This window comes from Phaethon aethereus (assembly GCF_964289735.1).
Source record: "Phaethon aethereus genome assembly, chromosome: 3".
Lineage (NCBI taxonomy): Eukaryota > Metazoa > Chordata > Aves > Phaethontiformes > Phaethontidae > Phaethon > Phaethon aethereus.
In genome coordinates, this window is record NC_138576.1 from 30351070 (window position 1) to 30412017 (window position 60948).

Sequence of the window (60948 nt, forward strand, 5' to 3'; positions counted from 1 at the left end):
TTAGAATTACTGGAAGGGCAGGTGGCTGAGATAACCATAGTCAATACTTTCCAGTAGAAGAAGCTGGATCAGTCATTTTAAACTTGCCCAGCAATAGTTGTTTAAGCTGATATTTTCCATACTGAAAATCTGTCTGAGCCTGGAAACCTTTAGAAAATGGTAGCAATAACACTTTGGTTATTTGTGAGAAAAGAGTAAGGAAAACCAGGTTGTTTTCTACATATTAAAAAAAAAATATTTCTTGGCAGTATTTTAGCCCCATCTCACCCTCCCACTGTCTTCTCCTCCTCCATACTTTATGTATGGAGGAGGTTTTGAAATTGAGCAGGATATGGGTATTTCAAGGATAGACCTGTCACTGTCCCTGTGAAATACCATCTCAAATGGCCATATTATAAAGCTTTGAAGTGCCACTCACAGATACCCATAGAGATGTCCGAGGGATAACAGTCAAAATCCTTAGAAATTCTGTACTCACTGAACATATTAAAGCTTTACAAGGCGTGTAGTGATGAGTAGGTTGTTCCTGCACAATCTCCATAAAGTGAATGACTGAGCTCACACACGGAGCTTTGGAAATTCTTCCTTTTCCTGGCTGTCCCCAGCTGCTCTGTCTCAGAAAGGTTCTGGTACAAGAAGTGAAAACTGCAACCACATAGCCTAAGTGCTTAAGTGTTAAGCATTCAGACTGTAACAGTTGTCAGAGGGACCTCTGCTCTAGACATACAAATTGCTAAAAATACTACCTTATTTGAAAAATGAGGCCTCAGCCTTCTCAGTTAAACACATGAAATTAATAGATCCCTTTGACCTTAACCTCTCCATACTTCAGCTTCCTACAAATCAACTAGGGAAAAAATACTGCATCATTTCACATGGGCATTGGGAAAATAGATTAATGAATTTTTGTGGTGATTTCAGATGCAAGCAATACATTTTACAGAAAAATCTGTGAGAAACATAATGACTCAGAGAAGAATTTAAATATTGTGCGCTGTCAGCTGTAATGAATTAGGCAATATTTTTAATATGTGCTTCTATATCATAATATACAGGCACTTGGATGCCAAATTAAGATTGCCAAGGTATTTTTCATTCTGGCACTTACAACCTTTAGTGCTTGGTTTCTCAACCTTACTCAGATTTCTATGTTTGTGCATATGTCTATGATCTCTAAAAAAGTTAATTTTGCTGCAGCAGCACTTCAAGACTGTAGTTAATGGCAAATTCTACAGCCTCTGAATAGAAATGGACTTATTTATGACTGCCATGGTTACTTCTCCTTATAATTGTTACTAATTACTACTTAACTGTAGTTTGCTTTTATAGTCTGTTTTCTCATTGCCTGCCTTGCATGTTTGTAACTCTAGTGAGAGCTGAAGAGTCACTTCAGAGACACTCTCCCTCATTGCTTTGCAACATGCTCACTGCTTATGTGATTGTGCAACCTTAGTACAGAGGTCTGTTTATAAAGACTTTAATCTTTCAGTTGCTGACCATCATGAAAAATAAAGTACTGATGCAGTAGTGGAGAAAGGATTCACTCCCAGATTTTTGCCTATGGGCTATGAAATCAGATAAATGAACAGCAGAAGAGATGACACTTTACCATTTCTTGTCCTGTTTCACCTCTAAGGGGCGTTTTTACTGACCAGTTTGTTTTAGCATCACTTGACTTTGAGGAAGGTCAGAAATTTCAGTGTGTCATATACTTAATGACAATGTCAATACACTTAATTACATTTTTAACTGTTGATAGCTAAATCAGCCATATAAATAAGTCCTTGATGTTAAATTCAGAGATGTGAAGTGGGTTAGCAGAAATATATTTTCTACTTTATTTTGCCACTGGCTCACTTTTGCAGGTGTGGCTCTCAATTAATAAAGGAATAGATTAACTTGGTAAGAAAGTGCCGTATGTACATAAATATTGTCCAAGGAAAGTCACAGCTTGACATTGTAACCAGAATTTGAATAAAGTACCGGTAGTATCTAATAGCTTAGAGTTGATAGAAAAGATACCATGCCTATACATTCAACTCCAATACCATGGTTAAAGACAACATGGAAAAACACCAAGAGTAACAGATGCTGTGGCAAATTTTGCACGTAATCAGAAAGAAGACTTGAACTGTTGTTTTATTTGTATGCTGTTCAAGCAGGCAGATTTCTAGAAACAGGCTTTTAAAATACAGCATAGCCAAAAAGACTGAGTCTGGACACAATGATAGCCAAGTAGGTCACCAAGAAAACAGCAACCCAACTAATGTAAAACAGAAACAATCCTGAAGATGAAAACTAGACCAAAAAAAAAAAAATCAGGGATCCAGCTAAAGCAATCATTTAAATCCTAAGAAAAAAAACAGGTTATACAAAACAATTTCTGTAAGAGAGGTCACTATAAATCCAGATCAACAAAGATTAAAATAGCAGCAGGAGAAATTCACCATAGCAAATCAATTTTACAAAGTAGAAGTCCTTTATCTCAGTGATAAACAGGAGACAAACTAAAAGCATGCAGGAGAAAACTATACAAAAGAATAACTATAATCTTTGGTGTAATATATCAAAGTTCAGTCTGGAATACCATCCATATATCAGTAAGTTTAAAGATCACAAATGTAAAGAGAACAGAAAACTTTTGATGAATCCTGAGATCAGGATAATTGCATGTACCAAATATAATATGTATGTTAGAAGCATCCCAAAACCCCATCCGGAAACAGAATCCCAGGTACAAAAAACATAGAATCATAGAATCTTTGAGTTGGAAAAGACCTTTTAAGGTCATCTAGTCCAATCCCTCTGCAAGGAGCAGAGACATCTTCAACTAGATCAGGCTGCTCAGAGCCCCGTCCAACCTAACCTTGAATGTTTCCAGGGATGAAATCATGGTCACCATTCTAAGCATTGCAGTAAGAGCAAGATACAGATTGAACTTGTTTTATTCACTGGAGCTTTTACAGGACAAAAATGTTTGGTTTTTTTCATTACATTTGTTGCACTGTTGCAAGTTTATCCATAACGAAGGTTCTACAAATTATAGGTGTTAGGACAGCATTCAAACACAAGTGTAGGCGTTAATTAGACATAGCATGCTGCTAGGGACCAAATACAACATCACTGTTCCATACAGATCACATAAAAGAACAGTTTTTGAACATTACAGCCTAAACTTAATAAAAGTTAAAATTCAGTTATCTGTGAATACCGCTGTGTTGTGGTTCCCATGTTACATCAATAATAGCGATATGTTTTAAGGTTTCCTACAAAATACATCGAGACCAATTTGCATTACAGTCAGAGAGTTTGCATCTAACATTTCAAGCAGCATAACAAAAATGTTCTATCTTGTCTCCTTCTAAATGCTTCCTCAGAATTCCCAAAACACAAAAGTTACAGGAGCTTTTAAAATATACTGAAAGATAGAAGGACCATTCAGTCAGCATTGTTCTCTATAAATTCACAAATAAATGCTAGATGTGCCATTGCAGGCCTGACTTGATCCCATTTCTAATCTGCCTGGACTTTTCCAAACCCTCCTCCAGAGACAAAAACTATTTCATTTTGTCACAATATTATCCAAAAACTGTTCCTTCTGTACATTTTTCTATTCAATATCTGAATCAGATAATGATTGTGATTCCTTCAAGTAATTGTAATACTGTTTCCAACTCCAAAAAAACGCCATCAGTTTTGTAAAATACCAAAAAAAGCTAAGTATACAGGATGGACATAATGAATTCTGAAAGGTGAAGCTCTAAACCCAAGTTTTAGAGAACTTTTGCATCCTCTCTGCAGTTTTTAAAAAATGATGAGAATGAAATTTGGGCAAGATTTGCCACTCGCGTTCTTACCTTCTTCTGATTTACATAATGAAAATACAAAATTGATTATAAATTGCTGATGAATTTCACTGAGATTACTCAAACTGATTGGGACTAAAGGAACTAGTGAAACCTATGTCTGTATCTATGCATTAGTGTTTATTTATTCTGTTTGTATATATGAAAGCAAGTGCTTCAGACCAAGACTTTTGAAGAACTGACACCATTTCCCTCTCACAAACAGTGACTTGGACATGAAAAATGGAAAACAAAGAGTTCTCATGGCTTCACTAATCCTTTAATAAGAATATTGTATATTTCATTATGTTTTTTTGTTTCTCTAAAAGATCATTTGAGTTTGTATACATATCCATGTATCTACGTAAGTTGTTCCCTATAAAAATTATCCTCAAATCCTGCTCCTTTCAAATCACAGAATCACAGAATCACTAAGGTTGGAAAGGACCTTCAAGATCATCAAGTCCAACCATTAATCCAGCACCACCGTGTCCCCTAAACCATGTCCTGAAGCACCACATCCACATATGTTTTGAACACTTCCAGAGATGGCAACTCCACCACCTCCCTGGGCAGCCTCTTCCAATGCTTGTCCACCCTCTCGCTGAAGAAATTTTTCCTAATATCCAATCTAAACCTCCCCCGGCGCAACTTGAGGCCATTTCCTCTCATCCTATCGCTAGTTACTTGGGAGAAGAGACCAACACCCACCTCGCCACAACCCCCTTTCAGGTAGTTGTAGAGAGCGATAAGGTCTCCTCTCAGCTTCCTTTTCTCCAGATTAAACATCCCTAGTCCCTCAGCTGCTCCTCATAAGACTTGTGCTCCAGACCCCTCACCAGCTTCATTGCTCTTCTCTGGACACGTTCCAGCACCTCAACATCCTTCTTGTAGTGAGGGGCCCAAAACTGAACACAGCATTCAAGGTGCGGCCTCACCAGTGCCGAGTACAGGGGTACAATCACTTCCCTACTCCTGCTGGCCACACTTGTTCTGATACAGGCCAGGATGCTGTTGGCCGCCTTGGTCACCTGGGCACACTGCCGGCTCATATTCAGCCGGCTGTCAACCAGCACTCCCAGGTCCCTTTCCGCCAGGCAGCTCTCCAGCCACTCCTCCCCAAGGCTGTAGCATTGCATGGGGTTGTTGTGGCCAAAGTGCAGGACCCAGCACTTGGCCTTATTAAACCTCATACAGTTGACCTCAGCCCATTGATCCAGCCTGTCCAGATCCCTCTGCAGAGCCCTCCGACCCTCCAGCAGATCAACACTCCCACCCAAATTGGTGTCATCTGCAAACTTACTGAGGGAGCTCTCGATCCCTTCATCCAGGTCACCAATAAAGATATTGAACAAGACCAGCCCCAGAACCGAGCCCTGGGGAACACCACTTGTGACTGGCCACCGGATAAATCACATGATAAAGATTAATAAATTGTCAAGAGATATGGAACAGGTCCATAACAAACAGGAAATTACTATAAGGTTTAGACCTGCTAGGGATTTGACTTCTTAAAATCAGTGATTCAGTCATAAAAGCAAGGATATTCAAGGATGACTGAAAAAATTGACAGGACAGACTCATTTTGAATCCTTTGAAAATCTGAGGTATGTACACTGAGCAGAGCAGCATCGAATTTTCTGTCATACATTAATGATTTAGCCAACTAGATTAGAAGAGAGCAACAACAGGAAAAAGCAAGAGTTTTAGTAACAACACAGATGACTGATTACTGCAAAGGTATTTAAACATAGTACAGAACTAACAGCAAGGTACTAAGTGAGAATGATTGTAAAGAGCGCTGGACCAACTTCTCTTTTTCTATAATCACTTACGTTAGAATCATTGAATCATAGAATAGTGTGGTTTGGAAGGCACCCTTAAAGGTCATATAGTCCAACGCCCCTGCAAGGAGCAGGGACATCTTCCACTAGATCAGGTTGCTCAGAGCCCCCTCCAACCTGACCTGGAATGTTTCCAGGGATGGGGCATCTACCACCTCTCTGGGCAACCTCTGCCGGTGTTTCACCACCCTCATTATGAAAAATGTCTTCCTTAGATCTAGCCTAAATCTACCCTCTTTTAGTTTAAAACCATTACCCCTTCCTTGTCCTATCGCTACAGGCCCTGCTAAAAAGTCTGTCCCCATCTTTCTTCTAAGCCCCCTTTAAGTACCGGAAGGCTGCAATAAGGTCTCCCCAGAGCCTTCTCTTCCCCAGGCTGAACAACCCCAACTCTCTCAGCCTTGTCTCAGTAAGCTTTGACCTAAGGAGAAAATCTTCAATGGATTATCTGCACAAAGTCTCCTTTGATCCTTCAAAATTAATTCAGCATGCCTAGCATGCATAGTCTACTCCTTCAGTTACTCAACAATTTATTAAAATCATGCCGATCTTAAAATATGTCAGTATTTGCTTTTCCCTCAGCATACAAATAAATCTTCCTCAGCCTTATCCAGAGTCATGGAGACCTTATGTAGTAGTAAAGAAGAGGAATACAACACATATACAAGCACTGGTACGTGAAAGCTAACTTTAAGCTCACGTGGGCAACCAGTTCATAAGCCGTCAGTACTTCACTTCAATGCCCCTAAAGGCCAGTGGGAAAATTTGCCTTTGATTACGAGCACTGGTTCCAAAGCGCAGGTGTATTTGGATACTAGGCTTTTTCCAGCCACTAACAAAGGTTTAGGAGGTCTTTGCTACAGATCACTGACCTACATTAGCATTTAAGCACGTAAATACATGCACTTTTAGTGCAAACACAGGTGATTAAAAAATCTCAATAAGAAAGTTCCTAGTTAATCTAGCCTTGACACTAGACAGTGAGAAGAGGCAATTGGCAATTATTAACCGGGAGTTGTCTGGACTTGTTTTACATTTTCAAAGGGCTATATAAGTCCCATTAATCTTAAATATCCTTTTGCAGAAATTGAGAAGCTATCATTTTCTTAACTATATTTTCCTAGTCATATCCATGGAAATGTTAAAAACAGTAACAACTCTGCTGCTGACTCATTCCCCATTGTCTCCAAAGACATTTGTGTTGAATGAATATGAATGGTAGGCTTAAAAGGTATTTTACCCATGAACGAAGCAGTAACACATTGCTTTTAATTCCAGTTACAGCAGGTTGTAAATCAAAACTGCAAACTCCTTTTCCCTAATTGTAAGAAGGGAATCAAACATGTCCTACTGTTATTTTGTTGACATGTCCAAATGAGAGGCAAGTATCTTGCCAAATTTGAAGAAGAGCTTTGACTGATTTAAAAACTTTTTCTTTAGAAAATCTAAAAATGTGTATATATATATATAAATATATACTTCTGTAACATCTATTTGGCAAAAGCAGATGGTGCACTGGGTTGCAGGTTTCTGTTCTAGTAATAGAATCTAATCACAGAATCACAGAATCACTAGGTTGGAAAGGACCTTCAAGATCATCAAGTCCAACCATTAATCCAGCGCCACCATGTTCCCTAAACCATGTCCTGAAGAGCCACATCCACACGTTTTTTGAACACTTCCAGAGATGGCGACTCCACCACCTCCCTGGGCAGCCTCTTCCAATGCCTGACCACCCTCTCAGTGAAGAAATTTTTCCTAATATCCAATCTAAACCTCCCCTGGTGCAACTTGAGGCCATTTCCTCTTGTCCTATCACTAGTTACTTGGGAGAAGAGACCAAAACCCTCGTCGCCACAACCCCCTTTCAGGTAGTTGTAGACAGCGATAAGGTCTCCTCTCAGCTTCCTCTTCTCCAGACTAAACAACCCCAGTTCCCTCAGCCGCTCCTCAGAAGACTTGTGCTCCAGACCCCTCACCAGCTTCGTTGCCCTTCTCTGGACACGCTCCAGCACTTCAGCATCCTTCTTGTAGTGAGGGGCCCAAAACTGAACACAGCATTCAAGGTGCGGCCTCACCAGTGCCAAGTACAGGGGCACAATCACTTCCCTACTCCTGCTGGCCACACTATTCCTGATACAGGCCAGGATGCTGTTGGCCGCCTTGGTCGCCTGGGCACACTGCCGGCTCATGTTCAGCCGGCTGTCAACCAGCACCCCCAGGTCCCTTTTTGCCGGGCTGCTCTCCAGCCACTTCTCCCCAAGCCTGTAGCGTTGCATGGGGTTGTTGTGACCCAAGTGCAGGACCCGGCACTTGGCCTTATTAAACCTGATACAGTTGACCTCTGCCCATTGATCCAGCCTGTCCAGATTCCTCTGCAGAGCCCTCCTACCCTCCAGCAGCTCAACAGTCCCACCCAACTTGGTGTCATCTGAAAACTTACTGAGGGAGCACTCGATCCCCTCATCCAGATCATCAATAAAGATATTGAACAAGACTGACCCCAGAACCAAGCCCTGGGGAACACTGCTTGTGACCGGCCGCCAGCCGGATTTAACGCCGTTCACCACAACTCTCTGGGCTCGGCCATCCAGCCAGTTCCTCACCCAGCGAAAAGTATACCTGTCTAAGCCACGAGCCGCCAGTTTCTCCAGGAGAATGCTGTGGGAGACGCTGTCAAAGGCTTTACTAAAGTCCAGGTAGACAACGTCCACAGTCTTTCCCTCATCCACTAGGCGGGTCACCTGGTCATAGAAGGAGATCAGGTTGGTCAAGCAGGACCTGCCTTTCATGAGCCCATGCTGGCTGGGCCTGATCCCTTGGTTGTCCTGCAGGTGCCCTGTGAGCACTCTCAAGACCAACCGCTCCATAATCTTCCCTGGTACAGAGGTCAGGCTGACAGGCCTGTAGTTCCCAGGATCCTCCTTCCAGCCTTTCTTGTAGACGGGCGTCACATTGGCAAGCCTCCAGTCTTCTGGGACCTCCCCTGTTAACCACGACTGCTGATAAATGATGGAGAGTGGCTTGGCAAGCTCCTCTGCCAGCTCTCTCAGTACTCTCGGGTGGATCCCATCAGGCCCCATAGACTTGTAGGTGTCCAGGTGGTTTAGCATGTCCTTGACTGCTTCCTCCTGGATTATAAGGAGTACATTGTGCTCTCCATCCCCATCTTCCAGCTCAGGGGGCTGAATACCCTGCGGATACCTGGACTGGCTATTAAAGACTGAGGCAAAGAAGGCATTAAGTAGCTCAGCCTTGTCCTCGTCCTTGGAGACAATGTTCCCCGCCATATCCAGTAGGGGATGGAGATTCTCCTTGCCTCTCTTTTTGTTGTTTATATTAGTTTGGTAGGAGCTCAAATTGACACTGAGTCAATTTGCTTCTAGCTAGTATTTCTACATTATTTTATCCTAGTGCACCCGAAGTGATTGAAAAAAGCTTTTATCTTTTTTTTTTTCTTTGTCATCTTAGAAGCCAGCATTTGCAAGGCACTAATTCCAGGCTAAATTGCTCCAAACCAAACACCATAGCTCTTGGTGGCAAATGAGCTAGAGAATTTTCTTCTAGAAAGTTTTGGAACGAAACCTCCCTTGCAAAGAGTGAGTAATATTGGAAATTTGACGTTCCCCACTTCCTTGTGCAGTGCCTTCTTTTTACCTAGAAAAAAAGAAAGGAGAAACAGAAAAATAATATCCAAGGTGCTCAGTTGCAGGCACACGCAGACCTGCTAGAACTGTTCTGCATTTTCTACCGTTGCAAGGTCTTTGGAAGACATGTTTTTTCCCTTAATGCGTCTACCTGTCCCACCCGCATCCCAACTCTCAGAATAATTCAGTATTGTAAACAACCACCTTTTGGTCTTCTCTGGTAAACTGTTTGTATTTTCTGGTGAACAGCCTGTCCTATGGACTAATTTCATATAGCTCAAATTAAAGGCGAAAAAGCTTTACTCAGAATAGCCTTACTCAAAAAAAGGGCTTTTTAACATAACTTGGTTTATTTTTACATGTAAGAAGAGATAAATCACATGAAGCTGGGACTGTGTCTGGGAAACTTCAGTCCCCAAAATACCAGTAGTATTACGATCATAAAAATAGGGCTTTGTAGAGGCCATGCCAATTTAGCTAAAGTATTGCTGTCCTGACACTGTCATTATATGAACACAAAGCTCTTCCTATTCTCAGCTCCCACTTGCAGTTTATAAATAGCTGTGGTGCTCTGTGCAAAAACAAGTTGCAAACAAGATAGAAGGAACCAGTAGCGGGAAATAACCTACCTTTTTACTGGGATCTAATTATTGTTTGTGTTGCTGCAATGACCAAAACACTTGAAGTGCCCTGTGTGCTTAGAAATGAACTACGTCCTTTTTATTTTCCTGGGGATTTTGTAGAAATTATTCATAAAGCAATATTAAAGTGGAGTCCAGTAATGATAGCCTGATCAAAACAATAGTTGAGATTTAAAATAATTTTCCTTATTTCTTTTCCAGACTACCACTACAGAACTGGCTGGATGGCCAAGCCCAGAGAGTTGTGATGAACGGCGTTAAATCCGGCTGGCGGCCGGTCACAAGCAGTGTTCCCCAGGGCTTGGTTCTGGGGCCGGTCTTGTTCAATATCTTTATTGATGATCTGGATGAGGGGATCGAGTGCTCCCTCAGTAAGTTTTCAGATGACACCAAGTTGGGTGGGACTGTTGAGCTGCTGGAGAGTAGGAGGGCTCTCCAGGGATCTGGACAGGCTGGATTGATGGGCTGAGGTCAACTGTATGAGGTTTAATAAGGCCAAGTGCAGGGTCCTGCACTTTGGCCACAACAACCCCATGCAACGCTACAGGCTTGGGGAGGAGTGGCTGGAGAGCAGCCTGGCAGAAAGGGACCTGGGGGTGCTGGTTGACAGCCGTCTGAACATGAGCCGGCAGTGTGCCCAGGTGGCCAAAAAGGCCAACAGCGTCCTGGCCTGTATCAGAACTAGTGTGGCCAGCAGGAGTAGGGAAGTGATCGTGTCCCTCTACTTGGCACTGGTGAGGCCGCACCTCGAATCCTGTGTTCAGTTTTGGGCCCCTCACTACAAGAAGGATGCTGAGGTGCTGGAGCATGTCCAGAGAAGGGCAACAAAGCTGGTGAGGGGGCTGGAGCACAAGTCTTATGGGGAGCAGCTGAGGGAACTGGGGTTGTTTAGTCTGGAGAAGAGGAGGCTGAGAGGAGACCTTATCGCTGTCTACAACTACCTGAAAGGGGGTTGTGGCGACGAGGGTGTTGGTCTCTTCTCCCAAGTAACAGGTGATGGGACGAGAGGAAATGGCCTCAAGTTGGTCCAGGGGAGGTTTAGATTGGATATTAGGAAAAATTTCTTCACCGAGAGGGTAGTCAGGCATTGGAACAGGCTGCCCAGGGAGGTGGTGGAGTCGCCATCTCTGGAAGTGTTCAAAAAACGTGTGGATGTGGCACTTCAGGACATGGTTTAGGGGACACGGTGGCGCTGGATTAATGGTTGGACTTGATGATCTTGAAGGTCCTTTCCAACCTTAGTGATTCTGTGGTTCTGTGATACTTCACATTTCTTCAGGCAACATTTCTGCCTGGCGCTGACACAGGAAGAGAAAGTTTGGTGAGATGAGGGCACAGTAGCACATAATGTCACTATGGCAATTAGGAGATACCAAACGCACTCAGTGGCAGCAGCAGTACAAAGAGGACCTACCAGCTACAGCCGTTGGCCCACAGCCCATGTGATCTGGCCTGCCTGAGCAAAGGTGCTATCAAATTAGTCTTTGTCCAGACAAGATCTGTGAGACAAAGAACAATTTGTATAGGAGGCAATGATCTTAAAAATCCCAATAGAAAAATGTTGGACTTCTGCCAAACAGCATATTGGGAGCTTTGGTAGCTTCTACACAGGTAATTTTCCTCTTGCAAGGGAACTGCCCTACACATGTACTCTTTTTTCCCCTTCAACCTTTTTTCAGAGAGATGCTAGTAACCTTGCAAAAAGGCAGCAAAATCCAGTAAGCCTACAGTCAGACAGTTCTTCCCTCAGAAAGCTCAACATAATGTCTCTCAGGTCTGCTCCTAAGACAGAACACCACCTGTCTTTCCAATACAGTTTGCTCCTGTGCCCTCTCTACCCCTGGTATTTTCAGCTGAAAACCCTTAGCCTAAAATCACATTGCATCCTCTATCCAAAGAAGATCTGAAAAGAGACCCAGTAAAAATATTTCAACACTTGGTCCCAGGATTAGGTTTTAAAACTGAGGATTTGGCATCCATATGACATATATAGCACATAGAAGTATGCAAGTGACTTACAATGACGACACAAAAATTTGATACCCTGCTGCCCAGACAGTAAAAAATCCTGAGGCTAGTGACATGTCTGAAATCGATCCTCTCCAGAAATGTTGCATGTAATGCCAGACAACAGTAAGGCATTCCTGTCCACTCATGATCCACAGTCATGAATTCTTGCTTGAGAGTAAGTTAGATCCGGATGTATTGTTTTCCTTCCAGACTGCAATGGAATGGATTCTGCATAACTACCTTGAGGTTAACACATTGCTAAGGGAAGGGCTGCCTTGGGTTTAAAATTTGTCTTCAACCCCAAACCCATGTTTTCTATTTTCTAGAGAATTTTCTAATTGACACGCTATCTGTAGGCAGTGAATAACGTTCCAGAAAGAATTATAACGCATTTTAAAGGGAGGCAGAGAGGGAAGTAGGAACTTACGAACTAGTCAACCAACTGCAATTCTCAGAAAAATATTGAAATAAACAACCAAACAATCTGAAGATCTTTAAGGGATAGACCAAGAAATTTGTAGGGAATCCCTTGCATTAAACCAATTTAATCCCCTTCTAAACCAGGCAATAGGCCTTGTGGATAGGAGAAAAGCAGAAAAGACCATATGTATTAACTTGCAAAAAGTTTTTTTCATACTTCCATGAGACTTTACTTCAAGCAATCAAAGAAAAATATCTTGATGAAACTAAAGAAAGATGGGTGCAAAAGCACTTGGGAAACTATTTTAACTATTTTTTTAAGAGAATTTAAAATTGTCATTGTTCATTGTCCAAAGGGAGGGATAATGGAGTATAAAACCACAGAATTTTTCCTTACATCTGATACTACTCAATAATGTGTAAACAGTAAATTAGATTATCAAATAAAAGAGTAATTTATTACAGTTGTATTTTATATTAGGTTTTGGAGACTACATAAGCAGATTGAATGACAGGATTAGAATTTGGATGCTTGAATAAATTGGAGAAAAGATCAATGTAATAAAAAAAGAAACATTCAAAGTATTATTCTGTTCAGAGTTTACCAAAATCACAACTGCAAGATGACTAGCAAGAATTTCTTCCAAAAAGAATCTGGGAGTCACTGTGGTTCATAAGCCAAGGTGAATCAACACTGTCTTACTATTGTGAAAAAATAAGCCATACTGGGATGCATAAACAAGAGTGTTTCAGACAATGCAATATGACGTAGCATTTCTACTCCCACAGACACAGATAGATGCTTGAGTTGAGTTTCGGGTTTCGGGCATCTAACTTCAAGAAAGGCACTGGACCAACAGGAGGAGGACAAGAGGCAAAATACGTACTCTGGAGCAAAAGACTGAAGGAACTGGGTTTGCTTAATTTCAGAAGAAAGCTAAACCTATAGAACTCCAGCAATGATTTAGGCAGACAGTCCATTAGTTGCTCTATAAAATGACCAAAGCTGTGCCTAAAGTGCTGTGAAGTATTAGGCTCCTTCCATTGTCCTCCTTCTGAGTGAGAAAACCCAAACTGAAAAGATTTGCTTTTGGGGGACCATGTCATCCATATCCAAGACTGCAAGGAAATTATTGCTAGTGGATTTCCTCTTTTTTTCCTACTTGGCTTACTTTCATAAATAATCCTATTATTAGCAATGTAAAGTCAGCACAAAATGCACAGAAGAACACGGGGCTGAAGCAGATATTCCAGGTCTCAAAACAGTAAATGCAAATGAAAACAGACCTGGGGAAAAAAAAAAATGTAGTAAGTTTAAAATGAACTATAAACTGGGGAAAAAATAATTTAATATTTAAAATATTTAACTATATTTGGAAATGGATTTTTAAAAATCAGTTTTAGCCCTTATAAGTTAGGGGAATATTCATTGAAAACCCAGGCATCTATGCAGCAAGCCTCTGTTTTTAGCCAGATTACTAACTACTACCAACAGGAAGAAGGATCTTCCTTACACTGCTTAGTCCAGCAGAACTTTGTCAAAAAGAGCCATTAAAAACATTAACTATTAATACTTAAATTAAACTTTTAAAATTATATTTCAAATTTAGAAAGGCCTTAATACAAAAATCAGAAGTTACCATGTATTTTGTCCAGTGAGCAGAAAAACGGTTTACTTAAATAAAGTAAACTTTATTATGGATTATTGGACCTCCCTCCCAAATTACAGGGAGATCTCAGACATTACTAATCAGCAAACACCATTTATTACAGGCGTCAAAATGTGTGGAAAATGGTGCTTCCTAAGGTCTGTATTTCATGTTAAAAAAACATGACAAATGTAAACTTTTTGTTCAAAATCATACCAGAAATCTTTTATTTCAACAACATATATGGTAGAAACCGTACTTTTAAATGCATGTTTAAAGACTGAGCTATTGCACCTTTTTGATAAGCAGCAGAAGACAAAGATTCAATTTAGCTGAATGCCCCCACCAGAAGGCAGTAACCAGAATCCAAATTTTTCTTTTTGTGTCTCACTAACTAAAGTTATGTCCATAGTTCAGGTCAAGCATACTCACAGCACAGAGCTTCATTAACCCTACAGTCTGGGGATTTTTCCCTTCTAAATTGACATTAATCTCTTTGCCAGCCTTTCAGTGCTCAGTCTTATATTATACTGAATCGCTTAAAATAGGTTTGAAATGTACTATACCTCCTTGCTCTTTTAAATCCTGTAATAAGAAACAAATTACTAGTTGTTACTGCACTATCCTGGAATGTTTGAGACTTCTGTTTAAGTCATTACCCAGAAACAAACAGACCTAACTTAAACTCCTGTTTCTTTAATCACTGGTCTATCCTGGACCATCCTGGATCACTGATGATACTGTTCCACTATGGCTATAAAGCATAAATAACCAGTGACTCAGGGACCAAAAGAGTAAGAAGGTAGACACTTAACTAATAGGTATGGCACATGTGTTTCACCAAATGTTTTTACATCTTGTTAGAGAGTGGAAAACTAACAGGAGAGATCGAGAGGCTCTAGTGACTCCCTGTATACTGAAGATGCAGTACAGTGTAAGGATTAAGGGAGTCTTCCGAGAGATGCAGGCTCAAATCTCAGAAGATGGAAGAGAGGATTAAATTTAAGGCCTTGTAGTCCTTAACAAGTGCCCTGACCCTGCAGTATTAGGCCAATACCATGACATAGTTTTATTTGGAAACCATGTAAGGCCCTTCATTCGTTTTGTTTTTCTTAGAAGTGCATAAATAATTTCAGAACAAATGCACCTTTTAATGATGCAAAAATGAAATTATGCTGTTTTCTGTTCATTATGGTTTCTAAATGTTTTCAAGGTAAGGATAACAAAGAACTGAACCAGATGTCTAAGAGGTTGTAGTACCCCAAATATTGGAGCACAGTCAGAACAGATTAGAAAAGCATCTGTCAGGAGTGACATGCATTGATCCATAACTCTTTGGGACAGGAAAATGGACTGGGTGACTTCCTGAGGTTCTTAGCTAGCTCTGTTTTTCTCTGATCTTCTGTCCTTCAGAAGGGATCAGATGGGTTTTAATCTTAGCAAAAGCAGAAATTTCTCCCACAGGCTTACAGATTACAAATTCATTTGAAATATAAGAAATTTAGATTTAACTGCATAATTTGAAATATGGACATATGTTCTTAGGCCTTGAAAGTACTTTCCCTGTCATTTTAACTCCACACTCTTAAATACAGTATCACTGTTTAACTTCCGGATTATTGGACCTCTCTCCCAAATTACAGGGACATCTCAACGAACATTTCTTACAGGCATCAAAATGTGTGGAAAATGGTGCTTTCTAAGGTCTGTATTTCATGTTAAAAAGCATGACAAATATAAACTCTTTGAATTAAGAAAATGTATTAAAATCTTGCAGAAGAAAGGTAGCAAATCACGTCCTGTGGAATAGTAGATGCATTGTGTAAACTGACTGAATATATTTATCAATAGTCATATTTGACTGGGCTGCAATTCTATCAGTTTTCACAAACTAAGTGGATTAAAGTCTATTGGGTATGTAGCACAACTCAAAGTAAAACGTCAGGCAGAGTATGGGAACAGATACTGATGACGCAGAGACATGCTTTCTTCTGACTCAGAACTAAGCCAGACACCTAGCATGGTTTTAGATATTGATGGGGTAATTTTTTTCAGATAAGTGATACGCTAAAGCCATTGGTAAGGAGAGTCCATGACACTCCAGATTGGCAAGACCTGGAGTATCACTTTCGGCATGACACCCAACCCCACATAAATTCTGCAGTTTCAACAGAACACAAAGGTGGTTTATTTTCTTCCTATCACAAGCTGTTGGGGAGGCTTACAATGCAAAGATGAAGCTTCACTTCAGTATGGTTATTGTTTGCACATCACTATATTAAATGCTATAGGACGGTAAACATTAGATGCATTCAGGGCAATACAATGTAATTTTAGAATTTTCCCTTTACTTTTAGATTTATTTTTGCTTGAGACATTATCTACAATTACAGTTAAAAAGGAAAAATCTTTTTAATATTTATGGCCACTAATTTAAAAATATCACACACAGTTTGACTCACTCAATGTGCACACTTTAGCATGAATAAATGCTAACACAAAGCTAAGGAGTACTACAAATAGGACTATAATTAGACAGATGTGGAAATACCAGAATTTAATACTAGAAGCTGTGTGCTGTTGAATAGTCTTATATTTCTTGCCAATCCCATAATGTCACCAATCTTAAAACTTAGGCATTTGAATACTAAGGAAGCATATGGAATGGAGGGGGACCTTTAGGAAGGACAGGCTAGGAAGACAAGGGCGGGGGCGAATTGCCCTTTATGCGAGAGAGCAGTTGAGTGCATGGAGCTCTGCCTGGGGATGGATGAGGAGCCAAATGAGAATTCAGGGATTGGAGCATCTCTCATATGAGGACAGGCTGAGAGATCTGGGACTGTTCAGATGGGAAAAAAGAAGGCTCGGGGGGCTCTCATCAATGTATATAAATACCTGAAGGGAGGGTGTAAAGAAAATGGAGGCAGTCTTTTTTAAGTGGTGCTCAATGACAGGACCAGAGGCAATGGGCACAAACTGAAACACAGGAGGTGCCATCTGAACATCAGGAAACACTTTTTTACTTGAGGGTGACTGAGCACTGGCACAGGTTGCCCAGACAGGTTGTTGAGTCTCCATCCTTGGAGATACTTAAAAGCTGCCCGGACATGGATCTGAGCAACTGGTTCTAGGTAGCCCTGCTTGAGCAAGATGACTTCCAGAGGTTTAATCTAACCTCAACCACTCTGTGAGTCTGTGATAAACTACTGGGAGAAGTAGTTTAACCATCCACCTTAAGTTAGCCCATGGGGGACAGGATTCATGTCACCTCATGTGACCAGTTTGAAATATAGGTGTTTACTCCAGTTGTTCATTCTTTCTCTGCAGTCAAAAGAAATGCTGCTGAAAAGCAATTTATCCCATCTTAAACACTTGTTTCAGTACAGGATTAATTACACTCCAGAAGGGCTTCTCTCTCTCTCTGAATTGTAGAGGAAGCCTAGACCATTAACTCACATTTGACACCTAACTCATGATGGCAAGTGGGTTGTATCCCACTACAGTAGGTTTCTAAATGAGGTGCAGCCCAAAGTTAAGTGTCCGTTTTTCCACTTGAAGGGAAATTATTCTGATTTAGCTTGAGTTAATTGTCTGAATTTGTGTCAATACCAATAAATTTGCTGCATTACAAGTCAGTCCTCTGATTAGGGTTTTCTGTATTTATTATTTTGTTTCACCTGTTTTATATTATATCTTATATAATGCAACACCAGATTAATGATATTTCTTGTAATTCACTCTCTTAAAGCAATGACAGTTACTTTGAAGACAACATTTTACACCACTTTTGCCATATAATAACATGGCAGAAGACAGAACATAAGGAAAGCATAGAAATATGTAGGCAGGAATGGACAGATCAGGTCGGGGGAACTTGATAAAGGCAGTAAAGGAGAAATGTAGAGCATAAGGGAGAGGAAAACCAGGATCCTTAAGACTAAATATAAAACTGTATTTCTGACCATTCAGCAGGGGGAAATAAAGTAATAAATTTTCACGACTGCTTCTGAGGTTGAAAAATTCCTTGAAGAATTTGCTAAAGAAGATTGAGGTAGCTTGGTGCACAAGATACAGGACTGACATCACAGGAAGAAAAATAAATACATATTCTTGTGGCAAATAAGATAACAAAAACAATATTGCTACTATTCATGGTCCCTATAATGCCAGCAGAGAAAAAGCAGAAGGGTTGTCAAACACAGGTAAGTGAAAATCCTTAAAAATAAAGAACTTGCACTGCAAGCAGAGAAAGCGGTACACAAAAGTAGTTCAGATGTTACATAATTGTAATAATGAAGAATGCATGCTGCTTTAGTTTCTAGAGAATTAATGGATTCAAGTGAGGTAGTGTGTGAACAAGAAAATTATAGGTAGGAACCTTTTTTTATGTTCATGACTATGATGGATAAAGAGATAAACGAAAACATTAATTTGTTTCAAGCAGTATTATCCTGATGGTGCTGCACAGGCTGAAATGTATTTATGAATTGATTGGAGTAGCCATTTACTTTGCTGACAATGTTCTTCATTTGCAGGCTGTACTGATACCTCTTCCTGTTTCTTAACTAATCAGCATTTTTAGTAAGTTTTCTCAGAAGCCATAGTATGTTTTTATAATTTATATTTTTTTAGATATTAATTTCATGGTTATGTTCAAGAACTTTCACCCCTCTGTTTGTCTATTTTCTTCCTTTGTTTTGATTGCAGCCTGACTAAAGAAAGTCATCCTCAGCCCCTAAGAGCTGGCAGTTACTTAAGTTTTATGCCTCTCTTCTACATTTTTTTTCTGCTGTATCTCCCAGTGAGCTGTGCTGACTCCTACTGATTCCATTCTTATTCTCCTAGTTATTCTCATGTTTTGAACAGGAATCCGTAACTTCTAGTTAAGGGTGTGAATTCCCTTATGCTGGAACGATCTATAGCTGGGCATCCCCAAGTGCCTCTTGACTTATGCTCCAAGATAATTTAGATGCTTTTGAAAAGTAATCTTTTAAACTAAAGGCCAACATCCAAAGGCAAGATTTACCTTTTGCTCAGCTCTCAATCAGAGACGTAGTCGTATTTATTTGTTTCCAAAATCAGTTTCATAGGTGAAAATGTGCCTGAATAAGGCAGAGTAAAACCTGAATAAAGGCTTCAGGCTATTTTCTGAAAGAAAACTAAAATAGGGTATTGTTCTTTCCTAAATAAGTATAGTGAAAGTATATAAAAATGGAAGATAGCATAGTAAAAAAGCCCCAAAACATGAGCAGTGGAGAAGTACTTATAGCCAGTTGTATTCACAATGGTACCTTCAAAAAAAGTCATGATTCCTGCACCACCTTTCATTGTATTTTAGTCAAATCAGAAAGAGATTGGTAGCTTTTATCTTGTACAAACAGCGCTTGGTTCTGAAAACTTCTGTTCAAGTCCAGACTTACTGAATCACTACCAGGTTGAGAGGCTTCAGAAAATGAGCCCAACCATATAGCAAGCAGAGGTTTTCAGGCTTTTACTTGCATCCCCTGAGCAACATAATGTGCTCGTTTTCAGAGGTTGTCTACAACATTTGTAGCATTAATTCTTAGGAACAGTGTCTGCAGAATTCTGATATCACACTGCCCAGAGTTTTGAAAATGTCTCCAGACTGTTTCTTGCTTGCTTACAAATGATTAGATAAAATTAAATCTTGAAATGTATCTTGGCGCTTAGATATTAGAAGTTTTGGAATTTTATGATGTTTTCTACAACGGAGTTTATTTAAAAACTGCAATTTCTAATAAAGCGACAAGCTACAAGAAAGATGTCAGTAAATTTTAGAATGGTCGTCTTTAAAAAGTATTTGTGTGGTGAAAATATAAGACTCTGCTTCTAAGCTTCTTTAATTATTCTAAAGTACTGCAGAAAAAAAATATTATCTATTTTACATTCATCCTGTCTGTATCCTAAGAATTTTCTTCTACTAACAAGGAGGACTTTGCATAGTTTCTTTTGGTGTACTGAAATCTTTTTAAAGTGTTTGAGAGAGAATCTGCAGGAAATCTGGCTCTATTGGCATCTCGAAGAGCTACTTCACCCTTTTCTGTCATTGCAAGTATTGTTAGGTCTTCTCTATTATTTGTTGTAGCCCATTTAGTAAGATTTAGCAACATAGCTCCATACCTTTCTCGTTCCTTTCCCACCCTTCAAAAGGTCAGCTTCAGGGACATGAGTTTCACTATATATTCATTGTCCACAGTGGCTATGTCCACAAGACAGGAGTATTTTCACATCTGCTCAGGCAACCTTAAACCAAACTACCTCCAATTATCTACAATTCCATAAACCAAGTATATCCTGAATACTCACTGGTGCACTTGCTTACTCCAACGGTTATGATGCTATATCCCAGTTTACCTAGTGGCCTTCTAAGTGGTATGTCTCTAGGAAGAAAGCAAATGGATTATTTTTCCTTTATGGCTCTAAGGACAGTAGTTATTTCAGCTTGCCACCACACAACACATGGGGTACTTCTGGCCCCTATAGTTCTTACTATTCTCCATTTGCATCACAGACACATTAAATGTGCTGCCCCCAATTCTAAGTGTTTATGTAACAATGGAGACATCCATGTGATGTTTCATGCCTTTTGGACAATACTAGAATGTGAGAAGATGCTAAAAATCAAAGAAATTACAACCATAATATTTTCAAGACAAACTGGATGGCCATGGATACTGCTGCAATTCTTACTCTATCCCCAAGCACATGCTAGTGTTTCAGGCAGGAATTGTGCAATTCTACAGTGGGAACATTTAAACACATATAAGGAATACTTGCAGTGGCTCCAGAATTTTTGCATCTAGACAGACGTAGAAACAAATGTGTCCCACTCTTCTTGGTGTGGAGATGCTAACGCTCATTATTTAAAAAAGTCACCCATATGGCATCAGAAACATGTTGAAGTAATAGCTAGTTTCAGAAAACAAGATCATTGCTGAGATGCGTATATGCACAGCTTGCATTGCTGGGAACACATATGAAAACATCAACTGCAGCAATATTACACTCCCTGGTTTGGGGCTTGACAGCAGGTTCTGAACTAGGAGTTTGAAAAATTTAAAAATGTGCATGGCACTAGGGGTACAAAGGCAGCCTTTCTGCATACAGAAACTTGCACAAGCAAACTACAGCGTATTCAGTCACCATATCCTCAATGGGGTACAGGTCCCTACTATTTGTTTGGTATGTATTCTTTTGGCCAACAGTCTTACATGACTGCTGGCCAAAGTAATATTGACTGTGCAAGCCCTGGGAAAAGACAATTTAATTACAAACATAGCAAAGGCTGGTGCAGTTTTGTTTTGAAAGCAAAATAGCCTAAGACCTACAACACCATTTGAATGTCAGTGTTGCAAAAAGCACATGTTTATTGATAGTCTGATACACTCTACTTGCTGCAAGACCAAACAAAAGTCCTTTTTTATAACAAAGACAGTATATTTTTGATTTGCTGAACCAGTTTACTCAAACAAAAGGCAAAGGAAATTTGATCCAAAATAATCTCAGCACCAGTTCATGGAGGCTGATGGTTCTCAGATGCTTTCTTGTTTAAAACCAAATAGAAAAGCTGCTGATTTTTTTCTTAGGAAGTATAGGAAATTCCTGATTTTTACCTTGTATTGGCTTACAGCTTCCATCTTAATTTTTAAATATACGTTATTTTCTCTATTAAAGCAATAGTAGATAATCTCTCTGTGTTTGTGAGCTTTGGATCATAAGATTACACATATTTTGGTTTCCAAGGGATTTGTTTTTCCTGCTAAACTGAATACAGGTATATCATTTCTAATACACTGACAATTATAGTACTAGACAAAAGAGAAATGTTCACTAAGCAAAGAAGCAACAAAAGGACATGTATGCCTAACAAGAAAATATAATAATTCATAATTTCTATGATATGTTCTAAATTTCCTTCTTGTGTAGTATTTTTATTGTCATTTAATGGTATAAGCTTATATTGGAGAACTGCAACAGAGCTTCTACTACCAGCTTTGTCTTCTATCTTTTAATTTTTAATTCAAATCTCAGAATTAAAACCAAAGGCAACAATTTTTAATAATAATGAAATTCCAACAGTAAATGACAGGACAAACTTTGAGTTTAGTGACAATACAGCATATCAGTTGACAGAAGAATATAGTGAGTTATACAAGCGGGCCTTTATATTTTTCCTGTCTCGATAATTTGTTGATATTTTGCTGCACAAAAAAATCCCCAGGAAAATCAATGAATATTCCTCCCTAGCAACAGCGGGGAGAAAATGAGAAGCAATGTGGAGAGGATGCTGAACAGGCAATGAGTGACTGATAGTTGCAGTAATCTGAACAGACTGAGCAAAGAGATTGCTGTTTAGTTCTGGCTGCAGCACTAACAGCACAAGGCAATAAAATCTGTGGTTAACATTTTACAACAAAAACATAAATGAATTTTCACACTCACCCAAGAAAACTTTTCAAAAGTGAATAGTTATGAGTCCTTGTAATTGCTGTATGCTCTTGTAATTGCCATTAAAATGTCAAAGATATTATTATTATCGAAGTACCAGTTTATCAGTCTTCATGGGCAGCATAGTTGAAAGACAGTAACAAGAAAACCACAGAATTAGACTGCAGTTTTGCAACAGCAGTTGCATAGGATCTTCATGCCACAATTTCCTACATACAGACTCATAGCAAATATGGAAAGCACTATTAGCAACAAAGGCTCTGTTCATCATCCCTATGGCTAGGCTCGGATTCGCCCCTAACATGCCTTGAGAAAATATTTCGAGGCTGTCGCTCGAATGGCTTGCTGAGATAAACGTCACAATATATCCAGAATGTCAGACCACTGGACTGTTCCAGAAAGCGTGTTTGGAGAAAATCTAACTTAAATTAAATCAAAAAGCCCCAGCTTTCCTAATATATAGGCTTAATCTACTTCAATAGGAGTAAGTAAGTAGACATGTTCTAGAAGTGCATAACAACAGAACACTTACTTGTGAGCAACATTGTGCACTTTTGGAAACTATTCATCTGTAGGGTTACTCCTATAATACTTAAAAACCATCTACTTGGAATATATATTGCCTAAGTGCCAATTATGAATGTTAAACATGCCGAGTGACAATTACATCATGTGCCTGTAAAAGAACATGACAAGACGAAATGGTTTTAAACTAAGATGGTAGATTTAGGCTAGATCTAAGGAAGACTTTTTTCACAGTGAGGGTGGTGAAACACTGTCACAGATTGCCCAGAGAGGTGGTAGATGCCCCATCCCTGGAAACATTCCAGGTCAGGTTGGACGGGGCTCTGAGCAACCTCATCTAGTTGAAGATGTCCCTGCTTATTGCAGGGGCATTGGGCTAGATGTCCTTAAAACATCCCTTCCAACTCAAAGATTCTATGATTCTATGAAAAATCCTTCTTTAGCAGATCTCCAAAGTTTTAACACATATTGGGCACAAAGTCCATTACAGAGACAATTATTTTATTGAACAGACAGAAGCAAGATGAGGAATTCACTGAATTTTCCCAATAAACAACTGAAAAAGGGCTTTACAATACTTGGTTGTATGTGTGAAGTATCTGTAGTAGTTCTCTAATCCCTCTAACTAGTCCACGGGCAACGCATATTATCCGAGTTCCAGAAAGAAACTGAAATGACCTTCTCTTCCAAAACCAGAAGCAGTTTTAGGAGCTGAAAAAGGAAAACAATCCTCATTATCACTAAAGCACACAGACAAGATCTAGACTAAGATCATGCTACTATACCAGAAACCTTTAGCATACTACACCTTGTACATGAAGTGCCCATTTACATCCATTGGTGACAAAGTCTGTGCTAAATTCTCATAATGAATTCAGAGTATTTTTTACAAATATGCATGACCAAAGAAAGCAAACAAATATGAAGAATCCACTGTAAAGTCTTTCAATTTTGATAACATGCTAGAGCAACACACATAAATTTCCTATAGTAAATTTAATTCTGTATTGCTCTTCAGCCACTTCATTCCACTCAAAACCACAAATACATCAAATAGATCTCCAGCACAGAAATTTCCACAGCAGAAAGGTTCCCCCCTCTGGCAAAGAGCACAGGTTGGTTCCATCAATCTTCCGCTAGAACAGTGTTCCTTACGCACTATATGCCAATAGAGGGCTTGAATGTATGATGTGATCATGCGGGCCCAGGCCATGGAAATAGAACAGGCTTCCCAACTGCGCTATTGAGTGAAACTTGGATATAGGAGGAAAATGAACTAACATTTAACAATCATGAGACTTTTTAAAGGACTGAACAAAAGGAAGCAATTTGAAAACAGATTTTGACTGAAGACAACCATCAAACAATAAAGAAGAAAATATGCTAGAGGGAGGAATAAAGGAGACCAAGCCACAGAAATGAACTTGACGTAGTAAAAATTGACAAGAGCAAGAAACTAAGTAATTTAGAAGAATTTCATATACACAAAGAAATGATCATCAGTGGAAAAACATAAAGAAGCACTCAGTTAATTGTAAGTATTAATGAACTTTAGAAATATTAAAAGCAGAATTTCCAGGTAGGACAAAACTTAAGAAATTATACACCTCCATTGCGATATAAATACCATGAGAAGTTTGAACTAGCTAAAAAAATCAAATAAAGCATCTATTAAAAGACTTCTTTTCCCATTAAATTCCTACCTGAAGATGTGAAAACCTGTATTTTGTAGTTTATTATCTCCTTTGCGTCACAGTTTATGAAATTTCACCAAGTGATTCCTGTACTAAAGCCAGTAACTTATATTTGTCAGAGCATGTGAATTTGTCACTTTTATCATCCATTCCAACTTATTCTTCAAATTAAGAAACTTTTAGAAGCCTGTATTTTCTCCTTGTGATATACTGAATCTGGAGTAGGTAATAGGGCATGTGAAAAATGCCACACAGGGGCTCCAGACACATTGGGGGCTTTTTTGTATCAGAAAATAAAGTAACTTGAGAGGTCTATGGTCAACAGAATTGCACATGGTATTTCAACAGTTAGTATTGACATTATTTAAAAATAAAAATCCCTCTACTCCTCCTCACCATTTCATGTTTTGTATCTAAGGATCATTTTTACTGTTACCCACAGCACTCCCCTGGGAGTTCGTATTGACTGGCTTGTCCATTATAATCCCCGTACTCTTTTTAGAGTAATGGAAGCATTCTTAAAAACTTATAAATCTTGCTTGTGTTCTGATTCTAGCTGTATGACGTTGCATGTGTCTGTACTAAAACACATTTTTGGGTGAACACAAGTTACTAAATAATCTAGATTACTCTGCAGAACTAATGTTGACATCATTGATACTTGCTATTCATCAGTCCTTGCATCAGTCACATTTGTTTTTTTCAGTGATTTTTGATTTACACTGCTTTGATAAAACTGTTCTAAAACATACACATCTAGCGTTACATCCATGGAGTTACTTTTATGCCAATCTTGTAATCTTACCGAAGCATTAAGTCAGCTTTCTTTACAATAGCTATTTACCCTAGAATGACATTGATTTGCATTAATTGTATTCTTATCCTGTAATTCTCTTTTGTTTTAATCAGCTTAGTCCTGTATGAGTTTTCTATTAGATGACAGTCTAACCCAGTCATAGTCGACTCACTTCACCTTTTTAAACATTGGCATGACATGGGCATAAATACAGCCTTCAGAGATTTCACCACAAAAAGCTACAGTTAGTATCAGCAAATCAAAGATCTAATCAGCAAACCCTGAAGTGTGTAAGTTAATTCCATACAGATAGACTAGTAATGGACATGACATCAATATCTATATAAAATCCCCCTGATTCCATTCCAATTTAAAATAGGATTAGTCCACATAAACATAGTGAAACTACAGTGAAACTACATCCAACTGATATTTAAAATCAGGTTCTGATATTTCTTTCCAGTATACAATTGTTTGGGGTTTTTTGCCCTTGTGTTACAACACAGAAGATCCACATAAATGTCAGGGACAACTGACTTCTGTCTAGAGGGACTAAGGAAGTTAAGTGTCTGCAAAAGACACTTTAAAGCACATTAAGAATCAGTATTTTTATTTAGTCTTCCAGTAGTATTTGTATTAGTTGATACATAAAGATACATATTTCAAACTTAAGAGTACTATTTTAACGATTAACTTCCACAAATCCCACAGAAGCAGCATTCTCAAACCAGAACACGTTCTAGCAAGAAATTAATACAAACCACTTCAAAGTGATGCATGGACACTGTGTGACCGCACGTTGAAGACTACTTCATGTTCTGCACCCTCTGGTTAAAAAAATAATATAATGGATTTTTTGTTAAGTAGAGGAAGGTTGACAAAGATGATGAGAAGTAAAAGATTGCTTCCTAATTATGTCAGGATTCCACTTTTTGACAAAAATGGCAAACAAAGCATATAAAGTACATACACTTTTACATAAAGAAAGTGAATAGGGAATTTTTTTCACCACTGTAATTTAGAGAATAAAGCAACATCAAGTTATCAGAGATAAGAAAACAGCAGGTTTTATAAAACAAAAGAAAGTAATCATAAGGTGTAACTTAGTTTTGATTTTTGAAATTTCAGATTCTTTAAATTGACTGGTTTAATGCACAACTTCCTATTAAAACTTCCAAAAATATTCATAATAGTCAACTAGGTAAGGGCTGGACATTTAGGTTACGCCCAAATTTTATTTTTGACACACAGCTTCAAAAATGTATTCAAACTTTGTCCTGTTATAACCTCTTATCATAAAGGTTGTATTAATCTTCCTAATACCACAGCAATGGTGATAATCACATCTTTGCTTCTCAAACTGGTAATACCAGTCTCTTCTGAAATTTCTGTTCACAAGCACTTCTTTTTTTCTTATCTTTAAAGTTCTTCAGGAGTCTTGTCTCTTTTTGTTAATTTCTGCCTCCTCAACCCACTTTGTTTCATCAGTTCACTAGTTTTAACTATCCATTTGTCTATCTCTCCTATAAATATCTTTGACTCTGTCCTATATTATATGAAATAGTAGACTACTTTATTGTAGGCCACTTCTCTCTCACACTCCAAGTATATCTTGTCATCTCAGGGTGTAAAGCAGAGGAACTGCATCTTAAGTGACAACTAGTATGACATAATTAATCACAACTAAGGGGTCCAGATAGGGACTATCATAATAAAAATGAATATTCAATGGTTAAAATGACACAGGCATTCTTTCCTCAAAAAAAACCCCCATGTATTTTTAGACTAAAAGTTTTCCGAGATAAATCCTTTCTTCTTATGGTATATAATTTCAAAGAACCTGCCAGTGACTCTTATTTCCAGTGTAAACTTACTGTGATAAAGTACTGAAAGGATGTTGCAGCAGAAAGTAATTTGATCCTAAAACCCTCATCAGTTTAATGTGCAATGAAACAGTATACAAAAGCTTGCATTGTTGGAGGAAAAAAAAAACAACAAAAACCAACACAGCATGGATTAAAGCAGGTAAAGAGCTGTTTAATCTGTCTCTGAACTCTATCCAGAGCAAATTCCTCAAACTTTAATGATGAGAGAGAGAAGCTGTGTTGAGTTTTTCTCTTTTTTCCCCAAAACCTTCCTAACATTGTAACCATCAACAAATAAATAACACTGCAAACAGCCATTATTAACCTTGGGGTCATCTTCTTAATGTTATAGGATTCTGAGCATATTTCCAAGAAGTTTTACATGGAGAAGTGTAAACAGGTGCAAGTTCACCAGAGCTGTGCCCTGAGTCAGTCAGTAAACACAAAACACAAATGTAAATAAATGCAGCCCAGATGTATTTATAGCCCAGAAAAGCTGAGAATATTATTGTAGCAGAGGCATGGCTCCTGTTCAGAAATTAGCTTATACCCACCTGAAGCCAGGTGGGAGTGAAAGGTAATGCAGACATGTTCTGAACACCTCTCTCGTGTCCGTTACCACAAAAAACCTCCTCTGTACAAACCATGGTTTCTGCAGGTTATACAAAAACAGAAAATTTGGGCAAAACCACAAACCAGCCATGCCTTTGTACAAGCCAATACAAACTGCTGAGATTCAGAAACGAGCTGTTTATTTTCTAGATCAAAAGCAACTTCTGCAGACTCTTGTAACTGGTCTAGTAACAGTAACATGCAGAAGAAAGGCTTTGCTAGTTAAGTATAAGTAGAACAGTACCAGACTATCTGAAGCTAAAAATAGCCTGTTATTTCATAAAGCTAGCGTTGACCCACATTAAGGTGTTTTCCAGGTCGACAAGCGTCCAGCTGGGGACTGACTCGATGCCTCCATCAGTTACGCACGGTAGTGACACCATAGGTGTTTCCCACCGCCGATTTCACCCACGAGATGACTGCCTTTCAGCAACGCCGGCGTCTCAGGAGACAGCGTTTCCTAGCAGCGAGAGAGCGAGCGCACAAGGCTGAGAGTCCATATTGTCTCCTCCACCACTTCTGGCCTACCGGGCTGATCTCCCATCTGTAAAACCAGAAATCGTGATTTTACCTCGACCTAAAAGCACTGAATAATCTGCGGAGAAAACGCGCTAAGTGCTTCCTGTTTGTATTAAACTCGCGAAAAGCGGGTTTGCAGCCAGAGGAGTGACGGGGCTTAGGGATTAAAAGGCATGCAAAATCCCGACCCTTCCACCGCCGCCCAACGTCGCCCTCCACTGCGGACGCCGGAGGGCTGCAGTACGCCGCCCCGCCTCCTACTGCCCTCGCAGGGAACGGCGCTCCCGCCTCACCCCACCGCCCCGCCGCCCCTCTGGCAGCCCCCGCGCTGCCCTGGCCGCCCTCCCCTCAGCCGCCCCCCCACATCCCGGGGAGAGTCCGGCTACAGCGGGGCCGCGAGGAAGAGTCTAGAACTCGCCTCCCCGGGGGAGCAGGAGGCCGCGCCAAGGGCTTCCTGGCGAAACCAGCGGCAGCCAGCGCGGGGTGGGCCTCCCGCGCACGGGGGCCACGGCCCAGCCCCCAGAGACGATCCCCGACACCCGCCCGCGCGTCCCGCTCTGCCCCCGCCGCGCCCCTCCCCAGCCCCGCCACCACCCGCTTCATTCACTAACCGGTTCTCGCCGGCTGCCTCCGCCTCTCGGCTCCCTCCCGCCTCCGCCCGGCCCGCCGGCGCCACGCCCCCCCGACCGCCTCGCTCCCGCCCCGGACGCGCTGGTGGTGCCTCTAATTGGGCGGGCGCGACGCTCGTCGTTAACGTACGTTGAGTGAAGGGCGGGTGTGGGGGCGCCTGTGCGGGAGGCGGTGCCGAGTCTCTCTCCTGGTGCAGCCGCGTCCGCGCCGCGCCAGCCTGCAGAGCCGCCCGCTGCCGCAGCTGTATGGTCCATCCCCGCTCCGCCGCCGAACCCCCGCCGGCAGCTCCGCGGCCTCCAGCGCCTCCGCGTCCTCCTGGTTCTGCTCCTCCTGCCCCCGGCGGTGGCGCCCGCACCCCGGCTGTATGATCAGGCTACAGTCTTCAATGAGTAACCATATTCCTGTGAGTGCCGCCCGCCTGCGCCCCCCGCCCCGGCCCGCCTCCCCCCTGCCCCTCGCCCTGCCGGCTGCTCGCCTGTGCCCGGCTCCCGTGCTTCTCCTCCGCGCCTCTCCTCCTCTCCTTCCCCCGCCCCCCCCTTCTCCTCCATGTTGTCTCTTTGTTCTGTCGCCCGGGCCACGCTGGCTTCGGGCTGCTTCTCGCAGCGCTGGGCTGCGGCTCCTCTCGGGCGGGCCGCAGGGGAGCCGAGCCAGCCCGGCTGAGGCGCGGCTCGGCCTTCCGCCTGCCCCCGGCGCCCCGCTACTCCTGCTCCCGCCTACCGGCGTCCCTCTCCCCTCTTCTGCTGGGAGAGGAGGAGGGGGCGACCTCTTCGCGGCTGCCGAGCAACCCGGCCCGGGCACAAAGCCGCTTTTGAGCCTGCCTGCCGCCGGCCCCGCCCGCCCCGCCGGTGTCTGTCTGGCGGCGTCTGTCGGGCCGGGCCGGGGCACGCGGCCGCCGGGAAGGGCAGCGCCTCTGGGCCGGGGCAGGCCGGCGGTGCTGAGGCGGCAGGGGCCGGGAGCTCCCTGCCGGGGCAAGGAGGTCGGGGCCGGGCGGCGGCTCCGGGGCACAAGATGGCTCCGCGTCGGGAGCCTGATCGAAGCGTGATGCGAACCCGTGACCGCCGCAGCTGGGGCGACGGCCAGGCCCGCGGGGCGGTCTCACGGCCGGGTCCGCGTCTCCTCGCCGGCGAGAGGCAGGCCGGCAGCCCGGCGCCCCGCAGCTGACGCGGCCCCGGGGGCACCCGCCGGCCAAGGCGGTGCGGTGGGGAGCGCGGCCGGGCCGCGGTGCTGGGGCGGGCTGGCTAGCTGGCGCGGCCGGTGCTCGCCCCCCGCCGCGGCCCCACGTGCGCGGCCGCCGCCGGGTCGAGGGCGAAGGCGGCCGAGCGGCTTCTTTGTCTCGGGCGGCGAGTCGGAACTGGCTGCGAGCGAGGACGTGAATTCTTTTCAAAATGAGCTCTATGCAGCAGAGGTGGGGTGTGCAGCCGGCCTTGTTCAGGCTGGGCCTTTAGATTTTCCTCGGCGGGAGGAGTCCGCAGAGGGACATGTTGAAGTGGATGTTTCTGTACCAGCCTGCTGTTGATCCTCAGAAGCTCAATGTAGTCAAATAACTTAATTTTGACCGAATCTGCTTTTAAGACCTTGACGTTTGGCTTTTCAAGAAAGACATTACCTTCTGGAGGTGGATCACTGTTCAGCATCAGAAGTTTTCACTTTCCTCATATGCTTGCCTTCCCCCTCCTCCCCGTCATCTCGGTGTCTGTGCGGCCTAACATCTGTGGCCACAGGGCACAGCGTGTATTTAAGCACAAACGATGCAAGGTTTGCTGGTGCTAGTATGCCCTCCAAAAGTAGAGAAGCAAGAAAGACAAAGCATTATCAAAATCAAGTAACTGTCATATGGTAATAGTAGAAGCTGGATTAGTGGCAGTTATGCGCAGGTCTTGGTTGTCTGGAAGCCAGTTACACACATTGCAAACATTATGAGCTGACAAATGCACAGGCTTTATGGCACGAGGATCTTGTGATTCTGGTGTTCCTTATTGCTGCTGAAGACAACTTTCCAATATGTCTACCTGCATCTGCAGAGTCTTCCCAAAGCAGTGACTCAGAAGTATGAACCCTGTGTCTTTGTAATCTCATAAAACTGTCAAATCAAAAAACCTGAAGATGACACTTAAATGCCAGCTCTTATTCCATTGATGGAACAGCAAAGCAAAGGGCTTTGAAATTGTCTTACAGGAACAGATTCATTTCAGGGGAAAATGTGGAAGAAGGAATACAGAAATTTTACAGCCATGGGAGGAAATGTGAGAGTGAGAAAGCAGAATGAGTGACATGTAGCAGGAACCAAGGGAAAAGGATGTCATTGTTTTACTGAAACTAAATGTGTCAGTAAGGCAGTAAATAAATAGAATTTAGCCTTATCTAATAACTTCTGTCTTGTGAAACCTTCCTGTTCTGACAGAATACATGCCACGTAAGAATGCTGGATCTATCCCAGTGTGTAGGCTGACTGCAAGGGATCACCTTTTTTTCTTAAAGTTTAACCAGAACGCCCAGATCAGGGTATTACTGATTTCTAAACTAGTAGCAGATTGTCACCTTTTATTTAAAAAGTTAAAACTCACTCTCTCAGATCAATATAAGAGGTAGCTTTGTTTATAAAGTTTTTTCCAAAACTCCTCACAGTTTTCTTCCTGGATGCAACTTCTTGTTTGGTACTCTTGCCTTTATTAGACTCAGTAAGATACAGCAATAACTGTCTTTGCATGTATATGCTAAATGTCTCATGTTGTTGCTTAAAAGATAATGGAATAATTTTTGAGTAGGACAACAGGGTTTACGTAGCTTGCTATTGAAGTGACAGTGTAAAGTCATTTTGAGACTCCTTGCTTTCAGAAACTCAAAAAAGAAGATGCATTAGACAAGGGGGTAGAATGGTTTCTGTGATGTCTTATTTTCCCCAATATCTGTTGAGGCTTTTTTGCCTTTTTTTTCCGTGGTCTAAGCAGAAGAACTAGCAAGACAGTCACATGGCCTCAGTTTCGTCATCTCTGGAAGTTGCATTGACTTGTTATACAGGAAGCTTTTTGAGATAAATTTTTCTTCCCCCTACAACTGCATACTTGAACCACAGGAAACATCCTTCCTTCTCAGAACATGTCATAGCAAATTTATGATACACCTTTGGAATCTCCTGTCTGTGATGCATGAGTGTATTTTCTTAGGTCATGGGTCGCTTTCTCTGGTCCAAAATAGTCTTATCTAGTGGATGTCGTAATACAGGCGTTCATGTGCCCAGTAGATAGGAGGAGGATCTTGTCAACAATGCCTAATGAAGGTGTGCCTCCACCTTGCGTAATGGCTCTGCAGTTTGTACCCCTTACCCCGTCACTCCTCCTTGTCTGCCTTAGCAGTTGATACTTAGGCCTTGAGTAGTAGGAGAAAGTCAGGGTCCCTGACTTTGTCCCTTTGTCCTTCAGTAACTTTTTCTCATGTAGCAAGTTAGAACAATGAACTTACTTCCAGGTGTTCTCAAAATGTGAAGAAGTGTAGTTTATTTTAGCTTTCTAGTTTTGATTCTGTGGTTTCAATAGGTGAATGTGTGGCAGGTCTTTACTTCAGAGGATGTGATCCCACATAATTGATTCTGGGTGTAAATGTTTCTGGTCTATGAGCAGGTGGATTGAGCAACTGTGAGCAGTCTTGCCCATCTTTTGAAGGTAGAGTGAAGTGTTATGTAACTGTGTAAACAAACACTTTTGTTTGCATGCTTCTTGAGATGCTACGGAGTTGTGAACAAGAATCTCAACAGCATGGGATAACCTTACAACTCTCTGCTTTCTGCATATCGGTAACAAGCTAATAGATTACTTTCATAAGCAAAGTGATTGTTTCAAACCCAGAATTAATATATATGTGAATCTGCTTGTCAGTGAAGACAGATACTTTGGTTTCCTGTCCCAAAGAAGGACATGAATTAAAACTTTTCTTTTCAAGATGTCTTCCTCTTGCTTGAATAAACTATTCTCTAACTTCTCTTCGCATAAATGATAGTAGATGGTGCAATCATAATTAACATAACTTTTAGTAGGTTACTTCTTAGGTTGCCTCTTAGTAGGTGGTCCTGGCATATTAACCTTAGTTTTGTTTTTGAAGTTTATTTTGATGGATCTAACAGTCTAAATGTTGTTTGGCTTTCTGTTACTAATAGAAACTGCTGCTTCTGTTTCCAAAACCCGTCGATATTAATTTTCCTCAAGGAAGACTCATGTAAATTGAAAAGAATATGCTGGAGTACCCAGCTTCATGGTACAAACAATGAGTTGGTGTCATTCTGTTAAAGAAACTTCTGCATACCATACTATGCATTTGAGTTTCAGTTATGCAGCTTTACACTTTCATACAATATCTTGACTTTTTTGATAGTTTACCTGCCAAGTAGTTAACTGTCTGAAACAATACAGTAATTTTAAAGCTCTTAAAGGTAATTCCAAGCCTCTCAAAAGTTGCTCATGCCATTTGAGTTCCCCATAAGCCCAAGGTGGTCTTAATTACTACAACACTATTTTTATAGCTGATTTTCCATCTTCCAGTCCTTTTTGCTGAAGATGGGTGAAGTCCTGTACTCTGGCTTAGTGCCATAACACAAACAGCATGCAAATGTACTACTTTATCTTTAATTTTCATTTGGCTCCGGGGTCAGAACTAAACTAGGTTGGCAAAGCTGTCTTAGGATAATACAGCGTTTTGCTGCATTAAGGAGTTGGTCTGCATGTGGAGCTTTCTGGCTAGTAATGGTGAGAAGTGATGGCATTCACATCAAAGGAAAATGTAAGCTTTCCTCCGTTATAACGTGGCAGCAGCAGTTGCCAAGGCAAACAGTGAGACTCAGATACATGCTTGGTTAGGTCCTTAGTTGTGTGAATTAGTAAGGTGCTGATATGTCTAATTGCTAACTGTTAAGTCAGTATTAATGAAATGAATTCATTTGTAGGGGTTAATTACACATAGAACTCAAACTTAACATTGCATAATGTACTTGCTTCAACTTTGTGTAAGAGTTTGACCTGTGCACCCAGCTGCTAGATGTGATTAGCAATCTGTATTAAAAAAGTAGGGTTTATTACTTAACTAATGCTTTCCTGCCTGTCCTCCTTCTTACCCCCATGATGAGTTTGTCTGGTATCTTACTGAGTACTCATAGGTGCATATTAAGGGCAGCCTGCCTACCAGGATGGATGAATCCTGATTACCGTTGAACGTGATGATCTTAAAGGTCTTTTCCAACCTAAATGATTCTATGATTCTACTTCTTACTTCCTACCTGCCCTGGTATGGGGTCATGTTAATGGTTTCCAATTACTCTACATTCTTTTCCCCCCAGATTGAAAGGTCTTTTCTTTACCCTAGTGACCCCATTCTATCCCCTTGAGCAACTCGAGCTCACTTGCATGCTCTTCTATTTCTGTTTTGACAGCCTCTGCTCCCCCATCCTCTACCAGGGAGAAGGACTGGCTATGATTCCTCTTAACAGTCTTAAGAAGAGATAAACATGGGATCTGCCAGTGCATGTGAAAAGTGACACAAGACTTTGTGCAGCTGTTATCTGCGTAAAGCTGTCCTGTCCTTTTTGCTGTTCTGCTTCTTAAACTAATTGAAAGTGACTTTATATAAGCTATCTTCAGTTCTGTTTTTTATTTGCTTTTTTAGGTGTTCCCTAGGTCTGGTCCTAGGAGACTTTTTAACGCACACCTACCTTCTTCTGTAAGTAACTGGTGAACTTACTCACAGAATCACTAAGTCTGGAAAAGACCTTTATGATCATCAAGTCCAACCATTAACCCAACACTACCGTGCCCACTAAACCAGGTCTTGAAGTGCCACGTCTACACGTTTTCTGAATACTCCCAGTGATGGCGCCTCCACCACCTCCCTGGGCAGCCTGTTCCAATGTTTGACCACTCAGTAAAGAAATTTTTCCGAATATCTAGTCTAAACCTCCCCTGGCGCAACTTGAGGCCATTTCCTCTTGCTCTATCGCTACGGTCTTTGCAGAAATGGTGATGGTAGTATCTCTGAAGTGGCAGCAAAGTGCATGTGGAATTGTCCTATTAGTTTCTTTCTGCTAACTTCTTTCTTATATTGGTTAGCTGTTTATGTGGTTTTGGGTGGGGTTTTTTTGCAAGCCGTGCCTGTAATTAAGGTGCATTCTTAAAACTTCTTACTGAGAAGCTGTCTGAAAACATAAAAAGGATGCCTGGAGGCCTTTGGTCTGCTTTTTCAGGGTCCTTTGTAACATAGTGCGATCCAGTTCTACCCATCTGCTACAGTCCAAACTCTCTTCTCTGTTACTACTACTCCATTACGGAACTGCCTCTTCTCTGTACTTACGAATGGAGCAAAGCCATGTCTACGTGTCCTGGTTTCGGCTGGGACATTACAACATAAAACATTGTTGCAATTCTTTAAATTGTAGTTAACTTTAATTCATGTTTATAAATTATTAACTTTAATGATTTCTAAGATAGCTCTTAGAAAATTCAACAATTGTTAGACTATTGATCTGTTGTGACTTCTGTTTAATACAAATAGTTGTTAGACTTACTGTAGTCTTATGGTATATATGGTTTAGTGCCTGCAGTGAAGTCTTGGTCTGTCTCCAAGTCCTAGGTGGCAGTTAGCAACCAACTTCCTTGCATGTAGCTTTTTCTTCCTGCCCTTTGGTGAAGTGTATTAAGACAGTGGCTATTATCAGGACTTACTGTACAGCCTTCTTTAGCACCTGATCTTTTGAATTTGTTTTGTCATGGTTGGGAAGCTTTTCAGCACAAGCTGGTTCTTTCATGGTCCTTGGAATGGAAAAGTTTGAGTCTAGAGCACTGAAATACTCTTTTCTCCTTATTTTCTCATGTACGCTTGGCCTGATTATGTATGTGGATGGATGCATAGTGATGGTTTGTGATTTTAAAAAGTCTGAATATTGCTACAATGAAGTTACATCTTCTGTTTGCTAAAAACTAGATTTACGAAGGCAAAGACCTGATATTACTGTGTCCAGGATGGGGAGTGGGTGGGGTGTGGGTGCGGTGGGGTGGTTGGGAGGGGAGATCACATTTTTAAGAAAATGAGTCCATGTTAGCAATTTTGTAACACTGCATGCTCAGCTAATCTATTTCAAAATTGTCTTGGGCAATATTTTATTTGGGCATAGAAATACATTAATTCGTTCCAATGTTTGGAGTTGACTGGTCAACATAAGTAATTTTTTTCTACTAAATGGTTGTAGGATCAGTGACGTTTCTCTCTAGTACCTAAGTGTATTTAGTTGGCATTTGGTTCAGCTTGTATCTTATCTTTTGGGAAACAGAACTTCTTTTTTCTTCCCTTTCATTCCCTAGGCAGGAAGGACTTTCTGAGTATGGTCAGCAGCACGGATGATGCTGTGGCTGGGCGCAAAACTAATCCTCTGTAAGGTTCCACGGTGCATAAAAGCATATGTTCGTGGTTCATTTGCAACATCTACAAATGAATACTACAACTCCAAGAGTTCATTAGCTATGTACTTCCTGGTTGTGCACCTTGCAGTAATTTTATATGTAAATTTAACCATAGCAAAATAGCACATCACTGGGCAGGAATGATGTGTTCAATAAACTTGCCTGTGTATGTTTTTAGCTGGAGTATTACCACTATCTTGGTATGTTAATAAAGTCATGGTGTAGAATGGGAGATGAAGGTTGCCATGTGTCTTCAACATTTAGTATGTGAAATGTTCCTTAGGTACAAAGCTGCCTTGAAAGACTCAAAACACGTTCAAAAGCTCACACTGTTTTGTTAGACCACAAAGACTTTGCATTTGCTTTCAAGGCCTCCTATTTGAGACAGATTTAGATGCCTTTTTTTTTTTAACTGGCTGTTCTGTATGTGGATGAATGGTGCTACTTGCAAAGTAAGTCTTCAGCTTTTAAGACAAGTGATTCCGCATTTATGTAGAGAATGGTAATTTTGTTTAAGCACTAGAAATTGTCTGATGCCCTGCTTGAATAATCAAGGAATCTCACCCTTGCCTTCATGGGGCTACTGAAGGTCAGGGTGAGTTTAGTAGATGTTGTCTGTCAACTCTGAATGGAAAATACAGTTGTATAGGTAACCTGGAAAGGCTATGCTTTATATAAAACGCAGGGATTCTTCAAGCTTAGTCTCTTGTTGCTGTGTGTTGGCACATTTGAATTGGTATTTCAATACATTTCAGGTTTTGGTGTTGAAACACCACCATATGGAAACTTTCTATTAAGTAAATGTATTTACTTTTGAGTAATCCTTGCTAAGAAAGGTAACAGGTCTTATGCAAACCTAATTCTTGGATTAAAAAATAAACCTTGTGAAACTACTTAGTTGTTCTGGCTTTATTTGTTTTCATTTTGTAATGCTTGGTGTCTTCAAAATAACCTTGTTTCACCTGTGCTCATTATGCTTTTTTCCCCTTTATTTACAGCAGTTCTGTGGTGTTCTTGGTCACACATTTATGGAGTTTCTGAAGGGCAGTGGAGACTACTGCCAGGCACAGCACGACCTCTATGCAGACAAGTGAACTGTAGAAATTCATTACTACTCCACCAAGAAGCCCCCCTAAGAGTGGTTGACCAGGATAAGAAGTATTGAATTGAAATTGGCAGAGCATTTAACAACAGAATTCAGACCTGGATGGGGTAAACCTCAGTGCACTGCCTTTCTTTTGCCTCAGTATTACTGGATTGAAGAATTGCTGCTTCTTGTTAGGAGGTTCATTTCATTTCCCATTGCTCCCAACTTCATACTTCCAAGCACTGAGAATTTCACGTGGAGTACAGTGAAGTAGACTTCAGTTTCTCTACATCACTTCTGTATTAGAATTTTTTTTTTAATCCTTTCATAATCTTGTTGCATGTTTAACTAAATCAATATGGCCCGAATGAACCGCCCAGCTCCTGTGGAAATCACCTACAAGAACATGAGATTCCTAATCACACACAATCCAACCAATGCAACCTTAAACAAATTTATAGAGGTAAGGCCAGGACAATTCTTATTGTTGTCTTTTTTTTAATGCCTGAACAATTGTTAATTGTATTAACAATTTCCTTCTTTACTAGTTGATAACAGCTGTGGAAGTCATATAAAGAAGTACTGAGACTGTATGTTGACCTTTTTCAAATACTGATACAAATCTATTCAGATATAGTTTGGCCTTCACAGAAACATAGTTCTTTGCTTCACTTTCAGAAGTAACTATACTGTGTAGTACATTGTACATTTAATACATTGTTTAGATCTGAAAATGGGAATTATCTGGCAAAGTTACCTGGAGAACAAAAAAAAGGTCTGCTAGTGGTAGGAACTCAAATTTAAATTCATCTAAAGCAGTGTAACATTTCCCCGCACGTATTGCGTAGTGACTAAAAAGAGAATAATTCAGTATACATTGTGGATCAGAACCTTAGGAACAAATAACAGGATTGCCATATGCTTTCACTGCATATCTCCCTTCAATATTAGCAGTTCATGGTTGCAGTGTAGCTTCAGAGAATCCTCTGAGTGTCATAGTGTCTACGTGAGTGAAATTTGTGGCAGTGGGCTTGCTTTGCATCAGGAGCTGCTGAAGCTATTTTTAAGTGTTTTCAGGTGCATGCTGAAATTGTTTACAGGCTAAAGCCATGTGGCTTGGCATATATTGCCAGTATCTGAATTCATCACCTAAACTTTGCATCTATCGTGTTGGAGGTATAAAGTGCACAGTTAAAAGTGTGTTTGTATGTATGTTAACTATAGGTTCCTCCAAAGTTGCCTCCTGGTAAGGTCTGAGTTTGTAATGCAGTCCCTCATTAGCAAGATTTTAGGTGTATTATACCTCTATTTTGCATTCAGTGTGGGATAATTTGCAGGAAAACACTATGTGATAACATTTGCTTGCCTTTTTACTCTCACATACTCTAAGATAAAGTATGCTTAGGCTGTGCTTCAGTCATTACTGTGACGGTTACAGTGTGAATGATGGGTTGTTGCAGGGAGAATGAAAAGTAATTGCCACTTTTTTTTTTAATGGAGGATAATAGCAAAGTGGAAAGTTAAATTTTGTTATCCTCTAGTTATGGTAACTCAAGAACTGGAATAATTTATTGTCCTGTGCTCATAGTTCTTAACAGTAAGAGGTCTTACAAACCTGTTATTTTTAGTAGAGGGAGAGAAGGGGAGCATCTAAACCTCACTCAGAATGCTTTTAGTGAAGTATGTAGCTTTGCAAACCAGGAAACTTCCTTTAAAAGGAATGATCTTTCGGAGATGGACTACTTATTTCATCAATGTTTATCTGGACTTGATTTTAAACGGAAAAAAGTCTGATCCAACATAACAAAACTTAATCCTCAGATATGTTTGCAGAAGAGCTTAAAGATATCTGGAATTAGCACACAAGTTTTCAGTTGCTTCAGCTTTGTGTTCTTCACAGGGTAGCAAGCATTTATATGAGTTTACTTACTGAAAATTTTTGAATAAGTTAATAGGCTAACCTACTGCAAAAATTAAATGGTAAGTGAAGTCAGTTTACTGTTAAAGCAGCTTTTTCCCCCCCCCCACTCCCCAGGAACTTAAGAAATATGGTGTTACCACAGTGGTAAGAGTGTGCGAAGCTACTTATGACACTGCTCCGGTGGAAAAAGAAGGCATTCAGGTTTTGGTAAGTAGTGCAAAAGTAGAGTTTAAAACCAGCCTCCCCCTGCCCCCCTCCCCCCAAGAATTTCCTTTTATCCCACATTACTAATTCTATAAGTGTATTCCAGCAGCTGATGGAGGCAAAAGCTGTACAGACGTCCTCTCTTCCATCAGGGAAAAAAAAACAGTTTTGACCAAAATTTGCTCAATGAAAATAGATTGAAAAGGAATATATTCCTAATATTGTTGTGGTTATACTTTAGAAAACTGTAAGCTTGAGTGGTTCCCTTAGTCAGCTCTTTTGTCCATTTGTGTCCCTTCTTTTTTGTATGCACGCAGCATACAAGTGTAAAGAGTTCTCTCTGTTTTTATGTATGTCATGCTATATTCTAGGATTGGCCCTTTGATGACGGTGCTCCACCATCCAACCAGATTGTTGATGATTGGCTAAACCTCCTTAAAGTTAAATTTCGTGAAGAACCTGGTTGTTGTATTGCTGTACACTGTGTTGCTGGTCTTGGAAGGTGGGTAAAGTTTTAAAGATCTGTTGAATTGCTATCCCTGGTCAGACTTCCTAAGATTTAGTACAAAAGTTTATCTGAGGCCCATGTAAAATAGTCATATATCCAGTATTAGAGTGACCTCACAGTTAAAAGTAGTTCAGATGACAGGAAACTGTTGTATGTATATATTAGATTTAAATGCCTTTTAGTCAACAGGTTATGCTGTTATCACAGCTCACACATGAACTAGTGAGTGAAGTAAACAAATATATTCTTGTACCAAGAATATTGATGAGTGTCATTGGTATATATTTGTCTTGCTAAGTCTTCCTTTTTTTTTCTAATGGGTTTGGTTTTTCAGTGACTCTCCTCTAAGCTTCCTTTTCATCCCTACTTCAGCAGTATTGCCAGTCTCCTTGTACCAGGGTATTGTAACCATTAGCCACAAACAAGTGGAGCGTTCTGGCGCATAAAGATCAATTTTCATCCCCGTTGGGGAGTGAAAGGTGTTCTCCGAAGTCCCAAAGCTGTTTCTGTTTTATTTTTAACACTGACCCTCAAAATTTTTATGGATAATGCTAAATATTCTCATGTTTGCCCTGTTCCCTCTGTCTGCTTCCACTATCTTAAACAAAATTCCAACAGTTGTGAGAATATAATGGTTTTGCTGCTATTGTTCTAGACTACCTGGGAACTAGATCTGTTCAAAAAGCAGTTGCCACATCCTAGCCATGGGTTTCAGCGTTTCCAATACAAAATTGAGGTTTCTGGTCTTGCTGTCTATAAGCTTGGGTTATACACTCTTTATGTATTATGGCTTCACATGTAACAGTTGACTGTAGTAGTGAATACGACCAAAACAAGCCCTTCTCAGTTGCTTACAATGATACGTTTTTTTCCTCAAAATCAGGCAGTTAGCTAGTTGAAAAGAAGATCCTAGCTTTTTATCATGTAAGAATTTTTAAATCCCTAAACATGTGCATCTAGTAGCAATCTGAAGTGGTATCACAAGTCTGTTGCTAGTGTGTGGCATGGGCTTTTGTCTTGATATTTTTTTTCCTTTTGAGTCCTAAATTGCTAACATACTTGAGATTAATTTTTGTCAAGCTTTCTTAACTGAAAACTGTATTCTGTCAGATAGAGAGTAACTGGCCAGCAAGGAAATCCTTGGGGGTGGGCAGCATCCTGTGGATTGCATCTGTTCACAGAATCACAGAATCACTAGGTTGGAAAGGACCTTCAAGATCATCAAGTCCAACCATTAATCCAGCGCCACCATGTTCCCTAAACCATGTCCTGAAGCACCACATCCACACGTTTTTTGAACACTTCCAGAGATGGCGACTCCACCACCTCCCTGGGCAGCCTGTTCCAATGCCTGACCACCCTCTCAGTGAAGAAATTTTTCCTAATATCCAATCTAAACCTCCCCTGGCGCAACTTGAGGCCATTTCCTCTTGTCCTATCACTAGTTACTTGGGAGAAGAGACCAACACCCTCATCGCCACAACCCCCTTTCAGGTAGTTGTAGAGAGCGATAAGGTCTCCCCTCAGCCTCCTCTTCTCCACACTGAACAACCCAGTTCCCTCAGCCGCTCCTCATAAGACTTGTGCTCCAGACCCCTCACCAGCTTCGTTGCCCTTCTCTGGACACGCTCCAGCACCTCAACATCCTTCTTGTAGTGAGGGGCCCAAAACTGAACACAGTATTCAAGGTGCGGCCTCACCAGTGCCAAGTACAGGGGCACAATCACTTCCCTACTCCTGCTGGCCACAGGTTCCTAAAACTTGTGACACTAGTTCTTGGATTTGTCTATTCTTACTGGACCTGACCCCAATTCTGATTTCTGCTTTGGGCTCCTGACTGCTTCTAAGGATGCTTGTTTGTGGGAATAGAAACCCTTATGCAACTCTTCCCCAGAATCAATTTGCTTTGAAACAAATGGGTGAAGATTACTTGCATTTTTATTCCTTCTTCCCTCCCCTATACCTGAAGTCAGATGAACAAAGCTAAGGTTGACCAGAGTTAATTCAAACCCCTTTCTTAATGAGGATGGGTAGCTTGAAAACAGATGGCATAATGGCTCAGTTAATGTAGAAATGTCTTCTGCCTGTCTTGTTTTTCCCCAGGGGAGAAACATCAGATAGACACAGAAGGACAGAAAAGACAAACTTTTTTCTAAATATGCACTGGCAAATGCTAAACTGAATATATTTTGGTTTTTTTTACCAGAGCTCCAGTCTTAGTTGCTCTTGCACTGATAGAATGTGGAATGAAGTATGAAGATGCAGTGCAATTTATAAGACAGTAAGTATGAAGCTAGAATCTAGCTGTTTCCAAGATGTAACATGTTGATACATCCTTGGGCACTAAAGAAAATTCTCAGTGCTGTCCTTGTCTTTTAATCTTGTTTTGTAAGATATTTAGTACCTCTCAACTTTTTAACACACATACTGCACAGAGTCAGTGTTGTAGGACTTGGCCTGTGAGATAGGTATTTTCTGGTTTTTGTGGAAACCAGAATCAGTAAGTAATTATTTGAGCAAGTTTAAAAAAAAAAAATTCCAAAGCCCCTGACTTTCAGTTAGATCAGCAGGGTTGTCTTTATTTGTACATAGGAGAGGCAGAATACCTTTGAAATGTAGGTTCTGTCTACTAGCTAAAGCTAACACTCATTCACGTTTGTGGATCTTTTCTTTATTAGATCAAAGTGTACTGAACAGTTTTTCCTAGTCTTTTCTGGTAGTCTACCAAAAAAAAAATATAAGAAAATATTTTTCTAATAAATTTAAGTTGGATGAGAACAATTTTATTCAGTCTCAGTGCCTTAACTTTGCAGGTTTTGACTATATGTAAAAGAAGCTGCAGCTCACATAAACAATACAAAATACTTCTTGCATAATTGCTAAGCTTTTAAATAATTAAATTCAGCTTGTACATCTTAACATGCTGGTGTATATAAATTGAGGAATCAGAAGCCTGGTACATATTCCAAACACTCAACAAAAATATACCCCTCTTTCACACACTTCTGGTTTTGAGAAAGCCAAGAAAGCTCAATTTCTGTTCAACTTATTATGGGGAGTTGTGATGTTTATGTACTTTCTGAATATTGTAGTATTCTTCATAATTACTTTTAGAAACTGAATAACTTGAGCTTTCTAAAGAAGACTCTCATAACTCCTCTATAGCTTCCTTTGGAAGTTTCTTCTAAAGAGCTTAATGTAAGATCTTTGGCTTGTGTATATAGAAGGCTAAAGTACTGTCTAAAATGCTATGTACTCCTTTGAGCGTGTGGTCCAATGAGGTATTTGTAAAAGGAAGCTACCACCCTCTTTCCTGGCTCTTAACTTTTAATTACCCTTATTTTGGTTGCAGTCTTGACTTAATGGTGTTTTTTTAAGTGATCTAAAAATATTTTTCTCTGATTGGTAGATTAATGTTCTCTTTAAAATATTTTTTCCTTCATCTAGGAAGCGGCGTGGAGCTTTTAACAGCAAGCAACTTCTGTACTTGGAGAAATACCGCCCCAAGATGCGTCTGCGTTTTAAAGACTCCAATGGTCACCGAAATAATTGTTGTATTCAGTAAAGCTCAACAGCCTATAGTACTTCTTTGGGATTAAAGGGTGGAAACTAGAATTAAGCAGACTGCATGCCAAAGACATGAGTCTGATAATTTTCAGTAGTAAAGGAAGCTTCCTTAGGAGTATTTAATAGGCTAAAGGCTTAGTAGAAATGCAACTTGTATGTTTAGATAAATACCCATCTGTTTGGAGACCCAGTAAATGTTTTTGATGTACCCTGTTTCTTGAGCTGTCTCCTTGTTCATTAATTACTAGTTCAAATATCCTTTAATCATGCTATTGAGTCTTACCCATCTAGTTTCAACTACTAAAAATTGGGGTACTAAAATAAATCAATCTGTATAGAGATTAGGTGCCAAAATACCCAGCATATCAGCTATATGTTTTTCCTTACAAATGAGCATAGTTCTAATGATGTGAGAACTACCAGCTTATCTGGACCTTACTGTCTTTTTTTCTACAGTCATTTCAATATTGAAGAATATGGCCTCTAAGGTAGTCTTGCCTGCTCACTGTATGTTTTGTCTCCCACAATCGCACTAGAAATATCAGGATTTGCACAGTCTGTCTTTTTAATACTATGAATTACAGCAACTTTTTACCCCGATGTGTGTACTTTTTCTGTTATCCAAACCTCTCCATTTTACAAGTCACTACTTTCTGGTTACTTACTCATGTAGAAAATCTTTTAAATTGTACAGAAGCACACAAGTCTTTAATGTCTCCAGACAAAAAGCCTTACAGTAAAATTAATGTTGGCACTTCATGTGCAACTTAACAGAGGGCCTGAAAGGTTGGGAGGGGCTATTTAATATTTCTAGTAAAATGTTGCCTTTGTCTTGTGCAGGAAGTATAGAATATGCCCTTTACTTTAGTAAATATTTTTTTAAAACATAGAACTGCTTTGTTATTGTAGCTAAAAATTCTTAATCAGAAAATTTCTGAAAAATCTTGTTTCTTTTACTGTACCTATTGGAAGTTGTTTACCAACTATTGCTTTGTTGAAAGTGTGATTTTTTTTTTTTTTTTTTGTCTTTCCTCCTTGAGTTTCTGCTATGACTTGGGCAGACCTCTGTAATATTTTGTATGCCTTTCAAGCTGCGTAACTTAATATTTGGATACTTGATAATTTGTTTTATTATGTAATTGATAAAATGGTGATGTGTATTAATGTTAGTTCAACCATATATTTATACTGTCTTGGGAATGTGTGGTTATAGTTCTGTGGGAGAAATAATTTTGCCAGTGTTCACCAGCTTGTAAAATCTAGTGCGAGAGCTTAAACATCTAAATAAATACTGAAATGCACTTACAAAGTCTGCTGAAACGCTCATGACTTGTTTTTGTGTACTTTGTCAGCACTCTTGAGGTGCCTAAATTCATAATCTATCCAGGCATTTGTGTTTGGGGTTTTTTTTAATCTGAATGTCCCCTTTGCTGTAATGTTTGCTCTTTGTTTTACTCATAAATAAATGTGGACAAAAATTAATAGTAGAAAGTACGGTATTTCTTTATGTAGCTTACTTGTGACTTCCCTTGCCCAGTACTAAAATAGTCACTTCGTGATGAGACCTGGAAGATGCTGTTAGTAGCCAGCTGAGGTGGTGTTCTTACTGGTCTTCAAAAGCTCAGGCTCATGTCTGCTTAAAATTAAGCTATGGTTAAATGTATCTTGCCTTTCTAAACGATGAGGTGGAATGCTATGTACAGCATAAGCTTCAGTGACACTTCTGAAAGATTTCTTTTGGAAAGGTGTAGTCTCATTATAAAGAGTACTTTGAAATTCTATATGATTTTAAAATGCCTGAAACTGAATATATAACTTAGCTTAGTCTGTAAAAGTAGTAAAATAAACTCTTATCTAGTTCAGTTTTCCTTTGGAAGTTAAACTTGGCTTAAAGGGTATTTTGATTAAAGGAATACAGCTTCATTTGGCTGAGGAAATAGGGCCTTTTCTTTTGGAATGACATCCGAAGTCATCGATTGTTTGTTGTCAAGATGGACTAAACTTGGAGCAATTGCAAAGACAAAACCTACATGAATTCTGTAACTTGTCAGTTCGGTGGGCTGATGTAAATCTACTGGCTTAACACAGTTAATATCCAAATTGTGTTAAAAATATTAATTTGGTCACTTGTGGCAGTAGGAGGAATCTAAAAATGCCTATGAATTTTTTACTTATTTAAAATTACTACTGTAAGTTCTGTACATGCCTCAGGTTTTGCTGTGTCTCCATAGGATTTACACAGGTAAGGAGGGCTATGTTTAGGTTAAGACCTCTAACACATTAGTGATGGGAGCTTGGTCCTTTGAACTGTTTAAAATGGAGACTGGGCTTGACTTAGTCGGTTTTAGTAAACTGAGATTTCTAAAGGGGAAAAACTTTCCCATAATGAGTGTGTGTCTGTTTAAAGCAAAGATCAAGTCAACTGTTGCCACATTTAGATAAGAATCCCTAAGGAACAGAAAATGTCTCTTCCGCCTTTGTCTAACAACTGGTAGGTTCTAGGGACTAAAATGTTGACCATACTCAAAACGTGAAAATAAGCTAGCAGATGGAAGTACATAAAGCAAGTTAAAGTTCTATTTAATTTATATGAATTTACAAACAAAAGGCAAGAAAAGCTTAAATGGAATTACTTTATCTTCTCTTAAGGCTGAAGCCTCACATGGAAGACAGGCTGTAATGTTATATCTAATTTTAGATGCTTAGAATGACTATAACTTTTGTCATCTACTAGACTGTTTTGTGCTGTGGACCTAATGGCTTGGGTAAGTATGTATTGTAAATAGTAATAGTATTTATAAGATTCCTTAGCATGTAGCAGAAGTTAATATTTATGGGAAATGGGGGGGGACAGGGGGGACCGTGATCTTGCAATTATTGCAGCGGAAAACTGATGGGTTCTCTATATTATGTTGTGTAGTCCCTAAGTAAAGCTGAGGAAAGATAGTCAAAAAAATACACTGTTACTGGATATCCAAAATAAAGTAAAATGTGATTCTCTTGCATCTGATTCTCAGAAGCGATAAGCAGTCGATTTCAATTAAAGTCAGTAAAAACTGTATTTAAATATAGTACTACATAGTTTCATATATATATTTCTGAACAGTCCTGGGAGCATTTCGGACTGACTGCTGAAAACTAGTTAACACTTCTGATTGATTGTTCATGTCACTGGTTTTCAATTCTCCATGCATAGCAATCCATTCATTCCAGTCCTTGCATAAGGAGGGCAGCTGTGGAGATAAGTAGTAAGTTCTGATGTAATCAGACCCATCTGTATTGTTGCAGAAGAAACAGTAGGAAAATGTGTAATTCTGTGTTGAGTACAAATTCTAGGTTAAACTTACGATCTTCTTTGGCCATAAGAAAAGTAAGGATGAAAAATACATGAACGAACAGTGCTTTACTACAAGTGAGATGGGGGAAAAAATCTTGTGTAATCAAGTATTTGTATTTGAGAGGGCCAGACTAAGGTTTCATAGTTTCTACCTCATAGACCTTACCTGTATCATTTTCAACCTTCTGAGTGCTTCACTGTGCAGCATTAATAACGGTTTTTTCAATGTTTTTTTAAATATGTGCAACAATTTAAATAGTTACTGAGAGGTATTCAAACAATATTTTAGATTTGTTGGGATTTTGCTGTAACATGAAACAAGTATTGTCTGTAATTATTGGGGAAGTTGTCAAACCGGAGATCATAGTAATCTATTTGGAACAATGTTATCTTTTTTGTATGTATTTGTGTAATACCTACTGAGGTTATCACCACTGTAATAAAAAGAAGTTATTTTGTGAGTTGAATTGAAATCTTAAAATCAGGCTGAAATTTAGTGATTTTTTTTTTAGTAGCTGGGGGAGGACTCATCTAAAAAAATACAGACTTCTACATGTGAGTAGAGGCTTCCCTTATACTCAGCGAAAAGGATTTTGCACCTCTTGTGCAACAAATCATATGCTAAAGGAGATAACCTAAAATAGGTTAGATGAAGAGCTCTAAAGGTGAGAGTACAGTCTGTAAAAGGAGCAGGGGACAGCAAATTCAGTTTGCAATGTTGGTATCTACAGGTAGATTAAATAAATCTCACTAACTTGTCTAAGTGCAATAATTCAAAGTATCAGGTAATGTATTGGTATTTCTCTCAACATACCCTCTTAATGTTTAATAAGTATTAACAATTATAACCTGATTTTATTTTTATTGATGTGTATTTATGCTACAGGTAACCACAGCAAACCTTATTAGGCATTATTTTCCTCTTGATGATTGCCTGCATGAGTGCTGGTTATTTTGATAGATACTCGGCACTGGTGAGGCCGCAGCTTGAACACTGTGTTCAGTTTTGGGCCCCTCACTACAAGAAGGATGTTGAGGTGCTGGAGCGTGTCCAGAGAAGGGCAACGAAGCTGGTGAGGGGTCTGGAGCACAAGTCTTCTGAGGAGCGGCTGAGGGAACTGGGGTTGTTTAGTCTGGAGAAGAGGAGGCTGAGGGGAGACCTTATCGCTCTCTACAACTACCTGAAAGGGGGTTGTGGCGACGAGGGTGTTGGTCTCTTCTCCCAAGTAACTAGTGATAGGACAAGAGGAAATGGCCTCAAGTTGCACCAGGGGAGGTTTAGATTGGATATTAGGAAAAATTTCTTCACTGAGAGAGTGGTCAGGCATTGGAACAGGCTGCCCAGGGAGGTGGTGGAGTCGCCATCTCTGGAAGCGTTCAAAAAACGTGTGGATGTGGCGCTTCAGGACATGGTTTAGGGGACATGGTGGTGCTGGATTAATGGTTGGACTTGATGATCTTAAAGGTCCTTCCCAACCTAGTGATTCTGTGATATTGTTCTAACGTATTCTGTCCTCAATACATTGATAATTAATTACCTCAATAACAACACCAGTTACTTATTGGCAGAAGACATCTTTGTGAGGTAATAGTGGTTAAACAGTGGCTTGACAAGAAACGATAAGGACAGTGCCAGAAGATCAAGTTGCCTGCTCCAATTTCTGATTCAAATGAGAACTCCTTGGAAGCATAGCTGAAGAAAATCAGATACCGCAGTGTGTAGATACATGGGAATGCTCAACATAGAAACATCCAGTCTGTCAACACCACATGGAACCTGTGTCAGTTTAACAAAATCTAAATAAGTGTACAGGAAGGGTATTTTCTAGTGGGCTGGAGTCTTAATTCCCCTGTATTAGTAGAGTAAGAGCAGTAGCAGATTCTTATCTTTCATATAAATTTACCCATGACAATACTTCATCAGCGAATTTCACAGATTACTGTTCTGAAGAAGACAGAACTTGAATTACATTGGGACTTTGGAGGGGAAATAATTGAAGACAAACTCTTCCCAATCCACAGGACCATAGTTATGATACTGGTCTCAATGGGACAGTGCTGTTTCAGCATCGTCAGGTGATGCAAGCTTCATTGGCTGGTACTAATAAGAGGCTACATGCTACTTAGTTTGCCTTTTTTGATTCCCCAATAAATCTGTGTGTCACAAAGTAGGGAATGCAAACCCTGAACTTGCCTTTAACGTTTCAATTCAACTCTACAACAACTTTCAATTCATCCTAATAAAAGCACATAAAGGCAATGGAGGTGAGGGGAAACTGCAAGGCCATACAATCATACCTTTTGAGCTTAATCTACAACGTCGTCTACATTAATACACACGTGTCCCCCAGGGACAGGCTACCTTACTCTCCTCTCCACTGTTTGGTATGGCAAGGTTCTTACTTCTTCCTTGCCCTAACAGGGAGTTCCTTGTAGGATGCTATGGTGGATGAGTATCTGTCAGGAGGTACATAGCCATGGTGCTCTTGGGCTTGCTGCCTCAAGTCTCCCTACACAGTGTCTCTGCACCATGTCTTTATCCAGTCAGGATTAATTTGGCTAAAAGGCAGGCTTTTTTCTAGAATCTTTTTTCACATTTTAATCTAATCAGTGAGAAAATTTTATAATACTCAATGACTTTGTGTTGTTAAGGAGGCTATCCTGATGGAGAGCATGCAAACTTCCCTGCATTTGTGTTTAATCACAAACTTTTTTTTTTACTTCTCCCATTCTCAGGCTTCATTTGGACGTCTGATCTCAGGTCTTTGCGGAGAGACTTGTTAGGCTTGTTTCATAACTTGAGAATCTTGATGTTCCAAGGTTCTGACTTCCTTATTCTGTTCCTATTTTCCCTGCCCAGAAATTCCTGGTCATTTCTATTTCATTTGTCTACTTGTGCTTCCAAAGAGCTTTATAATTTCTAGTTGGAGAGACTGGAAAATGTCAACCTCCAAGTTCAGAAAGAACGGACTCATCACATTTCAAGTTGAGAGGCAAGACAGGCAGGCACGCAGGGGCACAGTCTTTTGTGTCTATTGTAGCTAAGGCTGGGATTGAACCATGGAACTGCAGTTGTCTCCCTACATACCCAACCTCTCCCTGAGGAGTGCTGGGAACAGAGGCTAGGAACGGATTTACTGCAGAGCCGAATGGTGCACAGACAGCATCCCTTTGAGCACCCCACATCATATAACATTCGTGATGCATAGCTGCGGAGATTCCCACTCAGACTGCAAACATACTGTACAGATGGAGATTAGCAAGTTCAGGATCTATAGATAACAACAGGGAAAAAATGAGTAGGGCAGCTTTGGGCCTGTGATTATAATCACAAATTTGAGGGGAAAAAAGCATAGATGGAATGAAATGCAGAACAGATTTTCCAGAGGTCATTATACCACGTGAGAAATTATTAGTTAAACCAGAGAAGGAGGTTTAATAGAACAGTTCTAAGGTAGAAAAAGCAGGAGACAAGAACAGATAATAATGGAAGGCTGGAGAGAGGTTGAGTGGAATTTCTCAACAATTGATTTGGGAAGTGCACTTTTTTGTATATGCATATATAATACTAAATATATATTTATTAATAAATATATAATACATAATATGTAAGTCTATGTATAATATATAAAAGTATATATAGATATAATTATTTAGTAGTACTACATAAAACCTGGAATATGATCAAGAATTGTGCTGACTGAGGAAGATCAGAATGGCATGCATAGTCCTTGTTGCATTTGTCCAGGACAGATGAATTCAAACTAATGTATGTGTGCTTAATAAGATTCTTCTCCAACAGCCTGGAGGACTTGTAGCAATATCAGATTAAAACTTTGAATCTTTTAAGGTCTTTCATTTGAGTTTGCTTTCCAGAGTGATGTATCATATACCCTTCATTCATAAATTGATTTATTTTATTGCATTTTCCCTTGGTCTTTATTTACATTTTTCTTAATTTAGAAACGTGATTAAGAAACACTTTGCTTATTTCTGTACAGTGGTCACCTTACAGTCTTTTGGTTCTGTGCTCCGATATTCAACAGAACAGACGCACAATCCAGCAATCCCAGCAAAAAGGCATACTGCCAGTCTCTATTTCTAGCACCGTGCCCATGCCCTTGCTACTTGATGCAATATCACACTTGTTGCCAGGAAAAACACTTAAGACAACTGGTTATTGAAGGGGCATAGAGTGTAGAGGTGAATGGAGAACATGTGTGCAAAGGAAATCCAATGCTCAACCTTACTGGAAAAGAAGAGAGTAAATCTCAAGTCAGAAACCAGCCTTGGTTTCTATACAAGAAAACTTGTATAGATTTATAATGCAAGATATATCATGTACACACTACAACATATATGAATACAGCTATAGGAATAAATATAGAAAATTACTTATATGAATAAAATTTTCTTAAAACAGTAATTGATGCTCTCTCAGATCACTCCTTACAAACATACACAAAAAAAGCCCTGATTATTTATCAAATAAGCATTTATTCCAAATAAAATTATTTTTTACTACCATTTACTACCATATGATTGTCTCCATAGAACATAAAAAGTAAGGTAAACAGTACTGGAATGAAATTTCAGGTATTCGGAGGATTAGTAACTCTAGCAGCAGTTCCATAGGCACCTGCCCAAACCAGTTTGGGAGATACGTCTCAAACACCTGCTAGCTATTGTAGTTTGTTTTCCTCTAGCACTCCAAAAACTCATTCAAGGATTTTTTTTTTCCTGGTTTACACAAATCGCTGCAAATAATTGCAACTCTGTCTTGTCTTCTGGGATAAAACACCTTTTTTCAGTCTTGAATCCGTGTATTCCATTGGATAATTCTTAATAAATAGCTTGTAGCTTCTCTATGTTTCATCTCTCTACTGAAATCTACCCTTAGTCATACATCCTTTGTCTTCAGAACCTCACCTTTGTTCACCAAGCTGTATTGTTGATTTTTTTTTGTATGATTGTTGATTTTAAAAGCCACAGTCCCTTTCACCTGCGGAACTGGATGGTTTTCTGCTGCTTTCTAGAGTACGACATACAACTGCTGTATACAACTGTCCAAGGACTGGCATCAGCTAACAGGTCTTTATGTGGAGAAAGAGAATGATCTTTTCTTAAACTTGGTGGAAACTGGGTAAAGTGGAACATTAGTTATAGTTCCTGTACTAACTAAAGCAAAGAAATGTGGGAAATGAGAGGAAAAAGAGTGTCAAAATCAGATATTCTTAACAAAAATATGTACATATTCACTATGGCACTAGGAAATTTTAGATTATTGGCTGTTACTGTTCTGCATTTGAAAAAGTCAAAGAATTCTCATTACAACAAGAAATAGAAAAGATCTGAAGAAGTAACAGTTTTTAATTTTGCTAAGGATTTTTGCTGACAACAATTTACATCCGATAGGCTTTAAATGAGCTAACTATGGAGCTTCCTGAACTATCAATATTAGCAAATCCCAGATATTGTGAACAGGCAGTCTGCTGTTCACCCTGGAAAAAATCATGGCAAATGTGGTATGAAAGGCAGTTATCTAATAATTAAGAGGTGCAAATACTTACGACTTTTCAGAAAACAGACACTTAGAAGAAAAAATAAGCTTGTTCAGTGTTGTAAATTCGGCAGATAAATGCAACTGCTTCTGTAGTATTTAATTTCTCTCAGAGGTCTAATTCTGCTTTGCAAGACATTCTAAGAAGTTAACATAATTTACAAAATAAATTACAACACCACCACTTGGGTTTTAAAATTATTTAAGTCAAGTACCTTGAGAAAATTCAAATATAAATACCCAGACAAAAAAAGATGTTCCTGTGAGACTTTGCTTGAATAGTTATTGGCCTACTGCTGTAACATATCTCAGCTTTTGACAGTGGCAAATACTACCCTGCAGCATAGGAGAAAACCTGTTAGTCTGCTACCGTACCCACTAACTTCTTTATCCAGTTAAGCATATGGAGCAATCCAACTCCTTTCTATATTTTGATAACTGGAGAACTAGTAATGAATACTCAAAAGTGACCCACGTTTAAGACCGGTATGATACTCGACTCTGTATACCACATTTTCAAAAATACCATTCAGAAAAAAACATCGAAAGGCAGGAGAAGGCTGTAAGGAAAATAATTCAGGAACCTCTTGGAAAGAGTTGTGGCTGAAAAGAGGCGTGGAACTACAACAAAGAAACTGCCTTCTGCTGCTGCTGCTTTCTCTTGGGTTCAGGGCACTAGTAGAGTGTTTCCTGAAAATAAATAGGTTGCTTTCCAATGGAAACAACTTGCAAGTTCTGGACTATTACCAAGTAGCTCATGTGTAAAGGGATGACATGATAAAAACATTGCTAGGAAAGATAGCAGATGGTACAGTTGTAATTGTGTCTAGCTGATCTGTCATTGTATACAAAGATCCCTGTGAGAGCTATTAAATTGTCCTTTGTGGTGGTTTTTGGGGTTTGTTTTTTTTTTAATGCTAAATAAATCCACAACATAGGTGCTACAGGTGGGCAAGTTCACTATATATGTGAGTAACTGTGAGGATAAAGGGACTGGCACAGTGTGGGTCATGGCAAATGAGAAGTATACAAACTCTATTGTAAGTCACAGGACTTATGTGGCTTTTGAAAGTGTAAAGAACGTACTGAATAGGGCAGTGAACAATGAACAGATTACTAGCAGCACTTTGTCTGGTGCTTGTGTCAAAAGTAATGAGATCAAAAGGGTCGAATGCCAGGAAATTTGTGCTATGTAAATGTGTTTAAGTGCATTTCACTTCAGACAGTATTTCATTTCTTAGTATAATTTCGAGAATGTATCAGAGATTTAGTGCCTTGTTGAAAGACTGTACCTAAAAAAGCCTTTGAAAAAATCAGTGCAGTCAGCTCAGTAGCTCAGTTCTGTATCATCGTAAGAAGGAAATATTTCTTTAAAGATGCTTGCCTTGGAGAGAGAATTTCTGAAATTAGAAGAAAATTGGAAAAAAACCACTCCACTTGTGGTGATTTGCATAAAGGTGATTTAAGAATGCTGGAGAGAAAAGAAGTTTAAGTGAGTTTAAAACTGTGCTCTTCTACCAAGGTGTTCCTGTCTTCTTGTAGTGGCTGAAAATGTCACTGTGTTACCACGCCTTCAGTTTAAAGGCTCCTTTCTCACTCTGATGGTAGCAAGAGAAATATTTGAAGTATTTCAGCCTTTGTGGTACCACAGGAGGCCCTAGAGAACATGCATCTCAAAGACTCCAACTGAAAAAAAGAAAGAAAAGGAAAACCAATCCAAATTAACTTCCTCACCTTCTTGTTATTGTCCATAAAATGTTTGCATTTCATTACAGAATATGAGGAATATGCAAAGCAGTGTTAAAATATGGTCATAGGGAGGATTTGTTAGAATTTGATTGTTAGAAATAATATTCAAAATCTGTTTCTCTTTTTGGGGATGTATTCAGTTTGAAACCTGCTATATGCAACAAAACCCCAGTACTGCACTTAATATTAGCCACCAGGCTGAAAGAAGAATAACATATGCTGCACTTGGCTAATGCTGTAATGCAAACTAGAGTCCTTTTCTAAAATACCATGAGCCTGAATTACTTCAGGTTCTGATGACCTTATAAACTCGAACCATAAAAGCTCCTTTGGCAGAGATTTGTGTGAATGTGTGCCACAGGTACCTACAGCGCACATGGAGAAACTGTTACCAAAAAAAAAAAAAAAAGAGAAGGCCAACGTGAAGCAGCGTGCGTGCTGAGAGGCAGCATGAGACTTGTCTCCCCGGGACTGATAGGCTCTGGAGACCGTTCTTGTTCGACCCGCAGTAACCGACAAACCTGGCCCGTCGGGAGTTGAAAGGATCTGCCCACAGCCGCCGGCGCACGCCAAGCATCGACAAGCAGCAGGTTGTGTAACACGGACTGCAGCGAGGAGGGCGGCAGCTGCTATTCACAGGCAGAGGCCACAGAACTACACACGTACCCATCGGAGCGGTGCTGGGCCGGCCGTCCTCAGCCGGGACGGCGGCCTGCGCCCTGCGGTCCCCTGTGCCATGAGGTTAAGGGGAAACACCTGCAGGCCCTCCCGGCCACCCGCCACCGACCCGCAGCCCCAGGCCTGGCAGGCGCACGGCCCGGCTCGCTTCACGCTGCTTCAGCCCCGAACCTCCGCGAGGGTGCCCGGGTGAGCCAGGGAAGCCGGCTCCGCTGACAGGGCCTTCACGGGACCTGGGGCGGCAGAGGGCCGTAAGCGCAGTTATGTCACGAGGCAGCAGGTCTCGCCGGGAAAAGGCCGCAGGCGACACAAAACACACGGAACGCCCCCTTTGCCTAGCCTGGCCCGGCCCGGCCCAGCCCGGCTTGGCTCAGCCCGGCCGCCTCACGGCAATAGGAACGCGCTCCCAGCCCGGCCTGGCGCCTGCGCAGCGGCGCCCCACCCCCCCCCCCGTAAACACCGCCGTCACGTGAGCGGCCGGGCCCGGCGCGGCGCTGCTCGCCTGACGCCGCGGGGGCGCGCCTACGGGGCAGCGGGCACGCGGCCGGCACCGCGAGCCGAGCCAGGCCAGGCCAGGCCGGGCCGCGCGGGACCACCTGGGCCGGGGGAGGGGAAGCCCGCGCGCAGCCCCGCTCCCACAGGCTGCGGGCCTGCGCGCGCCGTCCTCTCTCCCTTCGGCGCGGCCGTCGCGTCCTTCCTCCGCGGCTCCGGGGCAGCGCTGAGCGGCGGAGCAGGGTGAGTTACTGCCGCCGCGCCGCGGCAGGTAAAGGGGGGAGCGAAGAGGAGGGGGGCGCTGGGTGGCCTCACTCTGCTTTTGCCGGGGTGCGGCGGGCGGCCGGACTGGGCCGGGCCTGTCGAGGCCGTGGCGGCGGGGCCGCGGCCTGGCCTGGCGTGGTGGCGAGGCCGAGCGCGGCGGGTCGGGCCGGGTGGGACGCGGCCTGCTTCCGCTGCGGCGCCGCTGGCGCGGGCTGGGCGCGGCGGCGGCGCCCCCGGCGGCCCTTGTGCAGAGGCGGCCCGTGGTCTGGTGGTGGGCCTAGGGGGTCGCTCCCCGGCCGAGCCCCGGCTGCCCCGCTCCGCCCGGGCGCGGCCCCGCGGCGCCGACCTTTCGGAGGCTGCGCCCCGCGGGGTCCGGGCTGGCCGGGGCCCGAGCTCCTCACCCTGCCACCTGACATGGCGCTCTCGCCCCGGCCTCGCTGCCTGCGGTGGCCTCTCCCGTCCCCGCCCGCCCCGGTGCCCGTGTGGGGACTCTGCCGCGGGCTCCTTCCCGGAGCCGTGCTGCTGCTGGCTTTCCAGCACCGCCTTCTCTGCCCCGCGTTTACTAGGTCTTGCTCCTTATTAGCAGTGCTTGTCCCTTCCCGCTTCTTGAGCCGCTGATGCCTTCTTGCCCCATGCAAACCTGAGGAACAAACACCAATTTAGACCCTGCTATTCTTCCTGCTATTGGGCTGACCTGCTCCGGGCTCCTCCTCCTGTCTCTCAAACTTAGCATCATCAACAATTTCTGGTTTTAACTCTTGTGTATAATACCCACTGTAGGAAGTGTGGGAGAAAATGTGGTCATCGATGGTACCCAGGGGATTTAGTGGCCTGGTGGTATTTCCAGATCCTATTCTTGGATGAGATAGATGCTCGTTCTGATGCAAGGTGTCCACGCTACTTGTTTGCTACTGAAATGCAAATAATTAGTATCTACAAGGCTTTATAAGAGCCATCACTCATATGATTTTGAGTGTGCTTTCTCTATGGTCTGCATAATGGAGAGCTGTTGTAGCCATGAGGTGAGGGATTGGAAGAAGAGCACTCTGTGCAGTGTGAGTTAGAAACAGCCTGCAGAATGAGGCATAAAAGTGGGAAAGGGAAAATAGGAACATGGGGTGACAACAGCTGTACCATACTATAGTTGTTGTGTTGTCTTTTATGTGGCTGTTAATCCATGACATAACTTTTATACATTTCCTTTTAAAAAAATGGATGCTAACATCACTAAACAGTGGAAATATTGTAGGAGTAAATGTAAGGATGGTAAGCATATGGCATCTCTTTAACACCACTAATTCATGGTTTGTTTTGCGTAATAAATTAGTCTGTTAAGGTTCGGTATGCAGTGTAAGGGAGATCATGAAAACCTGGATTTTATATTTCTTGAAATAATTTAACTTTGAATGATCTTTCTACTTGGTGTGTAGCCCACAGTGAAACTGCTACTCAGCTCTGTTTTTGCTTTACCAAGTAGCTTCTGCATTTAATTTCTGTAGTTAGCTTTAAAGATTATGTATATAAATACGGAGTTCTGGACACCTAGATTTTTTTCAACTGTCATTGCCTGTTACTCAGTCATTCAGGTTTTATGTGCATTTTACATTTGCAAACCCTCATGAATTTCAAGCAGCTGAAGGACACCTAACTACAAGCCTTGTTGGCTAGATCTAATTCAGTGTAGTTTTAAAGTAATTCAACACAGTGGTAAGGTGTTTATAAGAAAGAAAAAGCTCTAACAAGTCTGTAATTATTATCTGCCACTTTTCTGTGACTTCTTTACAAGGCTTAGCTTTACCTCATGGAGTAAAAAGTACTCATGTTGTGCAAAGAGCTGAGCTGATGAGGTTTTTTAGCTGTTATTTTAATGGAAGTTTGTATTTTTAAAAAACTAATTTTCCTTGGTCAACTTAAATATTATTAAATCCAAATTTTAAAAATATTAAGGGGAGATAAATTATTTGTAGGAATTAATAAGCTTTCATTGTTTTATTAAGGTATTATGTCAAACTTTTTTTATGTCGGGGAATATTTTTGAAAGGTAATGTTATGAAGTAGCAATGACAAAGTCCATGAACTTGGGATATGAGTGTTCATTATATAGCAGCAAAAAGTGAAAAATATGGACAGCTTGTGAAATTTGCCTGAGTGGTGTCAATATAGCTACACAATGGATGGTATATTTCTGTGGAGGGACTTCATGAGGCTTAGCCATTAAGCTTCTATTTCTGAAAAAAACCTAATTCTGTTGTGTGTTTCTGAATTAATGCTTATCAGAGGGGCAGTGACAAATTCAAGAGGTATTACAAATTAAATTATTCTACCTGGGGTGACTGACAAATTATCAGTATAATGTGTTACACAGCTTAACATTTATACTATGTTCAAGCTGAAAATACTTGAAAAGATTCTTGAGGAGCTTGAGGGTGGGAAAGAGTTGAAGAGCATCGCAGTAGTGATGGAAAAATATCTGTCCTCGTCTTTTTCTTTTTGGGCAAATGTCTCTTGGTGGTGAGCTTACAAATTCTAGAGGTATATGCAGAGATGAATAAAATTATGTATAACCTTTGATTACACTTAATTTTTGTGGGATTCAAGAGTATTCATTGATGGAACAGTCCAGCAAAGGAAAACAGTGTGCTCTACAAGATACATTTGAAGGATTTCACAATGTAAAGACATTTTTGTGACAGAACACAACTTTTAGGTGCAGCACTTTGTGTCTCTGAGCTGTGAAGTGAGGGTGAGGAATGTATTTTTTTTTTTTTTTTAGGAGAGGTTACTCTGTTCAAAAGAGAACTGTTAAGTTGATTTTCTGTGATATAATAATTTGATCTTGTATGATTAAGGAAAGGTTTCTCTGTACTTTTTCTGCGTTTCTTTGTCTTCCAATTAAATCCTTCGTTTGAAATTTACTTTTTCTTCCTGTTAACTGAAGCAAGGTATAATTCTGGCTGGTGAATGTAATTCTTTTGGATAGTGAAGGTTTAATAAAGAAAATATCATGAACTGTCTGCCATTTTTTCAAGTATTGCGATAGGAGGTGGTAAGGGATTTGCTGTGTCAGTGAGGGGAGCAGCATGTACTTTGAGATTATGGATAGAGTTTGGGATGTGGTTATTTGATGTGTCAGACTTGAGATTTTAGTAGCAGGGTGATAAGATTTGGGTCAGTTGGTGTCTGAAGACTTTAGGGTGAGGGGAAGACAACAGTATAGAAGACCTGCTTAAGAATGAATGAAGTGCTCAGATTTACATTTCTTGTTCTTTGATCTGTGGCAGGGCTTTGGTTTTGGTGCCACTAAAAGCTAGCTCTTTTAAATGAAGGATTGAAATTATAAATAATAATAAATAGGGGATTTAAATAAGGGAACAGGTGGCATATGGATACTTACAGGTTGATGTTTCTGGTGTACAGCTTTGTACCTGGTCCTCCTTTACAGCAATACTAATGTTTCAAATAAACCTGTTCAGTACATGTTGCTATTAGGCAGATCTTTGTCAGTGTCCTGTTTGATGGGAGATGGGTGAATGAGAAAGATCAAATTTGTTTACGCTCAAAGGTCAAGCTCAACAAACCATATTCCATCCAAGGACACTGAAATTTCTATTTAAGAGTTCTGAACACATTTTTGTGACTGTATTGCAATTCATATGCTCATAAATCAAATTGCTTGTCCTGTCAAAAATGTTTTGTCAGGTAGTTCAATTCTTGAAGACTGTCCTAGCTGATGGGGTTTGAGCCAATGTGAACCAAGAGTAGAAAGCAAATTGGCATGACAGTTGTAAAGGTTTTCTTACTGCCACTAATGTGCAGTCTGGTATGATTTCCTTTTTTATCCCATGATGTACTTGGTCTGCGAGCTGTCTTGGCCAAAATCTTTTACTACAGGGGACCCAGGTCTCGGTTCTGGCTTTTGGTGCTGTAATGTTCATAAATGTAAGAATGAATGCGGTGCTTCTAGTGCTTAAAACATTGACACATGGCAACTTAGTATTAATTTTCTTTTAGGTGCTTGTGACATTAAACTTTGAGGTTTTGTATACGAGGAAAGGGGAGGATGATAGTGAAACTTGCCTGTGTCAGCCTCAGCACTTTGAAGTAGATGATTACTTTGATTGGTAGGTGGGTTGTAAGTGTCAAGGCATCAGAGAGCACATGGGGTGGACCGACATCACAGCTCCGGTGAACATAGACAGACATTTGATAGTTTGAATGCTCTTTTTAGGTACAGTAATTACCAAAAGACTCAGGTGCGGGACTTTTTTTTTTCTTTCAAGTGCCTGTGCTGTTAGCTAATTTCATGTCAATTAAGGTGTCATTTCCTTCTTTTGCTGAAAAGTTTTTGTCAGTTATTGTTACTTACTATTTGATTCCTCTGTTATAGTGCTGAGTCAGCTTTTCCCATATGTTTTGACATCTAAAGTGCTATTCATCCAAATAACTCTGTTCCTTTTGTATACTTTTCTAACCAGTATTTATTACTACTACTTGAGGAAATAAGTTTTTTTTTATGGAGTCTGTTACTGTTGTTAGGACTAGTCCTTGCTCTCAGTCATTTGGCATGCATGAGCTGAAGGGAGGTGTTTACAGGACAACAGACCAAGTGTTGATATTTTGAGTGTTGCAGTGTTGCCAACATTACTCCAGTCAATAACTAAATTTACAAAAGCTTTTAAAAGCACTAGCCAGATTCAGTGAATTGGAAACAACAGACACTATTCAGAAAGGTACATAAACAAAATGGAAGGACTTGTAATGTTACTATGCTATCTTCAGCAACTTTAGACTCACTGATTCAGGTAGGTCAATAAAGTGGATAAGATCTTCAACATCTAGGATTTCGAGTATCCTAAATAAGCAGTGAGCTTTATTTCTCTTTGGTTAGGTCCCTTCAGGTTCCCCCCCCGCCTTGTTCCCAGTTTAGGCTTTTTTTTTTTTTCATTTCTTTGTAGAAATATTTTATTTTTCTGAAGTCC

General features: G+C 40.6%; 2 protein-coding genes across 3 annotated transcripts; both read left to right on the top strand.

Moving 5' to 3' along the window:
- Positions 1 to 29530: 29530 nt before the first annotated feature.
- LOC309403350 (uncharacterized protein) lies at positions 29531 to 37696 on the top strand (the record flags this gene model as incomplete). The annotated part of the gene is made up of 2 exons (XM_081997453.1): positions 29531 to 29569; positions 37601 to 37696. The coding sequence occupies 2 exons, from the start codon at positions 29531 to 29533 to the stop codon at positions 37694 to 37696; spliced, it is 135 nt and encodes a 44-aa protein (XP_081853579.1).
- A 314-nt stretch (positions 37697 to 38010) lies between these two features.
- Positions 38011 to 43887, top strand: PTP4A1 (protein tyrosine phosphatase 4A1; the record flags this gene model as incomplete). 2 transcript variants are annotated; one of them, XM_081997835.1, is made up of 5 exons in its annotated part: positions 38011 to 38152; positions 39725 to 39817; positions 40186 to 40316; positions 42529 to 42603; positions 43770 to 43887. In XM_081997835.1, the coding sequence occupies exons 1-5, from the start codon at positions 38048 to 38050 to the stop codon at positions 43885 to 43887; spliced, it is 522 nt and encodes a 173-aa protein (XP_081853961.1). In that variant the 5' UTR covers positions 38011 to 38047. The 2 variants fall into 2 exon arrangements, with proteins under 2 accessions (XP_081853961.1, XP_081853962.1); XM_081997836.1 differs by having other exon boundaries at positions 40225 to 40316.
- Positions 43888 to 60948: the final 17061 nt, after the last annotated feature.